The sequence below is a fragment of the Ischnura elegans genome, chromosome 1 (assembly GCF_921293095.1).
Source record: "Ischnura elegans chromosome 1, ioIscEleg1.1, whole genome shotgun sequence".
In the NCBI taxonomy this organism is placed as follows: domain Eukaryota; kingdom Metazoa; phylum Arthropoda; class Insecta; order Odonata; family Coenagrionidae; genus Ischnura; species Ischnura elegans.
The window spans coordinates 108298572-108356740 of record NC_060246.1 but is presented as its reverse complement, the minus strand read 5'-3'; the positions used below and the strand labels follow the sequence as shown (position 1 = coordinate 108356740).

Below are 58169 nucleotides of genomic sequence, written 5' to 3'. Positions count from 1 at the left end.
GTCGGATGGTGCGGCGGCGGTGTGCGGCGAGAGTTTTTGACGCGAGGAAGGTCTCGGAATGGCGAATTTTAGGCGTGAGATTGGGGAAAAATTCGCATGAAAGTGTTGTGTGGAGACTCCGGGAGTTTTGGTGTCATCGGCGGGTCCGGGAGAGTCGTAGGAGCGTCGCGGACGTAACGGACGCGGGCCGTTTTCCGGGCCTTCGGTGCCATCTGTCGTGTGGGATCGCAGCGTCCTTCGTGGAGCATCCTGCGTTCGCTTCCCAGGGGAATGCTTTGGTCCTGGGAAATTCCCAAAAAATTGCCATTTCCGGGGGACTCGAAGAAGTCACTCAAATCTTCCAGAAAACGTCAATAAACACGATGAGAGAGCATTATCCTACTCACTCGAGGTCATGCATTTTCTTTCGAAATGCTGAAATTCCGGGGAATCTGATGAAAAAATGCTTAAAAAGTCCTCTCCGAGGAATTGATTAAAAACTGCCTAAAAAGTCCTCTCCGGGGACTGGAAAAATGTCCAAAATCTTCATCAATGGCTAGAATACGGGAGGGAAGAATCGGCATCAGTCAATAATTTCGGATGTTTTTGCAAAAAATATCGGCATGAAATGCAACTCTCCGAAAGAAAGCAATTCACGGTTTCATTGGGACACCTGTGTTTCGTCATCATTCGCGACCCTCATTTTTTTACACTTGAAGTAAACAGAGTGCCGACGCCATCGTCGGCCTCCGGGTCGAACTATCTGCCAGCGGCACGGCCCCCCGCGAAATTCGACTGCGCTTTCAGTGGAAGGCGTTCATTGTTAGCGACGACTCCTTGGTAACGCGGATGAATGCCGCGTGTATTTCACCAGAAGCGTGATGCGTCCGTCTTGTCTCGTCATATTCGCAAGAAAAACTTGGAATTCTCGAGGAAACCTACGCTTGGCGGTCATTTTCCATGTTCACTCGATCCGGTGAATATTTGGAAGTTATTTTATAAATCTTGCATTCACCTAATTTCCGTGTGAAAAGTGTGGGGAAACTGTTTCGACAGCTTTCCGGAAGGTTTTCTTAAAAGTGAAAAATTTCATCATCATTCCCACGACGTATGTCACTCTTGGCATGCGAGTCCCGTACCCATATACTACACTCCTATGTTAGCCATAAGGCCGAGGAGCCGGAAAAATTGTGCCCGGCTCTGCACTAGGATCAGTGCACTGCATTAGATGAACTTTTCTGCAGTGTTAGTGAGGGCATATTATTCATCCTCTTCAAACGATGTCTCATGTTAAAAAATTATGTTTTCTGTCAGTTTTTATTTTTTGTGCTGTTGCTTGTTATTTTACAGACATGGTTTGAATGTAAAATGGTGATAAAATAAATGAATGAAGTGGTGGCCAGTGTTATTTTCTTCTTTCCTTCGCCCATTCGTTTCTTGCCTCACGAATCTCCGGACTTTGTCGAATTTTCGCGATTCGGGAATTTTTTAAATGAAACAAGGAAGAGAAACATCTGTTCTCATCAGCTTTTCTGATTTTTGGAACCTTTTATGTTGGGCCGATCCCGGCGGTACTGCAATACCGGGCCAACCCGCGGCAGGGATGGAGTAAACTCCGGGGACCCCGCCCATGTTCAAAAATCAGCTTAATATCTGATACGTCCAGCAATGCTGGACGTATCAGATATTAAGCTGATAAGAACAGATACTACACTTTGATCTTAGCCATAAGGCCGAGAAGCGATAATTAATAAATTTTTCCGGGGTTCCGGGACGGTTTTTTCGGGTATTTTGCGTGATGAGGTCGGATGGTGCGGCGGCGGTGTGCGGCGAGAGTTTTTGAGGCGAGGAACGGTCTCGGAATGGCGAATTTTAGGCGTGAGAATGGGAAAAAATTCGCATGAAAGTGTTGTGTGGAGACTCCGGGAGTTTTGGTGTCGTCGGCGGGGTCCGGGAGAGTCGTAGGAGCGTCGCGGACGTAACGGACGCGGTCCGTTTTCGGGCCTTCGGTGCCATCTGTCGTGTGGGATCGCAGCGTCCTTCGTGGAGCATCCTGCGTTCGCTTCCAGGGGAATGCTTTGGTCCTGGGAAATTCCCAAAAAATTGCCATTTCCGGGGGACTCGAAGAAGTCACTCAAAATCTTCCAGAAAACGTCAATAAACACGATGAGAGAGCATTATCCTACTCACTCGAGTCATGCATTTTCTTTCGAAATGCTGAAATTCCGGGGGAATCTGATGAAAAAATGCTTAAAAAGTCCTCTCCGAGGAATTGATTAAAAACTGCCTAAAAAGTCCTCTCCGGGGACTGGAAAAATGTCCAAAATCTTCATCAATGGCTAGAATACGGGAGGGAAGAATCGGCATCAGTCAATAATTTCGGATGTTTTTGCAAAAAATATCGGCATGAAATGCAACTCTCCGAAAGAAAGCAATTCACGGTTTCATTGGACACCTGTGTTTCGTCATCATTCGCGACCCTCATTTTTTTACACTTGAAGTAAACAGAGTGCGTGCCGACGCCATCGTCGGCCTCCGGGTCGAACTATCTGCCAGCGGCACGGCCCCCGCGAAATTCGACTGCGCTTTCAGTGGAAGGCGTTCATTGTTAGCGACGACTCCTTGGTAACGCGGATGAATGCCGCGTGTATTTCACCAGAAGCGTGATGCGTCCGTCTTGTCTCGTCATATTCGCAAGAAAAACTTGGAATTCTCGAGGAAACCTACGCTTGGCGGTCATTTTCCATGTTCACTCGATCCGGTGAATATTGGAAGTTATTTTATAAATCTTGCATTCACCTAATTTCCGTGTGAAAAGTGTGCGGAAACTGTTTCGACAGCTTTCCGGAAGGTTTTCTTAAAAGTGAAAAATTTCATCATCATTCCCACGACGTATGTCACTCTTGGCATGCGAGTCCCGTACCCATATACTACACTCCTATGTTAGCCATAAGGCCGAGGAGCCGGAAAAATTGTGCCCGGCTCTGCACTAGGATCAGTGCACTGCATTAGATGAACTTTTCTGCAGTGTTAGTGAGGGCATATTATTCATCCTCTTCAAACGATGTCTCATGTTAAAAAATTATGTTTCTGTCAGTTTTTATTTTTTGTGCTGTTGCTTGTTATTTTACAGACATGGTTTGAATGTAAAATGGTGATAAAATAAATGAATGAAGTGGTGGCCAGTGTTATTTTCTTCTTTCCTTCGCCCATTCGTTTCTTGCCTCACGAATCTCCGGACTTTGTCGAATTTTCGCGATTCGGGAATTTTTTAAATGAAACAAGGAAGAGAAACATCTGTTCTCATCAGCTTTTCTGATTTTTGGAACCTTTTATGTTGGGCCGATCCCGGCGGTACTGCAATACCGGGCCAACCCGCGGCAGGGATGGAGTAAACTCCGGGGACCCCGCCCATGTTCAAAAATCAGATTAATATTCTGGTCCAGCAATGCTGGACGTATCAGATATTAAGCTGATAAGAACAGATACTACACTTTGATCTTAGCCATAAGGCCGAAGAAGCGATAATTAATAAATTTTTCCGGGGTTCCGGGACGGTTTTTTTCGGGGTATTTTGCGTGATGAGGTCGGATGGTGCGGCGGCGGTGTGCGGCGAGAGTTTTTGAGGCGAGGAACGGTCTCGGAATGGCGAATTTTAGGCGTGAGAATGGGAAAAAATTCGCATGAAAGTGTTGTGTGGAGGACTCCGGGAGTTTTGGTGTCGTCGGCGGGTCCGGGAGAGTCGTAGGAGCGTCGCGGACGTAACGGACGCGGTCCGTTTTCCGGGCCTTCGGTGCCATCTGTCGTGTGGGATCGCAGCGTCCTTCGTGGAGCATCCTGCGTTCGCTTCCCCAGGGGAATGCTTTGGTCCTGGGAAATTCCCAAAAAATTGCCATTTCCGGGGACTCGAAGAAGTCACTCAAAATCTTCCAGAAAACGTCAAGAAACACGATGAGAGAGCGTCATCCTACTCACTCGAGTCATGTATTTTCTTTCGAAATGCTGAAATTCCGGGGAATCTGATGAAAAAATGCTTAAAAAGTCCTCTCCGAGGAATTGATTAAAAACTGCCTAAAAAGTCCTCTCCGGGGACTGGAAAAATGTCCAAAATCTTCATCAATGGCTAGAATACGGGAGGGAAGAATCGGCATCAGTCAATAATTTCGGATGTTTTTGCAAAAAATATCGGCATGAAATGCAACTCTCCGAAAGAAAGCAATTCACGGTTTCATTGGACACCTGTTTTTCGTCATCATTCGCGACCCTCATTTTTTTACACTTGAAGTAAACAGAGTGCCGACGCCATCGTCGGCCTCCGGGTCGAACTATCTGCCAGCGGCACGGCCCCCGCGAAATTCGACTGCGCTTTCAGTGGAAGGCGTTCATTGTTAGCGACGACTCCTTGGTAACGCGGATGAATGCCGGCGTGTATTTCACCAGAAGCGTGATGCGTCCGTCTTGTCTCGTCGTATTCGCAAGAAAAACTTGGAATTCTCGAGGAAACCTACGCTTGGCGGTCATTTTCCATGTTCACTCGATCCGGTGAATATTTGGAAGTTATTTTATAAATCTTGCATTCACCTAATTTCCGTGTGAAAAGTGTGGGGAAACTGTTTCGACAGCTTTCCGGAAGGTTTTCTTAAAAGTGAAAAATTTCATCATCATTCCCACGACGTATGTCACTCTTGGCATGCGAGTCCCGTACCCATATACTACACTCCTATGTTAGCCATAAGGCCGAGGAGCCGGAAAAATTGTGCCCGGCTCTGCACTAGGATCAGTGCACTGCATTAGATGAACTTTTCTGCAGTGTTAGTGAGGGCATATTATTCATCCTCTTCAAACGATTGTCTCATGTTAAAAAATTATGTTTTCTGTCAGTTTTTATTTTTTGTGCTGTTGCTTGTTATTTTACAGACATGGTTTGAATGTAAAATGGTGATAAAATAAATGAATGAAGTGGTGGCCAGTGTTATTTTCTTCTTTCCTTCGCCCATTCGTTTCTTGCCTCACGAATCTCCGGACTTTGTCGAATTTTCGCGATTCGGGAATTTTTTAAATGAAACAAGGAAGAGAAACATCTGTTCTCATCAGCTTTTCTGATTTTTGGAACCTTTTATGTTGGGCCGATCCCGGCGGTACTGCAATACCGGGCCAACCCGCGGCAGGGATGGAGTAAACTCCGGGGACCCCGCCCATGTTCAAAAATCAGATTAATATTCTGGTCCAGCAATGCTGGACGTATCAGATATTAAGCTGATAAGAACAGATACTACACTTTGATCTTAGCCATAAGGCCGAGAAGCGATAATTAATAAATTTTTCCGGGGTTCCGGGACGGTTTTTTCGGGTATTTTGCGTGATGAGGTCGGATGGTGCGGCGGCGGTGTGCGGCGAGAGTTTTTTGAGGCGAGGAACGGTCTCGGAATGGCGAATTTTAGGCGTGAGAATGGGAAAAAAATTCGCATGAAAGTGTTGTGTGGAGACTCCGGGAGTTTTGGTGTCGTCGGCGGGTCCGGGGAGAGTCGTAGGAGCGTCGCGACGTAACGGACGCGGTCCGTTTTCCGGGCCTTCGGTGCCATCTGTCGTGTGGGGATCGCAGCGTCCTTCGTGGAGCATCCTGCGTTCGCTTCCAGGGGAATGCTTTGGTCCTGGGAAATTCCCAAAAAATTGCCATTTCCGGGGACTCGAAGAAGTCACTCAAAATCTTCCAGAAAACGTCAATAAACACGATGAGAGAGGCATTATCCTACTCACTCGAGTCATGCATTTTCTTTCGAAATGCTGAAATTCCGGGGAATCTGATGAAAAAATGCTTAAAAAGTCCTCTCCGAGGAATTGATTAAAAACTGCCTAAAAAGTCCTCTCCGGGGACTGGAAAAAATGTCCAAAATCTTCATCAATGGCTAGAATACGGGAGGGAAGAATCGGCATCAGTCAATAATTTCGAATGTTTTTGCAAAAAATATCGGCATGAAATGCAACTCTCCGAAAGAAAGCAATTCACGGTTTCATTGGACACCTGTGTTTCGTCATCATTCGCGACCCTCATTTTTTTACACTTGAAGTAAACAGAGTGCCGACGCCATCGTCGGCCTCCGGGTCGAACTATCTGCCAGCGGCACGGCCCCCGCGAAATTCGACTGCGCTTTCAGTGGAAGGCGTTCATTGTTAGCGACGACTCCTTGGTAACGCGGATGAATGCCGCGTGTATTTCACCAGAAGCGTGATGCGTCCGTCTTGTCTCGTCATATTCGCAAGAAAAACTTGGAATTCTCGAGGAAACCTACGCTTGGCGGTCATTTTCCATGTTCACTCGATCCGGTGAATATTTGGAAGTTATTTTATAAATCTTGCATTCACCTAATTTCCGTGTGAAAAGTGTGCGGAAACTGTTTCGACAGCTTTCCGGAAGGTTTTCTTAAAAGTGAAAAAATTTCATCATCATTCCCACGACGTATGTCACTCTTGGCATGCGAGTCCCGTACCCATATACTACACTCCTATGTTAGCCATAAGGCCGAGGAGCCGGAAAAATTGTGCCCGGCTCTGCACTAGGATCAGTGCACTGCATTAGATGAACTTTTCTGCAGTGTTAGTGAGGGCATATTATTCATCCTCTTCAAACGATGTCTCATGTTAAAAAATTATGTTTTCTGTCAGTTTTTATTTTTTGTGCTGTTGCTTGTTATTTTACAGACATGGTTTGAATGTAAAATGGTGATAAAATAAATGAATGAAGTGGTGGCCAGTGTTATTTTCTTCTTTCCTTCGCCCATTCGTTTCTTGCCTCACGAATCTCCGGACTTTGTCGAATTTTCGCGATTCGGGAATTTTTTAAATGAAACAAGGAAGAGAAACATCTGTTCTCATCAGCTTTTCTGATTTTTGGAACCTTTTATGTTGGGCCGATCCCGGCGGTACTGCAATACCGGGCAACCCGCGGCAGGGATGGAGTAAACTCCGGGGACCCCGCCCATGTTCAAAAATCAGATTAATATTCTGGTCAGCAATGCTGGACGTATCAGATATTAAGCTGATAAGAACAGATACTACACTTTGATCTTAGCCATAAGGCCGAGAAGCGATAATTAATAAATTTTTCCGGGGTTCCGGGACGGTTTTTCGGGTATTTTGCGTGATGAGGTCGGATGGTGCGGCGGTGGTGTGCGGCGAGAGTTTTTGACGCGAGGAAAGGTCTCGGAATGGCGAATTTTAGGCGTGAGATTGGGGAAAAATTCGCATGAAAGTGTTGTGTGGAGACTCCGGGAGTTTTGGTGTCATCGGCGGGTCCGGGAGAGTCGTAGGAGCGTCGCGGACGTAACGGACGCGGGCCGTTTTCCGGGCCTTCGGTGCCATCTGTCGTGTGGGATCGCAGCGTCCTTCGTGGAGCATCCTGCGTTCGCTTCCCAGGGGAATGCTTTGGTCCTGGGAAATTCCCAAAAAATTGCCATTTCCGGGGACTCGAAGAAGTCACTCAAAATCTTCCAGAAAACGTCAAGAAACACGATGATAGAGCTTCATCCTACTCACTCGAGTCATGTATTTTCTGTCGAAATGCTGAAATTCCGGGGAATCTGATGAAAAAATGCTTAAAAAGTCCTCTCCGAGGAATTGATTAAAAACTGCCTAAAAAGTCCTCTCCGGGGACTGGAAAAATGGCCAAAATCTTCATCAATGGCTAGAATACGGGAGGGAAGAATCGGCATCAGTCAATAATTTCGAATGTTTTTGCAAAAAATATCGGCATGAAATGCAACTCTCCGAAAGAAAGCAATTCACGGTTTCATTGGACACCTGTGTTTCGTCATCATTCGCGACCCTCATTTTTTTACACTTGAAGTAAACAGAGTGCCGACGCCATCGTCGGCCTCCGGGTCGAACTATCTGCCAGCGGCACGGCCCCCGCGAAATTCGACTGCGCTTTCAGTGGAAGGCGTTCATTGTTAGCGACGACTCCTTGGTAACGCGGATGAATGCCGCGTGTATTTCACCAGAAGCGTGATGCGTCCGTCTTGTCTCGTCATATTCGCAAGAAAAACTTGGAATTCTCGAGGAAACCTACGCTTGGCGGTCATTTTCCATGTTCACTCGATCCGGTGAATATTTGGAAGTTATTTTATAAATCTTGCATTCACCTAATTTCCGTGTGAAAAGTGTGCGGAAACTGTTTCGACAGCTTTCCGGAAGGTTTTCTTAAAAGTGAAAAATTTCATCATCATTCCCACGACGTATGTCACTCTTGGCATGCGAGTCCCGTACCCATATACTACACTCCTATGTTAGCCATAAGGCCGAGGAGCCGGAAAAATTGTGCCCGGCTCTGCACTAGGATCAGTGCACTGCATTAGATGAACTTTTCTGCAGTGTTAGTGAGGGCATATTATTCATCCTCTTCAAACGATGTCTCATGTTAAAAAATTATGTTTTCTGTCAGTTTTTATTTTTTGTGCTGTTGCTTGTTATTTTACAGACATGGTTTGAATGTAAAATGGTGATAAAATAAATGAATGAAGTGGTGGCCAGTGTTATTTTCTTCTTTCCTTCGCCCATTCGTTTCTTGCCTCACGAATCTCCGGACTTTGTCGAATTTTCGCGATTCGGGAATTTTTTAAATGAAACAAGGAAGAGAAACATCTGTTCTCATCAGCTTTTCTGATTTTTGGAACCATTTATGTTGGGCCGATCCCGGCGGTACTGCAATACCGGGCCAACCCGCGGCAGGGATGGAGTAAACTCCGGGGACCCCGCCCATGTTCAAAAATCAGATTAATATTCTGGTCCAGCAATGCTGGACGTATCAGATATTAAGCTGATAAGAACAGATACTACACTTTGATCTTAGCCATAAGGCCGAGAAGCGATAATTAATAAATTTTTCCGGGGTTCCGGGACGGTTTTTCGGGTATTTTGCGTGATGAGGTCGGATGCTGCGGCGGTGGTGTGCGGCGAGAGTTTTTGAGGCGAGGAACGGTCTCGGAATGGCGAATTTTAGGCGTGAGAATGGGAAAAAATTCGCATGAAAGTGTTGTGTGGAGACTCCGGGAGTTTTGGTGTCATCGGCGGGTCCGGGAGAGTCGTAGGAGCGTCGCGGACGTAACGGACGCGGGCCGTTTTCCGGGCCTTCGGTGCCATCTGTCGTGTGGGATCGCAGCGTCCTTCGTGGAGCATCCTGCGTTCGCTTCCCAGGGGAATGCTTTGGTCCTGGGAAATTCCCAAAAAATTGCCATTTCCGGGGACTCGAAGAAGTCACTCAAAATCTTCCAGAAAACGTCAATAAACACGATGAGAGAGCATTATCCTACTCACTCGAGTCATGTATTTTCTTTCGAAATGCTGAAATTCCGGGGAATCTGATGAAAAAATGCTTAAAAAGTCCTCTCCGAGGAATTGATTAAAAACTGCCTAAAAAGTCCTCTCCGGGGACTGGAAAAAATGTCCAAAATCTTCATCAATGGCTAGAATACGGGACGGAAGAATCGGCATCAGTCAATAATTTCGGATGTTTTTGCAAAAAATATCGGCATGAAATGCAACTCTCCGAAAGAAAGCAATTCACGGTTTCATTGGACACCTGTGTTTCGTCATCATTCGCGACCCTCATTTTTTTACACTTGAAGTAAACAGAGTGCCGACGCCATCGTCGGCCTCCGGGTCGAACTATCTGCCAGCGGCACGGCCCCCGCGAAATTCGACTGCGCTTTCAGTGGAAGGCGTTCATTGTTAGCGACGACTCCTTGGTAACGCGGATGAATGCCGCGTGTATTTCACCAGAAGCGTGATGCGTCCGTCTTGTCTCGTCATATTCGCAAGAAAAACTTGGAATTCTCGAGGAAACCTACGCTTGGCGGTCATTTTCCATGTTCACTCGATCCGGTGAATATTTGGAAGTTATTTTATAAATCTTGCATTCACCTAATTTCCGTGTGAAAAGTGTGCGGAAACTGTTTCGACAGCTTTCCGGAAGGTTTTCTTAAAAGTGAAAAATTTCATCATCATTCCCACGACGTATGTCACTCTTGGCATGCGAGTCCCGTACCCATATACTACACTCCTATGTTAGCCATAAGGCCGAGGAGCCGGAAAAATTGTGCCCGGCTCTGCACTAGGATCAGTGCACTGCATTAGATGAACTTTTCTGCAGTGTTAGTGAGGGCATATTATTCATCCTCTTCAAACGATGTCTCATGTTAAAAAATTATGTTTTCTGTCAGTTTTTATTTTTTGTGCTGTTGCTTGTTATTTTACAGACATGGTTTGAATGTAAAATGGTGATAAAATAAATGAATGAAGTGGTGGCCAGTGTTATTTTCTTCTTTCCTTCGCCCATTCGTTTCTTGCCTCACGAATCTCCGGACTTTGTCGAATTTTCGCGATTCGGGAATTTTTTAAATGAAACAAGGAAGAGAAACATCTGTTCTCATCAGCTTTTCTGATTTTTGGAACCTTTTATGTTGGGCCGATCCCGGCGGTACTGCAATACCGGGCCAACCCGCGGCAGGGATGGAGTAAACTCCGGGGACCCCGCCCATGTTCAAAAATCAGATTAATATTCTGGTCCAGCAATGCTGGACGTATCAGATATTAAGCTGATAAGAACAGATACTACACTTTGATCTTAGCCATAAGGCCGAGAAGCGATAATTAATAAATTTTTCCGGGGTTCCGGGACGGTTTTTCGGGTATTTTGCGTGATGAGGTCGGATGGTGCGGCGGCGGTGTGCGGCGAGAGTTTTTGAGGCGAGGAACGGTCTCGGAATGGCGAATTTTAGGCGTGAGAATGGGAAAAAATTCGCATGAAAGTGTTGTGTGGAGACTCCGGGAGTTTTGGTGTCGTCGGCGGGTCCGGGAGAGTCGTAGGAGCGTCGCGGACGTAACGGACGCGGGCCGTTTTCCGGGCCTTCGGTGCCATCTGTCGTGTGGGATCGCAGCGTCCTTCGTGGAGCATCCTGCGTTCGCTTCCCAGGGGAATGCTTTGGTCCTGGGAAATTCCCAAAAAATTGCCATTTCCGGGGACTCGAAGAAGTCACTCAAAATCTTCCAGAAAACGTCAATAAACACGATGAGAGAGCATTATCCTACTCACTCGAGTCATGTATTTTCTTTCGAAATGCTGAAATTCCGGGGAATCTGATGAAAAACTGCTTAAAAAGTCCTCTCCGAGGAATTGATTAAAAACTGCCTAAAAAGTCCTCTCCGGGGACTGGAAAAAATGTCCAAAATCTTCATCAATGGCTAGAATACGGGACGGAAGAATCGGCATCAGTCAATAATTTCGGATGTTTTTGCAAAAAATATCGGCATGAAATGCAACTCTCCGAAAGAAAGCAATTCACGGTTTCATTGGACACCTGTGTTTCGTCATCATTCGCGACCCTCATTTTTTTACACTTGAAGTAAACAGAGTGCCGACGCCATCGTCGGCCTCCGGGTCGAACTATCTGCCAGCGGCACGGCCCCCGCGAAATTCGACTGCGCTTTCAGTGGAAGGCGTTCATTGTTAGCGACGACTCCTTGGTAACGCGGATGAATGCCGCGTGTATTTCACCAGAAGCGTGATGCGTCCGTCTTGTCTCGTCATATTCGCAAGAAAAACTTGGAATTCTCGAGGAAACCTACGCTTGGCGGTCATTTTCCATGTTCACTCGATCCGGTGAATATTTGGAAGTTATTTTATAAATCTTGCATTCACCTAATTTCCGTGTGAAAAGTGTGCGGAAACTGTTTCGACAGCTTTCCGGAAGGTTTTCTTAAAAGTGAAAAATTTCATCATCATTCCCACGACGTATGTCACTCTTGGCATGCGAGTCCCGTACCCATATACTACACTCCTATGTTAGCCATAAGGCCGAGGAGCCGGAAAAATTGTGCCCGGCTCTGCACTAGGATCAGTGCACTGCATTAGATGAACTTTTCTGCAGTGTTAGTGAGGGCATATTATTCATCCTCTTCAAACGATGTCTCATGTTAAAAAATTATGTTTTCTGTCAGTTTTTATTTTTTGTGCTGTTGCTTGTTATTTTACAGACATGGTTTGAATGTAAAATGGTGATAAAATAAATGAATGAAGTGGTGGCCAGTGTTATTTTCTTCTTTCCTTCGCCCATTCGTTTCTTGCCTCACGAATCTCCGGACTTTGTCGAATTTTCGCGATTCGGGAATTTTTTAAATGAAACAAGGAAGAGAAACATCTGTTCTCATCAGCTTTTCTGATTTTTGGAACCTTTTATGTTGGGCCGATCCCGGCGGTACTGCAATACCGGGCCAACCCGCGGCAGGGATGGAGTAAACTCCGGGGACCCCGCCCATGTTCAAAAATCAGATTAATATTCTGGTCCAGCAATGCTGGACGTATCAGATATTAAGCTGATAAGAACAGATACTACACTTTGATCTTAGCCATAAGGCCGAGAAGCGATAATTAATAAATTTTTCCGGGGTTCCGGGACGGTTTTTCGGGTATTTTGCGTGATGAGGTCGGATGGTGCGGCGGCGGTGTGCGGCGAGAGTTTTTGAGGCGAGGAACGGTCTCGGAATGGCGAATTTTAGGCGTGAGAATGGGAAAAAATTCGCATGAAAGTGTTGTGTGGAGACTCCGGGAGTTTTGGTGTCGTCGGCGGGTCCGGGAGAGTCGTAGGAGCGTCGCGGACGTAACGGACGCGGGCCGTTTTCCGGGCCTTCGGTGCCATCTGTCGTGTGGGATCGCAGCGTCCTTCGTGGAGCATCCTGCGTTCGCTTCCCAGGGGAATGCTTTGGTCCTGGGAAATTCCCAAAAAATTGCCATTTCCGGGGACTCGAAGAAGTCACTCAAAATCTTCCAGAAAACGTCAATAAACACGATGAGAGAGCATTATCCTACTCACTCGAGTCATGCATTTTCTTTCGAAATGCTGAAATTCCGGGGAATCTGATGAAAAAATGCTTAAAAAGTCCTCTCCGAGGAATTGATTAAAAACTGCCTAAAAAGTCCTCTCCGGGGACTGGAAAAAATGTCCAAAATCTTCATCAATGGCTAGAATACGGGACGGAAGAATCGGCATCAGTCAATAATTTCGGATGTTTTTGCAAAAAATATCGGCATGAAATGCAACTCTCCGAAAGAAAGCAATTCACGGTTTCATTGGACACCTGTGTTTCGTCATCATTCGCGACCCTCATTTTTTTACACTTGAAGTAAACAGAGTGCCGACGCCATCGTCGGCCTCCGGGTCGAACTATCTGCCAGCGGCACGGCCCCCGCGAAATTCGACTGCGCTTTCAGTGGAAGGCGTTCATTGTTAGCGACGACTCCTTGGTAACGCGGATGAATGCCGCGTGTATTTCACCAGAAGCGTGATGCGTCCGTCTTGTCTCGTCATATTCGCAAGAAAAACTTGGAATTCTCGAGGAAACCTACGCTTGGCGGTCATTTTCCATGTTCACTCGATCCGGTGAATATTTGGAAGTTATTTTATAAATCTTGCATTCACCTAATTTCCGTGTGAAAAGTGTGCGGAAACTGTTTCGACAGCTTTCCGGAAGGTTTTCTTAAAAGTGAAAAATTTCATCATCATTCCCACGACGTATGTCACTCTTGGCATGCGAGTCCCGTACCCATATACTACACTCCTATGTTAGCCATAAGGCCGAGGAGCCGGAAAAATTGTGCCCGGCTCTGCACTAGGATCAGTGCACTGCATTAGATGAACTTTTCTGCAGTGTTAGTGAGGGCATATTATTCATCCTCTTCAAACGATGTCTCATGTTAAAAAATTATGTTTTCTGTCAGTTTTTATTTTTTGTGCTGTTGCTTGTTATTTTACAGACATGGTTTGAATGTAAAATGGTGATAAAATAAATGAATGAAGTGGTGGCCAGTGTTATTTTCTTCTTTCCTTCGCCCATTCGTTTCTTGCCTCACGAATCTCCGGACTTTGTCGAATTTTCGCGATTCGGGAATTTTTTAAATGAAACAAGGAAGAGAAACATCTGTTCTCATCAGCTTTTCTGATTTTTGGAACCTTTTATGTTGGGCCGATCCCGGCGGTACTGCAATACCGGGCCAACCCGCGGCAGGGATGGAGTAAACTCCGGGGACCCCGCCCATGTTCAAAAATCAGATTAATATTCTGGTCCAGCAATGCTGGACGTATCAGATATTAAGCTGATAAGAACAGATAAGACGTTTATTGAATATGATGCCAAGTACATTGGTTCTTTCAGAACATCAAGTGTGCACATTTCCCCTTCTTTGGGGTTTTGTTATACAAGAGGGCGACCCACAGAGTGTGGGCCGCCCTAGTAAAAAGCATTGGCTTTAATACAGTGGTTTCTGTGGCCCCTCAGTCAGGGGCCACTTTTCTCCGGCGGTCTCGAAGTGAGACCGACCGGGTATTGGCTGTTTGCTCATAGTTTATGTCTTTGTTCATAGTTTTCTCTTTTTTTTTCTCTCTTATATCACTTCTCACTGCACTGCTCACGTTCTCCTTAAGCCATTTATCCACCATGGCGGAGTTTATTGCTCTATGACTACGGCACTTAGGGTTTTTGGGGAAATAATTTGTACAAACTTGCCATTTATACCCCATGGCGTACATTAAATATAATGTTATCTTTATTTACAGAGCGAAAAAAATAGAAGATCTGGAACGATCGCTGTGTTTGCCACGCTGCTCCTTTCCGCCATTCAGCATCCCCTGCCACGCGCCGTCGCCTCGGGGCTTCCCACGCGGCTCTCCCACGCGCAGGCAGCAGCAGACGACGCCAGGCTGGAAGGAGGAGGGAGGGGAGGGCTTGGGGGAGGAGGGGGCGGGAGGGAGCACGACTCGGCGAAGCATGTTTCACCCTAGCGCCGCCAGAGCGCTCTCCGCTCTCTCTCACTTCTCGACGGAGTTGGTTAATTCACCCCCCCTGCCGTCTGGCGGCATTCCGGCGAACTAACCACTTTGGGGGCAGCCACCGTGCTGCGACTATGGCCGTCTATCGCTCTGATCGCGCGGCTTTGCGGCAATCTTTCTTTGCACTGCACTCAGGACGATTCACAGAACATTCATACTATCGCCGCGGCAACGAAAGACCGTCCTTTCGATGCTGACATTGTTGCCGCGACGCATTCACACTATGAAAACATGCACACTCACACTATAAACACACACACAAGAAGGTTATCGGCCACGTCTCATTACACACGGGGCTGCACTCAACACACAATACATATTTACAGCGGGTTTATTCCAATCACTCACGCATTGCGCCCGCGAGAATCTATCATACCAACGCACTATTTACACATTCACACATTCGCGCGGTGCCTCACTTCCAAGCGAAAAATCGCATTGCGGTCACTATCCGTCGCTCAAACAGCGCTCGGAGTGAGGCCGGCGAGAAGAAAGTCGATGCCAGACCGTACTTTCACTGAGAAGATTTCCTCGCGGGCACATAAACACACACACACGCACACTATTCACACTATTTACACACGTGCCTCCTGGCGTCACTAGGCGACGTCCTCAGGGAGCACGCTGGGACTGGGGGACCGGGGGAGGGGAGGAGGGGAGGGAAGGGGCGTGGCCGGAACCTCCGGCGCCGCGTCCGCTGGCCGCTCCCGACGCCCGATGATCGCCGCTCCGTCGTCGTCGTCCTCTCCTCCGCCGTCGACAGCCGCTCCTCGCTCCTGTGGTGCCACCGCTCCCGCGATGTACTGCCGTGCCCCGGTCATGTGCTCGACGTAGATGTCCCGCGACCATTTGATAGCCGCGGTGATCATCTGACGCCGAACACTGCGCATGCGGCCCTTCGGCACTCCCAAGCGAGTCAGGAGTGCGTCATTTCCGGGTGCCCACGAGCCCAGAGCTCCCACCACTAACGCCTCCAGGCTGTGCGGCACCCGATACTCCGACCGCACGCGCATCCGCTCGACCAGGGCGTCGTACTTCTCAATCTTCTTCTCCCGAGCGGCGGCGAGCGCGGCACCTCGGTTGTCGAACGGCACCACGACGTCCACGACGATCACCTCCCTGTCCGGTCCCTCGTCCCACGCCACCACATCCGGCCGCAGAAGACTCTCGTCACCTGGCACCCTCCGGTCCAACCGCACCCGCCAAGATGATGGAAGTGCCGCACGCAGAATTTCCACGATGGCGTCGTGGCGTCGACGCCATCCGTCAGAGTGCGCGAGGCAGTGGCAAATGACGTGAGGGAGTGTCTCATCTGCCTGCCCGCACACTCTGCACCTCGTGTCTCCCCTCGCTGCTCCTCTGCGGGCGGCGTTCAACGGCAGCACGTTCAGGCGGGCGCGGTGAATGAAGCGCCAGTCGCAAAACCGGATCATGCGCCCCGCCCCGACGAAGTGATTGCTGTCGGGACATAGGGAAGTCGCATCAATGACTTTCCCTTGATCCGGTTTCGCGACTAGCCTCCTCCGGAAGGCCTCTCCCACGGCGCGGATGAGGTAGCTGAAGAGGCGCCTCCTCGCTGGCGCCGGCACGACGATTTCTCTTCCGTGCGGCGAAGCGAAAGCCAGAGACACGGCGAGCTCGCGTCTGGCATCGCTCCACCGCCAAGTCACGGGGACGATATTCGTCAGCTCCTTGGTGGCGCGGCGGGTGCGGCTCCACACTGATGCCGCCGCGTTCGTCCCCGTGCCAATGGTCTCGTCGTCGGCGCCGTTGAGGTAGGAGCAGAGGGTGCCTCTTCCGATCGCCGCTGCATTTCCGGTCCTTCCGACGCGCCTCTCCACCACGTCGCGCAGAGTATGCCACGCCACGTTCGACACGCTCGAGTCGGGACACGTGAGCATGCGGAATGCGTGCACCACCGCAAACACGTCCTTCCGCACCGCGAGCGGCACGTGTCCCCCTCCCCCGCGCCCTCTAGGCATGGCGACGATCTCCCTCGATGCGCGAGTCGGCAGATGCATCCACTTTTTCACCGATCGATGCATATCTGCGTCGACTCGCGCGATCGCCGCCTTGGGCACGGGCGTGATGCGGAGCGTGTAGTCCAGGCGTGGCGTGAGGAACGTGTGGACTGCGTCGATCTTCTGCCACGGCGCTAACTCGCTTTCGTCTAGGCGCCGCAGGTCCTCGTGGATGTTGTTGAGGACGCCATGCGGCACCGCGTCGACGCCGTGGCCCACGGGTGAGCCGAGATACTTGTATGACTCACCGCGTGCGAGTGCACGCATGTCCGCTCCCTGCACTCGGAAGATCGTCGGCCGCACTCCTCGTTCCTCTCTCTGCGTGTTGGACCGGAAATCCATGTGTAGCGACCCGCACTTCCTTGCGTTGAAGCGCAGGCCGCACCACGACGCCGCTGCTCCCGCGACGTGCAGCAGGCCTCTCAGCATCCCCGCATCCTTGGCGACGAGGACCAAGTCATCTGCGTAGGCCAGCACGCAGACCGACGTTGATCCCATCGCGAACGCGGAGATGGCCCGCCGAGCGAGGACAGCACGGATCACGGGCTCCAGGGCGAGATTAAAAAGGAGCGGCGACAGCGGGTCCCCCTGCCGCACTCCGCAATTCATCAGAATCTCGCCCGTGGAGCCGCTCGCCGTGATGATGTTGGTTGTGCTGCCCGCGTAAATCTCGGCGATGGCCCCCACCATCCTTTCAGGCATGCCCATCGCGCGCAGCATCCGCGCGATGTGCGCATGCGGCACCGACCCAAAGGCATCTGTCAGATCAAGCCACGCCACCGCGATCTCCCTCCGCGCGCTCCTGGTGTAGTCGAGCGCGGCTTGGAGCACGAAATTGTGCTCCATGCATCCTTCGGTGGCGGGCAAAAATCCTTTTTGGGCCGGAAATGACAGGCGCCGGCCGCGGACCGCCCAAGCCGCGATGCGGTCCGCGAGCACGCCTGTGTATAATTTAGCGATGGTGGGACTGAGAGCGATCGGCCTCCAATTGCCGATCTCTTCTTCGTCGCCGCCCTTGTGGAGGAGAATTGTGTTGCTCTCCTTCCACTCCTTCGGCACCCGGCCTGCCCGGAAGCAGAAGTCGTAGATTGCCGCCAGCACGCGGCAATCCGGATCTATCTGCCTCCAGGCCGAATAAAGTAAGCCGTCTGGGCCGGGTGCGGTGTTGTGGGTGCGACGAAGGCGCCTGCTGACTTCTCCCGCGGTGATCGGTCTCATCAGTGGAGCCGCATCCTCTTCTTCTCGGCCGCTGCGCTCGAACGGCGGCACGACGGAGGGCGCGGCGAGCGCCTCGTCGTACCGCGGCCGCTCCCGCGAGAAAAAGGCTTTCACCTGCGGCAGCGGAATGCGGCAACGGTCCGCATCATTGCCGCCGCAGACTCGTTTGAATGCCTTCCCTTTCTTCTCGCGGTAGAGCGCCTGCAGCTCCGCAGCGGTGAGTGGCGGGTCCTGCCTCCGTTGCCGATGAGACGCTGCACCCCGGGAGAGTGGAGAGGTTATCCCGCTTGCCGCCCGTGCCGCGTCGCGCATCGAGCGCACGACGCGAAAGATGCCGTCCGCGCCATCCCCAGCGAGGCCAATTTCAATAAGCCAGGATTGTTGCTGGAGAGTGGCAGGTGCTGTCACAGACGGCGCTTCAAACTGCGTCGCGACGGCGTTCAGAAGATCGTCCGGAAGTCGCGACGCAGTTTCTCTCGCGTCTGGGCGGACGCGGAACGCACCCGTGCGTCGAGGTGGCGCGGCCGGGTTTAACGACCGCACCACGCGGGGAAGGGGGGGGGACACGGGTGCATCCAGGGCACGGCACTGTTGAGCGGGGGATGCGGGATCATCCATGGCGCGGCACTGTTGGGCGGGGGGTACGGGATTATCCATGGCGCGGCACTGTGGAGTGGGAGATGTGGGTGCGGCACTTGGGCGTGGGGGGGAAGGGGCATTTGGGCCGCCTGCATCCACCCTGGCGCCTCCGTCCCTGGATGGACCGGCGCCAGAGTCGTTTGCGGCCTCAACGGATACACGCCCCTGGCGTGGGGAGGCCAAGCCACTCGGGGCATCGCGGGGGGCGGTGGAGGAGGTTGTGGTTGAAAGGCGGGTGCCGGGTGTGGCGCCGGGGAAGGCGCTCGCGGGATATTCACATTGTTTATCACTTCCTGTGGCGGCGGAACGGGATTACCGCCCCTTCTCCGCCTTCTCTTGCGTCTTTTCGCATTGTTGTTGGATTCCACTCCACTAAGAACTGTTTGGAAGCGCGGGGGATAGTGCCGCTCCCTCTCACCGCCGTGCCGCGCTTCATTATCTCTTGCCACGCCTCTCCGCAGAAGGAGGCGCAGCTGAGCAATCTCCTCAGCGGAGAGCAGGGGCGCCGGCGCGGCGGGTAAACGCACACGATCGTATTGCTCTAGGTTACTTACACGCGGCGGTGATTGGGGGCGTGCCGTCACTTGTGGGCGTGGTCCGGGTCGGGATATCAGTGGAGGGATGGGTTGCGATGCCGCTGGTGGCCTGGCGTCTTCTCCCGCTGCGTCGCGACGCCTCTCCGCGTTCCGCCTCCGCCGATTGCGGCGCCTATTGCGGTTACGCCGTCTCCGCTCCTCCGATGAGACGCGGAAATGCTCCCACGAAGCATCGTGCCTCCTATCTGCTGGCAGCGGCTCGTCCGAGATGACGCTGTAGTCATCTCGGGGGCGTGGGGGCGTGGAGGGGGAGTATGGGACAAGGGGCGCCGCACGCGGAAGCTCGCGACCTATAACTCGATCCGGTGATCGCGCCTGAGAGACGTCCACACACGGATCATGCACACACACACGCGGAGTCACACGCACCTCGACCGCTTCGGCGTCACGATCAACGTCGGTCTGTGTGCCGACAGACCGACACGCCCACCTGTCAATCGTGACGTAGCGCTCAGCGGTCGAGAACGGGGATGCTGGCGACTCTTGGCCGTCCAGATGATCTCGCCGTGGCGAGAACCTATCGGCAGCCGGCAGACCGAGCTCTACGTCTGGCGTTGGCGACGTCAAGCCGTCCAACGCGACGCCTCGGCGCGCCTGCACAGCGTCCTCCGAGGCGTCACAATCACTGTCACGCACTTCACACACGCAGGCACTGGGGCGTGGCGAACGAGGCGACGCCGGGTCGTCCATCATCCGCGGAGAGCACTGGGTGTGGGAGGGTGTGGGTGACACGTGAGTGGGGGAGGAAGAGGGGGGCTGAGATTGCGTCTCCCTGAAGATAATCTCAGGAGAGATAGTCGCACGGACGCCTAATGAACGTTCCGCGAGACCGGGGGCTAAGGGATGGGGGCGTGGCAACACGGGGGCGTGGTCGCTCACTGGGGAAGACACATACTCGATGACGAGTGGATCGTTCATCTGAGTCACTATCTCACTCACTCGGTCACTGATCAGTGGTCGCGAGCTGGACGAACTGGAGGGGGAGGGACGTGGGGAGGGGTGGTGATTGGCAGTGGGTGTCATGGGAGAGGCGCGTGGGTCCCACGTGGATGCTGTGTCGATCCCGTGCTCCAGTAGGTCTCGCCATGAGTCGCTGATCCGTTCGGCGGGGGAGGGGGGATGCGGCGTGGGGAGTGGGAGAGATGGCGTTGAGCAGGCGGAGAAGGGGGGGTCGATGGCGTCACGATGCTGGTACATCCTCACCTCCTTCCCTTTCCGGCGGGCTCGGCGTACGGCGAGCGGCGGCGTGGGCTGAGAGGACGCCATGACTGATGTTGCCGCGCCACGTGTGCACCAACCACGTGGTTAGCAACAGCCAAACCGCTCACCCTACGACCGCCAAACTCGCACAGGCCGTTGCACACACATACATAAACACAATATGAAAAATACACAACACCACCTTGCACCCAACTCTATATTTTCGTAGTCAAAGTCGGCCGAGAGTAGGCGCCGCTATACGGCACCCGGGGCGTCTTAGGAAAGTACGCACACGCACAGACACTGAAAACGAACACAAAAACATCCACAAAACATTTCACAGGTGTGCCGGCACACACACCCGATATATTGGCCGCACCCGAGATTTGGCGCCAAAATGCTAAAACGCGAAGTATGGGGAGTTTCGGCACCAAACTCTGGCAGCAGAGGGAAAGGACACACACTAAAACACTGTTAAAATCTCAAAGTCGTAGCACTTGCGGGTGCGGCACCACCACAGTTTTAAACTTAGGCACCGTCGACGCCTAGCGCGAAGTCGGGGCGGACGGCTCGAGCGCTTGGCAGGCAGGACCGGGGTGACTAGCCGGTATCCTGGCTTGCGTCGGTGGGTTTCAGGAGCGCTCCCCAGACACGTCCGCTCTCTACACTTTGATCTTAGCCATAAGGCCGAGAAGCGATAATTAATAAATTTTTCCGGGGTTCCGGGACGGTTTTTCGGGTATTTTGCGTGATGAGGTCGGATGGTGCGGCGGCGGTGTGCGGCGAGAGTTTTTGAGGCGAGGAACGGTCTCGGAATGGCGAATTTTAGGCGTGAGAATGGGAAAAAATTCGCATGAAAGTGTTGTGTGGAGACTCCGGGAGTTTTGGTGTCGTCGGCGGGTCCGGGAGAGTCGTAGGAGCGTCGCGGACGTAACGGACGCGGTCCGTTTTCCGGGCCTTCGGTGCCATCTGTCGTGTGGGATCGCAGCGTCCTTCGTGGAGCATCCTGCGTTCGCTTCCCAGGGGAATGCTTTGGTCCTGGGAAATTCCCAAAAAATTGCCATTTCCGGGGACTCGAAGAAGTCACTCAAAATCTTCCAGAAAACGTCAATAAACACGATGAGAGAGCATTATCCTACCCATAAGGCCGAGAAGCGATAATTAATAAATTTTTCCGGGGTTCCGGGACGGTTTTTCGGGTATTTTGCGTGATGAGGTCGGATGGTGCGGCGGCGGTGTGCGGCGAGAGTTTTTGAGGCGAGGAACGGTCTCGGAATGGCGAATTTTAGGCGTGAGAATGGGAAAAAATTCGCATGAAAGTGTTGTGTGGAGACTCCGGGAGTTTTGGTGTCGTCGGCGGGTCCGGGAGAGTCGTAGGAGCGTCGCGGACGTAACGGACGCGGGCCGTTTTCCGGGCCTTCGGTGCCATCTGTCGTGTGGGATCGCAGCGTCCTTCGTGGAGCATCCTGCGTTCGCTTCCCAGGGGAATGCTTTGGTCCTGGGAAATTCCCAAAAAATTGCCATTTCCGGGGACTCGAAGAAGTCACTCAAAATCTTCCAGAAAACGTCAATAAACACGATGAGAGAGCATTATCCTACTCACTCGAGTCATGCATTTTCTTTCGAAATGCTGAAATTCCGGGGAATCTGATGAAAAAATGCTTAAAAAGTCCTCTCCGAGGAATTGATTAAAAACTGCCTAAAAAGTCCTCTCCGGGGACTGGAAAAAATGTCCAAAATCTTCATCAATGGCTAGAATACGGGACGGAAGAATCGGCATCAGTCAATAATTTCGGATGTTTTTGCAAAAAATATCGGCATGAAATGCAACTCTCCGAAAGAAAGCAATTCACGGTTTCATTGGACACCTGTGTTTCGTCATCATTCGCGACCCTCATTTTTTTACACTTGAAGTAAACAGAGTGCCGACGCCATCGTCGGCCTCCGGGTCGAACTATCTGCCAGCGGCACGGCCCCCGCGAAATTCGACTGCGCTTTCAGTGGAAGGCGTTCATTGTTAGCGACGACTCCTTGGTAACGCGGATGAATGCCGCGTGTATTTCACCAGAAGCGTGATGCGTCCGTCTTGTCTCGTCATATTCGCAAGAAAAACTTGGAATTCTCGAGGAAACCTACGCTTGGCGGTCATTTTCCATGTTCACTCGATCCGGTGAATATTTGGAAGTTATTTTATAAATCTTGCATTCACCTAATTTCCGTGTGAAAAGTGTGCGGAAACTGTTTCGACAGCTTTCCGGAAGGTTTTCTTAAAAGTGAAAAATTTCATCATCATTCCCACGACGTATGTCACTCTTGGCATGCGAGTCCCGTACCCATATACTACACTCCTATGTTAGCCATAAGGCCGAGGAGCCGGAAAAATTGTGCCCGGCTCTGCACTAGGATCAGTGCACTGCATTAGATGAACTTTTCTGCAGTGTTAGTGAGGGCATATTATTCATCCTCTTCAAACGATGTCTCATGTTAAAAAATTATGTTTTCTGTCAGTTTTTATTTTTTGTGCTGTTGCTTGTTATTTTACAGACATGGTTTGAATGTAAAATGGTGATAAAATAAATGAATGAAGTGGTGGCCAGTGTTATTTTCTTCTTTCCTTCGCCCATTCGTTTCTTGCCTCACGAATCTCCGGACTTTGTCGAATTTTCGCGATTCGGGAATTTTTTAAATGAAACAAGGAAGAGAAACAACTGTTCTCATCAGCTTTTCTGATTTTTGGAACCTTTTATGTTGGGCCGATCCCGGCGGTACTGCAATACCGGGCCAACCCGCGGCAGGGATGGAGTAAACTCCGGGGACCCCGCCCATGTTCAAAAATCAGATTAATATTCTGGTCCAGCAATGCTGGACGTATCAGATATTAAGCTGATAAGAACAGATACTACACTTTGATCTTAGCCATAAGGCCGAGAAGCGATAATTAATAAATTTTTCCGGGGTTCCGGGACGGTTTTTCGGGTATTTTGCGTGATGAGGTCGGATGGTGCGGCGGCGGTGTGCGGCGAGAGTTTTTGAGGCGAGGAACGGTCTCGGAATGGCGAATTTTAGGCGTGAGAATGGGAAAAAATTCGCATGAAAGTGTTGTGTGGAGACTCCGGGAGTTTTGGTGTCGTCGGCGGGTCCGGGAGAGTCGTAGGAGCGTCGCGGACGTAACGGACGCGGGCCGTTTTCCGGGCCTTCGGTGCCATCTGTCGTGTGGGATCGCAGCGTCCTTCGTGGAGCATCCTGCGTTCGCTTCCCAGGGGAATGCTTTGGTCCTGGGAAATTCCCAAAAAATTGCCATTTCCGGGGACTCGAAGAAGTCACTCAAAATCTTCCAGAAAACGTCAATAAACACGATGAGAGAGCATTATCCTACTCACTCGAGTCATGTATTTTCTTTCGAAATGCTGAAATTCCGGGGAATCTGATGAAAAAATGCTTAAAAAGTCCTCTCCGAGGAATTGATTAAAAACTGCCTAAAAAGTCCTCTCCGGGGACTGGAAAAAATGTCCAAAATCTTCATCAATGGCTAGAATACGGGACGGAAGAATCGGCATCAGTCAATAATTTCGGATGTTTTTGCAAAAAATATCGGCATGAAATGCAACTCTCCGAAAGAAAGCAATTCACGGTTTCATTGGACACCTGTGTTTCGTCATCATTCGCGACCCTCATTTTTTTACACTTGAAGTAAACAGAGTGCCGACGCCATCGTCGGCCTCCGGGTCGAACTATCTGCCAGCGGCACGGCCCCCGCGAAATTCGACTGCGCTTTCAGTGGAAGGCGTTCATTGTTAGCGACGACTCCTTGGTAACGCGGATGAATGCCGCGTGTATTTCACCAGAAGCGTGATGCGTCCGTCTTGTCTCGTCATATTCGCAAGAAAAACTTGGAATTCTCGAGGAAACCTACGCTTGGCGGTCATTTTCCATGTTCACTCGATCCGGTGAATATTTGGAAGTTATTTTATAAATCTTGCATTCACCTAATTTCCGTGTGAAAAGTGTGCGGAAACTGTTTCGACAGCTTTCCGGAAGGTTTTCTTAAAAGTGAAAAATTTCATCATCATTCCCACGACGTATGTCACTCTTGGCATGCGAGTCCCGTACCCATATACTACACTCCTATGTTAGCCATAAGGCCGAGGAGCCGGAAAAATTGTGCCCGGCTCTGCACTAGGATCAGTGCACTGCATTAGATGAACTTTTCTGCAGTGTTAGTGAGGGCATATTATTCATCCTCTTCAAACGATGTCTCATGTTAAAAAATTATGTTTTCTGTCAGTTTTTATTTTTTGTGCTGTTGCTTGTTATTTTACAGACATGGTTTGAATGTAAAATGGTGATAAAATAAATGAATGAAGTGGTGGCCAGTGTTATTTTCTTCTTTCCTTCGCCCATTCGTTTCTTGCCTCACGAATCTCCGGACTTTGTCGAATTTTCGCGATTCGGGAATTTTTTAAATGAAACAAGGAAGAGAAACATCTGTTCTCATCAGCTTTTCTGATTTTTGGAACCATTTATGTTGGGCCGATCCCGGCGGTACTGCAATACCGGGCCAACCCGCGGCAGGGATGGAGTAAACTCCGGGGACCCCGCCCATGTTCAAAAATCAGATTAATATTCTGGTCCAGCAATGCTGGACGTATCAGATATTAAGCTGATAAGAACAGATACTACACTTTGATCTTAGCCATAAGGCCGAGAAGCGATAATTAATAATTTTTCCGGGGTTCCGGGACGGTTTTTCGGGTATTTTGCGTGAGGAGGTCGGATGCTGCGGCGGTGGTGTGCGGCGAGAGTTTTTGAGGCGAGGAACGGTCTCGGAATGGCGAATTTTAGGCGTGAGAATGGGAAAAAATTCGCATGAAAGTGTTGTGTGGAGACTCCGGGAGTTTTGGTGTCATCGGCGGGTCCGGGAGAGTCGTAGGAGCGTCGCGGACGTAACGGACGCGGGCCGTTTTCCGGGCCTTCGGTGCCATCTGTCGTGTGGGATCGCAGCGTCCTTCGTGGAGCATCCTGCGTTCGCTTCCCAGGGGAATGCTTTGGTCCTGGGAAATTCCCAAAAAATTGCCATTTCCGGGGACTCGAAGAAGTCACTCAAAATCTTCCAGAAAACGTCAATAAACACGATGAGAGAGCATTATCCTACCCATAAGGCCGAGAAGCGATAATTAATAAATTTTTCCGGGGTTCCGGGACGGTTTTTCGGGTATTTTGCGTGATGAGGTCGGATGGTGCGGCGGCGGTGTGCGGCGAGAGTTTTTGAGGCGAGGAACGGTCTCGGAATGGCGAATTTTAGGCGTGAGAATGGGAAAAAATTCGCATGAAAGTGTTGTGTGGAGACTCCGGGAGTTTTGGTGTCGTCGGCGGGTCCGGGAGAGTCGTAGGAGCGTCGCGGACGTAACGGACGCGGGCCGTTTTCCGGGCCTTCGGTGCCATCTGTCGTGTGGGATCGCAGCGTCCTTCGTGGAGCATCCTGCGTTCGCTTCCCAGGGGAATGCTTTGGTCCTGGGAAATTCCCAAAAAATTGCCATTTCCGGGGACTCGAAGAAGTCACTCAAAATCTTCCAGAAAACGTCAATAAACACGATGAGAGAGCATTATCCTACTCACTCGAGCCATGTATTTTCTTTCGAAATGCTAAAATTCCGGGGAATCTGATGAAAAACTGCTTAAAAAGTCCTCTCCGAGGAATTGATTAAAAACTGCCTAAAAAGTCCTCTCCGGGGACTGGAAAAAATGTCCAAAATCTTCATCAATGGCTAGAATACGGGACGGAAGAATCGGCATCAGTCAATAATTTCGGATGTTTTTGCAAAAAATATCGGCATGAAATGCAACTCTCCGAAAGAAAGCAATTCACGGTTTCATTGGACACCTGTGTTTCGTCATCATTCGCGACCCTCATTTTTTTACACTTGAAGTAAACAGAGTGCCGACGCCATCGTCGGCCTCCGGGTCGAACTATCTGCCAGCGGCACGGCCCCCGCGAAATTCGACTGCGCTTTCAGTGGAAGGCGTTCATTGTTAGCGACGACTCCTTGGTAACGCGGATGAATGCCGCGTGTATTTCACCAGAAGCGTGATGCGTCCGTCTTGTCTCGTCATATTCGCAAGAAAAACTTGGAATTCTCGAGGAAACCTACGCTTGGCGGTCATTTTCCATGTTCACTCGATCCGGTGAATATTTGGAAGTTATTTTATAAATCTTGCATTCACCTAATTTCCGTGTGAAAAGTGTGCGGAAACTGTTTCGACAGCTTTCCGGAAGGTTTTCTTAAAAGTGAAAAATTTCATCATCATTCCCACGACGTATGTCACTCTTGGCATGCGAGTCCCGTACCCATATACTACACTCCTATGTTAGCCATAAGGCCGAGGAGCCGGAAAAATTGTGCCCGGCTCTGCACTAGGATCAGTGCACTGCATTAGATGAACTTTTCTGCAGTGTTAGTGAGGGCATATTATTCATCCTCTTCAAACGATGTCTCATGTTAAAAAATTATGTTTTCTGTCAGTTTTTATTTTTTGTGCTGTTGCTTGTTATTTTACAGACATGGTTTGAATGTAAAATGGTGATAAAATAAATGAATGAAGTGGTGGCCAGTGTTATTTTCTTCTTTCCTTCGCCCATTCGTTTCTTGCCTCACGAATCTCCGGACTTTGTCGAATTTTCGCGATTCGGGAATTTTTTAAATGAAACAAGGAAGAGAAACATCTGTTCTCATCAGCTTTTCTGATTTTTGGAACCATTTATGTTGGGCCGATCCCGGCGGTACTGCAATACCGGGCCAACCCGCGGCAGGGATGGAGTAAACTCCGGGGACCCCGCCCATGTTCAAAAATCAGATTAATATTCTGGTCCAGCAATGCTGGACGTATCAGATATTAAGCTGATAAGAACAGATACTACACTTTGATCTTAGCCATAAGGCCGAGAAGCGATAATTAATAATTTTTCCGGGGTTCCGGGACGGTTTTTCGGGTATTTTGCGTGAGGAGGTCGGATGCTGCGGCGGCGGTGTGCGGCGAGAGTTTTTGAGGCGAGGAACGGTCTCGGAATGGCGAATTTTAGGCGTGAGAATGGGAAAAAATTCGCATGAAAGTGTTGTGTGGAGACTCCGGGAGTTTTGGTGTCGTCGGCGGGTCCGGGAGAGTCGTAGGAGCGTCGCGGACGTAACGGACGCGGGCCGTTTTCCGGGCCTTCGGTGCCATCTGTCGTGTGGGATCGCAGCGTCCTTCGTGGAGCATCCTGCGTTCGCTTCCCAGGGGAATGCTTTGGTCCTGGGAAATTCCCAAAAAATTGCCATTTCCGGGGACTCGAAGAAGTCACTCAAAATCTTCCAGAAAACGTCAATAAACACGATGAGAGAGCATTATCCTACTCACTCGAGTCATGCATTTTCTTTCGAAATGCTGAAATTCCGGGGAATCTGATGAAAAAATGCTTAAAAAGTCCTCTCCGAGGAATTGATTAAAAACTGCCTAAAAAGTCCTCTCCGGGGACTGGAAAAAATGGCCAAAATCTTCATCAATGGCTAGAATACGGGAGGGAAGAATCGGCATCAGTCAATAATTTCGGATGTTTTTGCAAAAAATATCGGCATGAAATGCAACTCTCCGAAAGAAAGCAATTCACGGTTTCATTGGACACCTGTGTTTCGTCATCATTCGCGACCCTCATTTTTTTACACTTGAAGTAAACAGAGTGCCGACGCCATCGTCGGCCTCCGGGTCGAACTATCTGCCAGCGGCACGGCCCCCGCGAAATTCGACTGCGCTTTCAGTGGAAGGCGTTCATTGTTAGCGACGACTCCTTGGTAACGCGGATGAATGCCGCGTGTATTTCACCAGAAGCGTGATGCGTCCGTCTTGTCTCGTCATATTCGCAAGAAAAACTTGGAATTCTCGAGGAAACCTACGCTTGGCGGTCATTTTCCATGTTCACTCGATCCGGTGAATATTTGGAAGTTATTTTATAAATCTTGCATTCACCTAATTTCCGTGTGAAAAGTGTGCGGAAACTGTTTCGACAGCTTTCCGGAAGGTTTTCTTAAAAGTGAAAAATTTCATCATCATTCCCACGACGTATGTCACTCTTGGCATGCGAGTCCCGTACCCATATACTACACTCCTATGTTAGCCATAAGGCCGAGGAGCCGGAAAAATTGTGCCCGGCTCTGCACTAGGATCAGTGCACTGCATTAGATGAACTTTTCTGCAGTGTTAGTGAGGGCATATTATTCATCCTCTTCAAACGATGTCTCATGTTAAAAAATTATGTTTTCTGTCAGTTTTTATTTTTTGTGCTGTTGCTTGTTATTTTACAGACATGGTTTGAATGTAAAATGGTGATAAAATAAATGAATGAAGTGGTGGCCAGTGTTATTTTCTTCTTTCCTTCGCCCATTCGTTTCTTGCCTCACGAATCTCCGGACTTTGTCGAATTTTCGCGATTCGGGAATTTTTTAAATGAAACAAGGAAGAGAAACATCTGTTCTCATCAGCTTTTCTGATTTTTGGAACCTTTTATGTTGGGCCGATCCCGGCGGTACTGCAATACCGGGCCAACCCGCGGCAGGGATGGAGTAAACTCCGGGGACCCCGCCCATGTTCAAAAATCAGATTAATATTCTGGTCCAGCAATGCTGGACGTATCAGATATTAAGCTGATAAGAACAGATTTAAGACGTTTATTGAGCATATTTTTGAAAATACAGAGTTTTAAGCATTAAATTCAAAATCACAGGGCCCTCCCATTTCTTTTGGGGGGCATTATTTATACATCAAGTACCCCCTCCTAATGAGGGGGCCTTTTTATAGAGAATATATATTTTACATATTTATTTGTTATACATAGTCCCCTGGTCCAAAGTGGGCCAGGGGCTCATAGTTTTTATATTCCATCGTCTCCTCAAGCCTTACGGCAGTCCAATGTTCATTAAATTCATATACATGGGGGGGGAGTTTGGGGAAAGGAAAGGATAAAGATTTGTTAAGGTGAAGAAGGTGAAAGGGAAGGGCTTCACTGCACTGCACCGCACTACACTCATCCATCGCCGCCGATTCCGTCCTCGTACTGTCGATGCCCGGTGATGTGCTCGACGTAGAGGTCACGTGACCACCTGATGACATCGGAGACCATCAGCTTCTTCATCAGGAAGGCGTAGCGTCGCGGAATGCCCAGGCCCCTGAGAACACGGTCGTTCTCTGGGTCCCAAGAGCCAAGGCTTCCCACGACGAAACCCTCCACCGATGCGCTGTACCCCAGGACGGCGAGGTCTGCTGCCAGCCCGGCGTACTTCTCCTCCTTCAGTCGCCGGGCCTCCTGGAGCGCTGATCTCCGGTTGTCAAAAGGGATGGTCACGTCGATCATCCGGGCGGTCATGGTCTTCTTATCTGTAATAAGAATGTCAGGTCGTAAGTCTGAATTTACTTCAGGGACGGTCCTATTAATCCTCACCTCCTCATCTGACCGTCCCTTGCGTCCCATGATAGCGTTTGTCAGCCGGGTAAGCACGCTATCATGCCTTCGTCTCCATGTCAGGGAATGTCGGGTGCAATGGTTGAGGACGTGGGGGAGGGTCTCATCCCCGTATCCGCAACGCCGGCATCTCCTGTCGCCTGAGGGATCGTATCGCCTGCAAGCGTTCAGCGGCAGGACATCGAGGCGAGCACGATGGATGAATCTCCAGTCACAAAACCTGGTGTATCTCCCTCCCACCAGGAAGTGACTGGAGGCAGCTGCGACCGAGGAAGCAGAGAAGACCTTACCCTGGTCCGGTTTCGCTACCAGGCGAGCCAGGTAAGCTTCCCGGACCCGGTTCTTCAGCGTCTTGGCGAGAACCCCGATTGCTCGGGGTGGCACCAAGACGCGTGAAGCGGCCTCTCCACCTCCAAGGACGATCTGCGGCTCGTTCAAGATGTCCGACCACCGCCAGCCCAAGGCGATCCGATCTCTCAGGCGACGCGAAGCGGAGCGCACCTGGGTGAAGAGGGATGAAAAGTCACCGCTCACAGACCCGAATGGCGCCTCAGTGTTGCCACTGAGGTAAGCCATCAGGTCGGCCGTGGACGGCATCCTTTTCATCTTCCTCTTGACCACTTCGCGCAAGCGTCCCCAGGCCATCTTCTTCACCACAGGGTCCCTGCAGTTCAGAAGACGGTAGCCATGCACCACCGTCAGTACGTCAGTCAAGTCAGTTACGGGAAGTAGGCCTGCTCCTCCGTGTCTATGGTGAATATAGACGATCTCATTGGAGGCTCTGGTCGGCAGGTTCAGCCATCTCTTGCAGCAGGTCTTGATGAGTCTGTCTGTCGGGGCAAGGTCTGTCTTCCGGACGTTGCCAGCTCGTATTATGAAGTCCAACCTGGAGAGAAGGAAAGTGCTGGTGGCGGAGATCTTCTGCCACGGGGCGAGGAGTGACTCGTCTATCTTCTTGATGTCCTCGCCCAGCTTCTGCAGCTCTTCCCTGGGGGTCTGGCAGACACGGAATCCGAAGGGGACCCCCAGGTACTTGTAGCTCTCCCCCTCTCGCAGGCTGGTGATGGCCCCACCCTGGATGTTGAATTGGCGGGGCTCCACGGGCTGGCTGGTGCGGAAGTCCAGGGACAGTGTCGAACATTTAGCCGGGTTGAACCTGAGGCCGGCGTCGGTAGCAGCTACCCCGACGCGATCCAGGAGCGCTTGCAGATGGTCGGCGCTCTTCCCCACGAGGACGATGTCGTCGGCATACCCCAGGACGGAGATGGTGGTGTCCAAAACCTTGATGCCATGGACCTCTGCTTCCTCCTGGGCTGCCCTGATGACGTGCTCGATCCCCTACTACACTTTGATCTTAGCCATAAGGCCGAGAAGCGATAATTAATAAATTTTTCCGGGGTTCCGGGACGGTTTTTCGGGTATTTTGCGTGATGAGGTCGGATGGTGCGGCGGCGGTGTGCGGCGAGAGTTTTTGAGGCGAGGAACGGTCTCGGAATGGCGAATTTTAGGCGTGAGAATGGGAAAAAATTCGCATGAAAGTGTTGTGTGGAGACTCCGGGAGTTTTGGTGTCGTCGGCGGGTCCGGGAGAGTCGTAGGAGCGTCGCGGACGTAACGGACGCGGGCCGTTTTCCGGGCCTTCGGTGCCATCTGTCGTGTGGGATCGCAGCGTCCTTCGTGGAGCATCCTGCGTTCGCTTCCCAGGGGAATGCTTTGGTCCTGGGAAATTCCCAAAAAATTGCCATTTCCGGGGACTCGAAGAAGTCACTCAAAATCTTCCAGAAAACGTCAATAAACACGATGAGAGAGCATTATCCTACTCACTCGAGTCATGCATTTTCTTTCGAAATGCTGAAATTCCGGGGAATCTGATGAAAAAATGCTTAAAAAGTCCTCTCCGAGGAATTGATTAAAAACTGCCTAAAAAGTCCTCTCCGGGGACTGGAAAAAATGTCCAAAATCTTCATCAATGGCTAGAATACGGGAGGGAAGAATCGGCATCAGTCAATAATTTCGAATGTTTTTGCAAAAAATATCGGCATGAAATGCAACTCTCCGAAAGAAAGCAATTCACGGTTTCATTGGACACCTGTTTTTCGTCATCATTCGCGACCCTCATTTTTTTACACTTGAAGTAAACAGAGTGCCGACGCCATCGTCGGCCTCCGGGTCGAACTATCTGCCAGCGGCACGGCCCCCGCGAAATTCGACTGCGCTTTCAGTGGAAGGCGTTCATTGTTAGCGACGACTCCTTGGTAACGCGGATGAATGCCGCGTGTATTTCACCAGAAGCGTGATGCGTCCGTCTTGTCTCGTCATATTCGCAAGAAAAACTTGGAATTCTCGAGGAAACCTACGCTTGGCGGTCATTTTCCATGTTCACTCGATCCGGTGAATATTTGGAAGTTATTTTATAAATCTTGCATTCACCTAATTTCCGTGTGAAAAGTGTGCGGAAACTGTTTCGACAGCTTTCCGGAAGGTTTTCTTAAAAGTGAAAAATTTCATCATCATTCCCACGACGTATGTCACTCTTGGCATGCGAGTCCCGTACCCATATACTACACTCCTATGTTAGCCATAAGGCCGAGGAGCCGGAAAAATTGTGCCCGGCTCTGCACTAGGATCAGTGCACTGCATTAGATGAACTTTTCTGCAGTGTTAGTGAGGGCATATTATTCATCCTCTTCAAACGATGTCTCATGTTAAAAAATTATGTTTTCTGTCAGTTTTTATTTTTTGTGCTGTTGCTTGTTATTTTACAGACATGGTTTGAATGTAAAATGGTGATAAAATAAATGAATGAAGTGGTGGCCAGTGTTATTTTCTTCTTTCCTTCGCCCATTCGTTTCTTGCCTCACGAATCTCCGGACTTTGTCGAATTTTCGCGATTCGGGAATTTTTTAAATGAAACAAGGAAGAGAAACATCTGTTCTCATCAGCTTTTCTGATTTTTGGAACCATTTATGTTGGGCCGATCCCGGCGGTACTGCAATACCGGGCCAACCCGCGGCAGGGATGGAGTAAACTCCGGGGACCCCGCCCATGTTCAAAAATCAGATTAATATTCTGGTCCAGCAATGCTGGACGTATCAGATATTAAGCTGATAAGAACAGATACTACACTTTGATCTTAGCCATAAGGCCGAGAAGCGATAATTAATAAATTTTTCCGGGGTTCCGGGACGGTTTTTCGGGTATTTTGCGTGATGAGGTCGGATGCTGCGGCGGTGGTGTGCGGCGAGAGTTTTTGAGGCGAGGAACGGTCTCGGAATGGCGAATTTTAGGCGTGAGAATGGGAAAAAATTCGCATGAAAGTGTTGTGTGGAGACTCCGGGAGTTTTGGTGTCGTCGGCGGGTCCGGGAGAGTCGTAGGAGCGTCGCGGACGTAACGGACGCGGTCCGTTTTCCGGGCCTTCGGTGCCATCTGTCGTGTGGGATCGCAGCGTCCTTCGTGGAGCATCCTGCGTTCGCTTCCCAGGGGAATGCTTTGGTCCTGGGAAATTCCCAAAAAATTGCCATTTCCGGGGACTCGAAGAAGTCACTCAAAATCTTCCAGAAAACGTCAATAAACACGATGAGAGAGCATTATCCTACTCACTCGAGCCATGTATTTTCTTTCGAAATGCTAAAATTCCGGGGAATCTGATGAAAAACTGCTTAAAAAGTCCTCTCCGAGGAATTGATTAAAAACTGCCTAAAAAGTCCTCTCCGGGGACTGGAAAAAATGTCCAAAATCTTCATCAATGGCTAGAATACGGGACGGAAGAATCGGCATCAGTCAATAATTTCGGATGTTTTTGCAAAAAATATCGGCATGAAATGCAACTCTCCGAAAGAAAGCAATTCACGGTTTCATTGGACACCTGTGTTTCGTCATCATTCGCGACCCTCATTTTTTTACACTTGAAGTAAACAGAGTGCCGACGCCATCGTCGGCCTCCGGGTCGAACTATCTGCCAGCGGCACGGCCCCCGCGAAATTCGACTGCGCTTTCAGTGGAAGGCGTTCATTGTTAGCGACGACTCCTTGGTAACGCGGATGAATGCCGCGTGTATTTCACCAGAAGCGTGATGCGTCCGTCTTGTCTCGTCATATTCGCAAGAAAAACTTGGAATTCTCGAGGAAACCTACGCTTGGCGGTCATTTTCCATGTTCACTCGATCCGGTGAATATTTGGAAGTTATTTTATAAATCTTGCATTCACCTAATTTCCGTGTGAAAAGTGTGCGGAAACTGTTTCGACAGCTTTCCGGAAGGTTTTCTTAAAAGTGAAAAATTTCATCATCATTCCCACGACGTATGTCACTCTTGGCATGCGAGTCCCGTACCCATATACTACACTCCTATGTTAGCCATAAGGCCGAGGAGCCGGAAAAATTGTGCCCGGCTCTGCACTAGGATCAGTGCACTGCATTAGATGAACTTTTCTGCAGTGTTAGTGAGGGCATATTATTCATCCTCTTCAAACGATGTCTCATGTTAAAAAATTATGTTTTCTGTCAGTTTTTATTTTTTGTGCTGTTGCTCGTTATTTTACAGACATGGTTTAAATGTAAAATGGTGATAAAATAAATGAATGAAGTGGTGGCCAGTGTTATTTTCTTCTTTCCTTCGCCCATTCGTTTCTTGCCTCACGAATCTCCGGACTTTGTCGAATTTTCGCGATTCGGGAATTTTTTAAATGAAACAAGGAAGAGAAACATCTGTTCTCATCAGCTTTTCTGATTTTTGGAACCTTTTATGTTGGGCCGATCCCGGCGGTACTGCAATACCGGGCCAACCCGCGGCAGGGATGGAGTAAACTCCGGGGACCCCGCCCATGTTCAAAAATCAGATTAATATTCTGGTCCAGCAATGCTGGACGTATCAGATATTAAGCTGATAAGAACAGATAAATTGTATTTATTTAGTATATTGCCAAGTACAGAGTTATATCCAAAACAGATATTGTTACAGATCCCCCCACCTTTCGTGGGGGGGGATGATACAATAGGGCGACCCACCAAGTGTGGGCCGCCCTGGTAATAGTTTTTGGCTCTATTACAAATTAATATTGGCCCCTCACTTAGGGGCCACTTGTCACCGCCGGCCTCGAAGTGAGGCCGGTCGGGCAATGTTTTTAAAGTTCAATGTTTGATTCACACATTCACTTCGCTTCTTCATTTTTCAATCTCATTCATACCAGGGATAATAATTCACACCATTCACGTCTTTTTATTTACATAAGATTTTACCATTCATACATGCGAGGCAGCCACTTATACCCCGTGGCCGCCCGCTCTTTCATACTTGCGTCGTGGCCACTTATACACTATGGCCACGAGCGCATTTTCTCCGCCGCGACGTTCTTCTGTCTTGTCTTCCCCGTCCGAAGGCGCGTGGAAGGCCCCCTAGTTCCACGCGCCACCGCTCCACGCTGCCTGCAGCCGGTCGCCGGGAGCGCGCAGAGTCCCCAGGTCCACGCGCAACTCCTCTGCGCATGGCTGCTGCTGGCGTCGTCAGCAGGGCGGCGGGGACGGGGAGGGCGGGGGGGAAAGAGGGGCGGAAGCACTGGAGGTGAGGCGACATTCCTCGAATGCCGCCGAAGGCCGCCGCATTCTTCTCCTCCCCCACTACCGCCACAGCGGCGGAGAGACACACACACTAACACAACACTCACACACATTTGCCCTGGCTTTAGGCCGCTCCCTCCCCTCCGTCACTGGCGCTTGGGAAAGGGCAACGGAGGGGAACACCTGCCTATCGTGGGAACGGCCTGCAGCGAAGCCGACGCCGGCGCGCCACCTGCCCGAGACTGCGGCCGGCGGGCGAACTGAAAACTTCGGCGGGCGACACCGCACGATGAAATTGACCATTTAAATCCCTGGGCGCGCGCGCACGCGGCAATCTCTATTTACACTACGCCCAGGGAACATTCACACGTTCGCCGCGACAACGAAAAACCGTCACGTCGATGCTTACATCGTTGCCGCGACGCACACACACAGAAAAACACACTCATGGCCACATCGCGTCACACACGGTGCCGCCCCCGACACAACACATACACTCGAGGATGGTGGGAAACATACACACAATGAAGAAACGAAAACGCAACAAAGCACACACACACATTGACTGCCCGTGAGTATTCCCTTCACTTCACGCGATATATACAAGAACCATTCACACCATGGCACGCTACCTCGCCTCCGAGTGAATCGACGCATTGCGGTCACTCTCCGTCGCACTAACTACACTCGGAGGGGGTGCCGTAAATGGAAAGTCGATGCCAGACCGTACTTTCGCATTCACACAACACAAACACACGGGAATCTCACGGGCCCTAACCTAACACGAATATATATATACATATGTAAACATGGCTCCTGGCGTCTCGGGCGGTGAGTGGACGTCCTCAGGAGCACATTACACAGGGGCAGGGATCAGAGGGGGTTACGGGAGGGCAAGGGGGGGCGTCGCGGTCCCTCGGCGTCCTTAGACTCGGCTCCCCTCGTCCAACGATGGGAGCTCCGTCGTCCGGAACGCCGCTCTCCCTCGACGCCGCGCGGTCCTCGGCGCCTCCCGCTCCAGGCTGCTCCGTGGCGGCGCCTCTGCTCCCTGCCCCTCCTCCGGCGGTGGGTGCGGCAACCCGGATGGGAGTCTCTGCCGGCGGGTACTGGCGGACCCCGGTCATGTGCCCGACGTAAATATCCCGCGACCACTTGATGGCCGCGAGAACCATCTTTCGTCGGGCACGGCGAATGCGGGATTTAGGGATGTGGAGCCGGGCGAGGAGAGAGTCATTCTCCCACGTCCAGCTCCCCAGTGCGCCTACCACCAACGCGTCGAGATGGACCTCCATCTTGTAGGCGCACCGGACCCGCATTCGATCGACCAGGGCGGCGTATTTTTCGATCTTCTTCGCCTTCGCTGCTGCCATGGCCTCCGGTCGGTTCTCGAAGGGCACTGTGATGTCGATCACGTGGATCACGCCCCTCGGAACCTCCCAGATGACCAAGTCGGGACGCAGCAGCGACTCGTCGCCAGGTACCCGCTGATTCACTCGCACCTCCCATCCTTGCGGCAGCTCAGCGACCAGCAGACTGATGATTTCGTCGTGGCGCCGGGTCCACCCGTCCGCATGCGGCAAGCAGTGGTTCACCACATGCGGCAAGGTCTCCTCCGCGTGTCCACAGACCCGGCACCGAGTGTCTCTCCTGGCCGCTCCTCTTCTTGCCGCATTCAGGGGGAGAACGTTCAGCCGCGCTCTGTGAATGAAGCGCCAGTCGCAAAACCGGATCCCCACTCCTCCCGACACCCAGTGGTTCGAGTCCGGGTGTCGAGAGCTCACTGCTATCACCTTACCTTGATCCGGCTTCGCGACCAGCGAGCGCCTGAAGCCCTCCCCCATGGCCGCCAAGATGATTCCGTGCAGCCTCCTCCGGGCAGAGGCCGGCACGGTCATCTCTTCCCTCGACGGCGTCACTCGCTGGACGACGATGGCCAACTCCGCCCTGGCGGCGCTCCACGCCCACCGGATATCCACGAAGCGCCGCAGTTGCCTCGTCGCCGCGCGCACTCTGGTCCAGTGCGACGACGCCGCGATCGTTCCCGTCCCGACGACGTCGTCGGCGGCGCCATTGAGGAAGTCGCACATCGACTCCCTACTCAGCACCGCCGTCCGTTGCGTCCTTCCCGTCCGCCTGCTGATGATGTCCCGCAAGGTGTGCCACGCCACATCCGCGACGCACACGTCCGGACATGTGAGCATCCGGAACGCGTGCACCACGGTGAGCGCATCCTTGCGGGCCGGCAGCGGGACGTAGCCACCCCCTCCCCGGCTCCTGGGGAGGGAGATCATTTCCCGCGCCGCGCGGGTCGGGAGACTCATCCACTTCTTCACCGTTCGCTGCATCTCCTTGTCGAAGTCGTGGATGGCCTTCTTCGGGACAGGGACGATTCGGAGGGGAAATTCGAGACGCGGTGTCAGGAAGACGTGCACCGCGTCTATCTTCTGCCACGGCGCCAAGTCCGATTCGTCGAGCCGCCGGAGATCCTCGAGGATGGAGTCGAGCGCCGTGGCGGGCGCCGCGTTGACTTTCAGGCCGATCGGTGCCCCCAGGTAGGTGTATGAGTCACCTACGCCGAGCGACCTGATGGGAGAGCCGCAGATGGAAAAGGGGGTGCGTTGAACACCCCTGGAGCGCTGTGGCGTCGTGCATCGCCAGTCCACGTGTAGCGATGCACACTTCCCCGGATTGAAGGTCAAACCACAGCACTCGGCGGCCCTTCCCGCGACGTCCAGGAGCGCCGCGAGCGATTCCGCACTCCCCCCCACGAGGACTAAATCGTCCGCGTACGCCAAGACTTTGACGTACGCAGTCCCCATGGGAAAGCCTTGGAGAGTGCGATCCTCCAATATCGCTCGCAGAACGGGCTCCAGCGCAAGGTTAAAAAGGAGAGGGGAAAGGGGGTCCCCCTGACGAACACCACTCGTCACAGTGATCGAATCCGTGACTCCACCCGCTGCAGCTACCGTCATCGTGGAGCCACGGAGCATGTCCTCGATCACCGTGACGCACTTCACTGGGAGGCCGATCTCGCGGAGCACTCGCAGGATGTGGTCATGGGGCACCGACGGAAAAGCGTCGGCCAAATCGAGCCACGCGACGGCCACCTGTCCAAAACTCGCCCTCGCGTGCTCTATGGCCGACTGGAGCACGAAGTTGTGCTCCATGCAGCCCTCCGTGGCGGGGATGAAGCCCTTTTGGGTGGGGAACGAAAGGCGCTTCCCACGGAGGGCCCAGGGGAGCATCCGGTCCGCCAGTACGCCCATGAACACTTTGGCCAACGTGTTGGCCAATGAGATCGGCCTCCAATTACGCACTTCGTGCTCACTCCCCCCCTTGTGCAGCAGGGTGACCCGCGTCTCCTTCCACTGCGGGGGCACCCTCCCTAACTCCACACACCGGTTGAAAATGGCGGCCAGCACCTCACCATTAAAGTCAACACGCCGGTATGCGGAGTAGGGCACGCCGTCAGGTCCCGGAGCCGACGCCCGCGTCCTCTTCAGCCGGTCGATCACCTCTTCCGGTGTGATCGGAGAGGTGATCTCCCGCTCGCCGCGCCCTCGACGTCCTGGTGGGAACTCCGGGATGAAAGCCGGCCATGGCTGCGTCGGATCGTAGGGGGGGGAGGGACGGGTGAAGTGGGCCTTGAGGGAAGCCAGTGGGATTTCACATAGCTTTCCGGTCGGGGCGCAAATCCGCCGGAAAGCTCTTCCTTTCCCGCTGCGGTACAGTTTTTGGAGGTCTGCAGCGGGCAAAGGGCGGGGGTTGGGCCGGGGGGTCACCGTGGGGAGCCTGGGAGGGGGGTTGAACACAGCGGCTGCCGCTGTGACCTCGCTTACGACGGCAAAGAGTGAGTTCGCGTCGTTTGCCGTCTGGAGGTCACGCAGCCACTTCTCCTGTCTTTCACTCAACTCCCCCTCCCCTTCGTCGCCTAAGGGTGCGGGTACGGGCACCAACACCGGGGCTGGGGGGCCGGTGACCCATGTACCGGGGGCCAGCAGTGGGCCGGGGGGCTCACTACCCACTGCTGGTGGGGGGCTTGGTACATCGGCGGAGGGGGGAAGGGGGCCGCCTGTGTCATCCGTTGGGCCTCCATCCCGTAACGGATCGGCCACTCGGTCTCCTGCGGCCCCCAGGGAAAATTGCCCCGGGCGTGTGGGGGCCAGGCCACTCGGGGCATCACGGGGGGGGGGGGGGGAACGGGAGCTCGCACGAGAGTAGGAGGACGGTGTTGGGGCACAGGAGGCGGGCCACGCGTCGTCGGAGAAGGCGCCGATGGAGGGGGAATGACGTCACCATTCCCCCTTCTCCGCCTTCTTCTTCTCCTCACTACCTCCCCCTCCGGGCGATGCTCTGCTTCCACCTGTCGGCGAAAGCGCGGAGGCAGCTCTCGCTCCCTTCGCAGGGAATGCTGGGGCACTTGAGGGGCCGGGAGGGGAGCACCGCGCGCAGCTGCGCCGTTCCGGAGAAGGGCGCGCAGCTGCGCCACTTCACTGGGGGAAAACAGCGGCACTGGGGCAGTGGGTACGAGCTCCCTGTAGGGGCGCATGTCTGGACGCCGTTGAGTCAGGACGGGGGGAGGAGGGGTGGGTAGGGGTTGAGGACGATGAATGGGAGGGGGCGGGGGACGGCGAATGGGAGGCGGTTGGGGGCGGACACTAGGGGAGAGTGGCCTGGCGGGCTCCCTCGTCGTCTGCTCCTCGCGGCGTCTTCTCTTCCTCCTCTTCTTCCGCTCCCGATTCCTCCGCCGCCTTTCCTCGGAGGAAACGCGGAACTGCTCCCACGATGCACCGCGCATGTGGGACCTGCCGCGCTCCTCTTCCGGAAGGGGGATGTCAGAGATCGGACTAAGATCTCTGACGTGGCAGCGGGGGGTGAGGGGGGAGGGGACGGAAGGGGAATAGGGGACGAGGAACACCTCGGGATCCGCCATGGTGCACTCCGGGCCACGCACTTCGTCTGTGTCGGAAACCGAAGCACACACACTTTCCCCACACGCAACACTTGCGGAGGCAGATGGCTCGTCAGTCTGCGTGCCGACAGACCGATACCGCCACCTGTCCACCACCACAAACCGCTGTGTGTCGTCACAATGTGTTGTCGGCGACAGCAGGCCGTCCGACAACGCCCCCTGGGGCGGTACGGATCCGTCCTCCAGGGAGCCACCACACAGGGGAGGGGAAACACGCGGCGACACCGGGCCGTCCTGCGCTTCGTCTCGGCGCGGCTGCGCACCGTCCTCCGAGACGACACTCACACATTCACTCACGCTCGCACGAGGCGACGCCAGGCCGTCCATCGCAGACGCAGCTGGGGATGACTGCGGAGCACTGGGAGTGGGGGAGACGCGAGAGGGGGAGGGAGATTGTGTCGGGAGGAACACAATCTCCGGGGATGGTCCACGGACGCTAGGGCAACGTTCCGTGACACCAGGGGCAAGGGGGAGGGGGCGGGGCAACACTGGGTCATGCACTGCGGGGGCGCTGTCAATGTCGACGATAAGGTCGTCCGACGACGCACTCGCAGGGGCGGATCCCGAGGGAGCACTTATGGGGGAGGGGAGGCGGAGACGGGGGGTGGCGAGGAAGGCGGGAGATCGGCTCGGGGGCGAAGCGAGGGCTCGTGGATCCCACGACCCGGCACTCCATTCCTCTTCCAGCGTCTTCCGCCACGAGCGGGTAATGCTCCCAGCGGAGTCCATTGCGGGAAGCAGCGACGGGGAGGCCTGGGAGTCGGGAGGGGCGTAGGGAGCATCACGAGGGCGATGCACTCCCCTCTCCTTCGCCTTCCGGCGGGTCCGCTGGGCGACAGGCGGTGTTGCCATGCTGGGAGGGCGGGAAGTTGGCGCGCGGGAAGCACGTGGCGGGGAACCACGCGGCGAGGGACCACGTGGCGGGGGACCACGTGCTTAGCAACAGCCGAACGGTGCACACTACGTGCACCAAAGTTGCTCGGGCTGTTGCTAACACTGACACAAACAAACACACAAAAGCACAACACTCTATCTCACACACAACTAAACATTTTTACAAAAAACCGCGCCAACTTCCGGCGCCACTGGCGGGCGCCACCGGGGTCGTGGGGAGTCGAACTCGCGGCCAGTAGCACCAAACACACTTCTTCACTCCCTCCCAAAATTTCTCGGGTGTGCCGGCACACACACCCGAGAAAAGCGGCCCCCCCGAATTTTGGCGCCTTTTTCTAAAATCCGCAATTTGCGAGAAATCGGCACCAAAATCGGGCAGGGGGGGGCTGGCACACACACTTGCACTTGACCATAGTGGCCAGAATCCACGCCCCGCGGTTTGGGCACAACCGCGGTTTGTAAATTCCGGGCTTTGGCGGACGCACGAAGTCCGAAGATTGACGCTCTCTCTCCGGCGGGCAGGGCGGCAGGGATGAGCCGGGGAGTCTCAGCGCCGTCGGGGTCCCGGGAGCTCTCAGCAGGCACGTCCGCACTCTTCAAGACTACACTTTGATCTTAGCCATAAGGCCGAGAAGCGATAATTAATAAATTTTTCCGGGGTTCCGGGACGGTTTTTCGGGTATTTTGCGTGATGAGGTCGGATGGTGCGGCGGCGGTGTGCGGCGAGAGTTTTTGAGGCGAGGAACGGTCTCGGAATGGCGAATTTTAGGCGTGAGAATGGGAAAAAATTCGCATGAAAGTGTTGTGTGGAGACTCCGGGAGTTTTGGTGTCGTCGGCGGGTCCGGGAGAGTCGTAGGAGCGTCGCGGACGTAACGGACGCGGTCCGTTTTCCGGGCCTTCGGTGCCATCTGTCGTGTGGGATCGCAGCGTCCTTCGTGGAGCATCCTGCGTTCGCTTCCCAGGGGAATGCTTTGGTCCTGGGAAATTCCCAAAAAATTGCCATTTCCGGGGACTCGAAGAAGTCACTCAAAATCTTCCAGAAAACGTCAATAAACACGATGAGAGAGCATTATCCTACTCACTCGAGTCATGCATTTTCTTTCGAAATGCTGAAATTCCGGGGAATCTGATGAAAAAATGCTTAAAAAGTCCTCTCCGAGGAATTGATTAAAAACTGCCTAAAAAGTCCTCTCCGGGGACTGGAAAAAATGTCCAAAATCTTCATCAATGGCTAGAATACGGGACGGAAGAATCGGCATCAGTCAATAATTTCGGATGTTTTTGCAAAAAATATCGGCATGAAATGCAACTCTCCGAAAGAAAGCAATTCACGGTTTCATTGGACACCTGTGTTTCGTCATCATTCGCGACCCTCATTTTTTTACACTTGAAGTAAACAGAGTGCCGACGCCATCGTCGGCCTCCGGGTCGAACTATCTGCCAGCGGCACGGCCCCCGCGAAATTCGACTGCGCTTTCAGTGGAAGGCGTTCATTGTTAGCGACGACTCCTTGGTAACGCGGATGAATGCCGCGTGTATTTCACCAGAAGCGTGATGCGTCCGTCTTGTCTCGTCATATTCGCAAGAAAAACTTGGAATTCTCGAGGAAACCTACGCTTGGCGGTCATTTTCCATGTTCACTCGATCCGGTGAATATTTGGAAGTTATTTTATAAATCTTGCATTCACCTAATTTCCGTGTGAAAAGTGTGCGGAAACTGTTTCGACAGCTTTCCGGAAGGTTTTCTTAAAAGTGAAAAATTTCATCATCATTCCCACGACGTATGTCACTCTTGGCATGCGAGTCCCGTACCCATATACTACACTCCTATGTTAGCCATAAGGCCGAGGAGCCGGAAAAATTGTGCCCGGCTCTGCACTAGGATCAGTGCACTGCATTAGATGAACTTTTCTGCAGTGTTAGTGAGGGCATATTATTCATCCTCTTCAAACGATGTCTCATGTTAAAAAATTATGTTTTCTGTCAGTTTTTATTTTTTGTGCTGTTGCTTGTTATTTTACAGACATGGTTTGAATGTAAAATGGTGATAAAATAAATGAATGAAGTGGTGGCCAGTGTTATTTTCTTCTTTCCTTCGCCCATTCGTTTCTTGCCTCACGAATCTCCGGACTTTGTCGAATTTTCGCGATTCGGGAATTTTTTAAATGAAACAAGGAAGAGAAACATCTGTTCTCATCAGCTTTTCTGATTTTTGGAACCATTTATGTTGGGCCGATCCCGGCGGTACTGCAATACCGGGCCAACCCGCGGCAGGGATGGAGTAAACTCCGGGGACCCCGCCCATGTTCAAAAATCAGATTAATATTCTGGTCCAGCAATGCTGGACGTATCAGATATTAAGCTGATAAGAACAGATACTACACTTTGATCTTAGCCATAAGGCCGAGAAGCGATAATTAATAAATTTTTCCGGGGTTCCGGGACGGTTTTTCGGGTATTTTGCGTGATGAGGTCGGATGCTGCGGCGGCGGTGTGCGGCGAGAGTTTTTGAGGCGAGGAACGGTCTCGGAATGGCGAATTTTAGGCGTGAGAATGGGGAAAAATTCGCATGAAAGTGTTGTGTGGAGACTCCGGGAGTTTTGGTGTCATCGGCGGGTCCGGGAGAGTCGTAGGAGCGTCGCGGACGTAACGGACGCGGGCCGTTTTCCGGGCCTTCGGTGCCATCTGTCGTGTGGGATCGCAGCGTCCTTCGTGGAGCATCCTGCGTTCGCTTCCCAGGGGAATGCTTTGGTCCTGGGAAATTCCCAAAAAATTGCCATTTCCGGGGACTCGAAGAAGTCACTCAAAATCTTCCAGAAAACGTCAATAAACACGATGAGAGAGCATTATCCTACTCACTCGAGTCATGCATTTTCTTTCGAAATGCTGAAATTCCGGGGAATCTGATGAAAAAATGCTTAAAAAGTCCTCTCCGAGGAATTGATTAAAAACTGCCTAAAAAGTCCTCTCCGGGGACTGGAAAAAATGTCCAAAATCTTCATCAATGGCTAGAATACGGGACGGAAGAATCGGCATCAGTCAATAATTTCGGATGTTTTTGCAAAAAATATCGGCATGAAATGCAACTCTCCGAAAGAAAGCAATTCACGGTTTCATTGGACACCTGTGTTTCGTCATCATTCGCGACCCTCATTTTTTTACACTTGAAGTAAACAGAGTGCCGACGCCATCGTCGGCCTCCGGGTCGAACTATCTGCCAGCGGCACGGCCCCCGCGAAATTCGACTGCGCTTTCAGTGGAAGGCGTTCATTGTTAGCGACGACTCCTTGGTAACGCGGATGAATGCCGCGTGTATTTCACCAGAAGCGTGATGCGTCCGTCTTGTCTCGTCATATTCGCAAGAAAAACTTGGAATTCTCGAGGAAACCTACGCTTGGCGGTCATTTTCCATGTTCACTCGATCCGGTGAATATTTGGAAGTTATTTTATAAATCTTGCATTCACCTAATTTCCGTGTGAAAAGTGTGCGGAAACTGTTTCGACAGCTTTCCGGAAGGTTTTCTTAAAAGTGAAAAATTTCATCATCATTCCCACGACGTATGTCACTCTTGGCATGCGAGTCCCGTACCCATATACTACACTCCTATGTTAGCCATAAGGCCGAGGAGCCGGAAAAATTGTGCCCGGCTCTGCACTAGGATCAGTGCACTGCATTAGATGAACTTTTCTGCAGTGTTAGTGAGGGCATATTATTCATCCTCTTCAAACGATGTCTCATGTTAAAAAATTATGTTTTCTGTCAGTTTTTATTTTTTGTGCTGTTGCTTGTTATTTTACAGACATGGTTTGAATGTAAAATGGTGATAAAATAAATGAATGAAGTGGTGGCCAGTGTTATTTTCTTCTTTCCTTCGCCCATTCGTTTCTTGCCTCACGAATCTCCGGACTTTGTCGAATTTTCGCGATTCGGGAATTTTTTAAATGAAACAAGGAAGAGAAACATCTGTTCTCATCAGCTTTTCTGATTTTTGGAACCTTTTATGTTGGGCCGATCCCGGCGGTACTGCAATACCGGGCCAACCCGCGGCAGGGATGGAGTAAACTCCGGGGACCCCGCCCATGTTCAAAAATCAGATTAATATTCTGGTCCAGCAATGCTGGACGTATCAGATATTAAGCTGATAAGAACAGATTTAAGACGTTTATTGATTCAATATTTAAAATTACAGAGTTTTTCGCATTCAAGTTCCAATGACATGGCCCTCTCATTTCCTTTGGGGGGCAATTTTGATACATTAAGTACCCCCTCCTAGTGAGGGGGCCTTTTTGATAGAGAAATATGTTTTACATAATAGAAAAATTATACAAAGTCCCCTGGTCCAAAGTGGGCCAGGGGCTCATAAAGTAAATATTCCGTCATCGCCTCAAGCCTTACGGCAGTCCAAAGTTTTTCATTTTTTTACACATATATATGGTTTGGGGGGGGGTTGGGACAGGAAAGGATAAAAAGATTTATTAAGGTGAAGAAGGTGAAAGGGAAGGGCTTCACTGCACTGCACCGCACTACACTCATCCATCGCCGCCGATTCCGTCCTCGTACTGTCGATGCCCGGTGATGTGCTCCACATAGAGGTCACGTGACCACCTGATGACATCGGAGACCATCAGCTTCTTCATCAGGAAGGCGTAGCGTCGCGGAATGCCCAGGCCCCTGAGAACACGGTCGTTCTCTGGGTCCCAAGAGCCAAGGCTTCCCACGACGAAACCCTCCACCGATGCGCTGTACCCCAGGACGGCGAGGTCTGCTGCCAGCCCGGCGTACTTCTCCTCCTTCAGTCGCCGGGCCTCCTGGAGCGCTGATCTCCGGTTGTCGAACGGGATGGTCACGTCGATCATCCGGGCGGTCATGGTCTTCTTATCTGTAATAAGAACGTCGGGTCGTAGGTCTGAATTTACTTCAGGGACGGTCCTATTTATCCTCACCTCCTCATCTGACCGTCCCTTGCGTCCCATGATAGCGTTTGTCAGCCGGGTAAGCACGCTATCATGCCTTCGTCTCCATGTCAGGGAATGTCGGGTGCAATGGTTGAGGACGTGGGGGAGGGTCTCATCCCCGTAGCCGCAACGCCGGCATCTCCTGTCTCCTGAGGGATCGTATCGCCTGCAAGCGTTCAGCGGCAGGACATCGAGGCGAGCACGATGGATGAATCTCCAGTCACAAAACCTGGTGTATCTCCCTCCCACCAGGAAGTGACTGGAGGCAGCTGCGACCGAGGAAGCAGAGAAGACCTTACCCTGGTCCGGTTTCGCTACCAGGCGAGCCAGGTAAGCTTCCCGGACCCGGTTCTTCAGCGTCTTGGCGAGAACCCCGATTGCTCGGGGTGGCACCAAGACGCGTGAAGCGGCCTCTCCACCTCCAAGGACGATCTGCGGCTCGTTCAAGATGTCCGACCACCGCCAGCTCAAGGCGATCCGGTCTCTCAGGCGACGCGAAGCGGAGCGCACCTGGGTGAAGAGGGATGAAAAGTCACCGCTCACAGACCCGAATGGCGCCTCAGTGTTGCCACTGAGGTAAGCCATCAGGTCGGCAGTGGACGGCATCCTTTTCATCTTCCTCTTGACCACTTCGCGCAAGCGTCCCCAGGCCATCTTCTTCACCACAGGGTCCCTGCAGTTCAGAAGACGGTAGCCATGCACCACCGTCAGTACGTCAGTCAAGTCAGTTAGGGGAAGTAGGCCTGCTCCTCCGTGTCTATGGTGAATATAGACGATCTCGTTGGAGGCTCTGGTCGGCAGGTTCAGCCATCTCTTACAGCAGGTCTTGATGAGTCTGTCTGTCGGGGCGAGGTCTGTCTTCCGGACGTTGCCAGCTCGTATTATGAAGTCCAACCTGGAGAGAAGGAAGGTGCTGGTGGCGGAGATCTTCTGCCACGGGGCGAGGAGTGACTCGTCGATTTTTCTGACGTCCTCGCCCAGCTTCTGCAGCTCTTCCCTGGGGGTCTGGCAGACACGGAATCCGAAGGGGACCCCCAGGTACTTGTAGCTCTCCCCCTCTCGCAGGCTGGTGATGGCCCCACCCTGGATGGTGAATTGGCGGGGCTCCACGGGCTGGCTGGTGCGGAAGTCCAGGGACAATGTCGAACATTTAGCCGGGTTGAACCTGAGGCCGGCGTCGGTAGCAGCTACCCCGACGCGATCCAGGAGCGCTTGCAGATGGTCGGCGCTCTTCCCCACGAGGACGATGTCGTCGGCATACCCCAGGACGGAGATGGTGGTGTCCAAAACCCGGATGCCATGGACCTCTGCTTCCTCCTGGGCCGCCCTAATGACGTGCTCGATCCCCAGGTTGAACAGTGTCGGGGAGAGCGGGCAGCCCTGCTTGACACCGGCACGAAGATGGATGTGGCCGGTGTCGCCCTCGGTGGTCCGGACAAAGGTGCGGCAGTCCTGCATCTCCATCACCGCATCCTTCATCCGGGAGGGCATGTCCATGGCGGTGAGGGTACGCCGGAGATGTTCGTGGGGAATGGATCCAAAGGCATTACTCAGGTCCAACCAGGCAATGTTCAGGGAACCCAGTCGTCTTCGTATCTCGTCAACCGCCGTCTGCAGGACGAAGTTGTGCTCGTGGCACCCCTCGAACTCCCGGAAACCCTTCTGCACGCCGCTCAGTCTCCTCCCTCCGGTGGCCCAGGCCAGGACACGGTCGGCCACGATGGCGGCGTACAGCTTAGCGATGGTATTGCTAAGGGCGAGCGGCCTCCAGTTCTTTAGGTCGCTCCGGTCCCCCTTCTTGTAGATGAGGACCGTCCGGGAGATCTTCCAGGCGTCAGGGGTGCGAGCTTCCTGCAGACAGCGGTCGAAGATTCCTGCAAAGATAAGTCCTTTAGGATCGAAGGCCTTAAGATCCCAGTAAGTCAAACAGTCAGGTCCAGGGGCAGTATTAGTGGCCTTCGAAAGTCTCCCTACAACCTCGTCCGCAGTCACCCTCGCGAGCATCCTCTTCTTCTCTTCCTCAGAAGTGGGCCGGTACTGGTGGTGTCGACCGGCCTCCTGGGGCTGGTAGGAGACGTCGCCGTATACAGCCTGGAAGTGCCGCTCCACATCCTCCTTCGGCACCTCGCAGTACGGCGACGCGTTCCCCAGGATCTTCTCCATCGCCTTTCGAGGGTGACTACGGAAACGGGTGACTACACTTTGATCTTAGCCATAAGGCCGAGAAGCGATAATTAATAAATTTTTCCGGGGTTCCGGGACGGTTTTTCGGGTATTTTGCGTGATGAGGTCGGATGGTGCGGCGGCGGTGTGCGGCGAGAGTTTTTGAGGCGAGGAACGGTCTCGGAATGGCGAATTTTAGGCGTGAGAATGGGAAAAAATTCGCATGAAAGTGTTGTGTGGAGACTCCGGGAGTTTTGGTGTCGTCGGCGGGTCCGGGAGAGTCGTAGGAGCGTCGCGGACGTAACGGACGCGGTCCGTTTTCCGGGCCTTCGGTGCCATCTGTCGTGTGGGATCGCAGCGTCCTTCGTGGAGCATCCTGCGTTCGCTTCCCAGGGGAATGCTTTGGTCCTGGGAAATTCCCAAAAAATTGCCATTTCCGGGGACTCGAAGAAGTCACTCAAAATCTTCCAGAAAACGTCAATAAACACGATGAGAGAGCATTATCCTACTCACTCGAGTCATGCATTTTCTTTCGAAATGCTGAAATTCCGGGGAATCTGATGAAAAAATGCTTAAAAAGTCCTCTCCGAGGAATTGATTAAAAACTGCCTAAAAAGTCCTCTCCGGGGACTGGAAAAAATGTCCAAAATCTTCATCAATGGCTAGAATACGGGACGGAAGAATCGGCATCAGTCAATAATTTCGGATGTTTTTGCAAAAAATATCGGCATGAAATGCAACTCTCCGAAAGAAAGCAATTCACGGTTTCATTGGACACCTGTGTTTCGTCATCATTCGCGACCCTCATTTTTTTACACTTGAAGTAAACAGAGTGCCGACGCCATCGTCGGCCTCCGGGTCGAACTATCTGCCAGCGGCACGGCCCCCGCGAAATTCGACTGCGCTTTCAGTGGAAGGCGTTCATTGTTAGCGACGACTCCTTGGTAACGCGGATGAATGCCGCGTGTATTTCACCAGAAGCGTGATGCGTCCGTCTTGTCTCGTCATATTCGCAAGAAAAACTTGGAATTCTCGAGGAAACCTACGCTTGGCGGTCATTTTCCATGTTCACTCGATCCGGTGAATATTTGGAAGTTATTTTATAAATCTTGCATTCACCTAATTTCCGTGTGAAAAGTGTGCGGAAACTGTTTCGACAGCTTTCCGGAAGGTTTTCTTAAAAGTGAAAAATTTCATCATCATTCCCACGACGTATGTCACTCTTGGCATGCGAGTCCCGTACCCATATACTACACTCCTATGTTAGCCATAAGGCCGAGGAGCCGGAAAAATTGTGCCCGGCTCTGCACTAGGATCAGTGCACTGCATTAGATGAACTTTTCTGCAGTGTTAGTGAGGGCATATTATTCATCCTCTTCAAACGATGTCTCATGTTAAAAAATTATGTTTTCTGTCAGTTTTTATTTTTTGTGCTGTTGCTTGTTATTTTACAGACATGGTTTGAATGTAAAATGGTGATAAAATAAATGAATGAAGTGGTGGCCAGTGTTATTTTCTTCTTTCCTTCGCCCATTCGTTTCTTGCCTCACGAATCTCCGGACTTTGTCGAATTTTCGCGATTCGGGAATTTTTTAAATGAAACAAGGAAGAGAAACATCTGTTCTCATCAGCTTTTCTGATTTTTGGAACCATTTATGTTGGGCCGATCCCGGCGGTACTGCAATACCGGGCCAACCCGCGGCAGGGATGGAGTAAACTCCGGGGACCCCGCCCATGTTCAAAAATCAGATTAATATTCTGGTCCAGCAATGCTGGACGTATCAGATATTAAGCTGATAAGAACAGATACTACACTTTGATCTTAGCCATAAGGCCGAGAAGCGATAATTAATAAATTTTTCCGGGGTTCCGGGACGGTTTTTCGGGTATTTTGCGTGATGAGGTCGGATGGTGCGGCGGCGGTGTGCGGCGAGAGTTTTTGAGGCGAGGAACGGTCTCGGAATGGCGAATTTTAGGCGTGAGAATGGGAAAAAATTCGCATGAAAGTGTTGTGTGGAGACTCCGGGAGTTTTGGTGTCGTCGGCGGGTCCGGGAGAGTCGTAGGAGCGTCGCGGACGTAACGGACGCGGGCCGTTTTCCGGGCCTTCGGTGCCATCTGTCGTGTGGGATCGCAGCGTCCTTCGTGGAGCATCCTGCGTTCGCTTCCCAGGGGAATGCTTTGGTCCTGGGAAATTCCCAAAAAATTGCCATTTCCGGGGACTCGAAGAAGTCACTCAAAATCTTCCAGAAAACGTCAATAAACACGATGAGAGAGCATTATCCTACTCACTCGAGCCATGTATTTTCTTTCGAAATGCTAAAATTCCGGGGAATCTGATGAAAAACTGCTTAAAAAGTCCTCTCCGAGGAATTGATTAAAAACTGCCTAAAAAGTCCTCTCCGGGGACTGGAAAAAATGTCCAAAATCTTCATCAATGGCTAGAATACGGGACGGAAGAATCGGCATCAGTCAATAATTTCGGATGTTTTTGCAAAAAATATCGGCATGAAATGCAACTCTCCGAAAGAAAGCAATTCACGGTTTCATTGGACACCTGTGTTTCGTCATCATTCGCGACCCTCATTTTTTTACACTTGAAGTAAACAGAGTGCCGACGCCATCGTCGGCCTCCGGGTCGAACTATCTGCCAGCGGCACGGCCCCCGCGAAATTCGACTGCGCTTTCAGTGGAAGGCGTTCATTGTTAGCGACGACTCCTTGGTAACGCGGATGAATGCCGCGTGTATTTCACCAGAAGCGTGATGCGTCCGTCTTGTCTCGTCATATTCGCAAGAAAAACTTGGAATTCTCGAGGAAACCTACGCTTGGCGGTCATTTTCCATGTTCACTCGATCCGGTGAATATTTGGAAGTTATTTTATAAATCTTGCATTCACCTAATTTCCGTGTGAAAAGTGTGCGGAAACTGTTTCGACAGCTTTCCGGAAGGTTTTCTTAAAAGTGAAAAATTTCATCATCATTCCCACGACGTATGTCACTCTTGGCATGCGAGTCCCGTACCCATATACTACACTCCTATGTTAGCCATAAGGCCGAGGAGCCGGAAAAATTGTGCCCGGCTCTGCACTAGGATCAGTGCACTGCATTAGATGAACTTTTCTGCAGTGTTAGTGAGGGCATATTATTCATCCTCTTCAAACGATGTCTCATGTTAAAAAATTATGTTTTCTGTCAGTTTTTATTTTTTGTGCTGTTGCTTGTTATTTTACAGACATGGTTTGAATGTAAAATGGTGATAAAATAAATGAATGAAGTGGTGGCCAGTGTTATTTTCTTCTTTCCTTCGCCCATTCGTTTCTTGCCTCACGAATCTCCGGACTTTGTCGAATTTTCGCGATTCGGGAATTTTTTAAATGAAACAAGGAAGAGAAACATCTGTTCTCATCAGCTTTTCTGATTTTTGGAACCTTTTATGTTGGGCCGATCCCGGCGGTACTGCAATACCGGGCCAACCCGCGGCAGGGATGGAGTAAACTCCGGGGACCCCGCCCATGTTCAAAAATCAGATTAATATTCTGGTCCAGCAATGCTGGACGTATCAGATATTAAGCTGATAAGAACAGATAAAATTCTTTATTTAATAAGATGCCACGTACATTGGTTCATTCAGAACATCAAATGTGAACATTTCCCCTTCCTTGGGGTTTGTGATACAAAAGGACGACCCACAAAGTGTGGGCCGCCCTTGTAATATTCATTGAAGCTATTACATGATATGGCGTAACCCCTCAGTCAGGGGTTACTTTTCCCTGCCGGCTTCGAAGAGAGGCCGGTCAGGTAATTGTCTTAATGTTTATGTTCACTGCGCTTTGACACTTAATATTGTCATTCATTCAAGGGGAAATAAATGCTTTCCATTCACACATATTTATTTGCAATTCATACGCACAGAAAACACATGCTGGGCGGCCACTTATACCCCGTGGCCGCCCGCTCATTCATACTTGCGCCGTGGCCACTTATACACTGTGGCCACTGACGCATTTTCCTCCGCCGCGACGCTCTCTTGTTTTCCCCGTCCGCCCAGGTGTTCCGCGCGCATCCGGTTCGCGCCGGTCGATGTGTGTCTGCAGCCGTCCGCCGAGCGCGTGGAAATTTCCCAAGCCCACGCGCATCTCCTCTGCGCCGGCCGCTGTCAGCTCTGCGGCGGTCGCCGGGAGGCCAGCTGTTTGCCTGGTCGACCGTCGAGGGGGACGGGGAGGGCGGTGGGGGGACTGAGGAGGGACCACTGGAGGGGCAAGGGACATTCCTTCCAAGGTTGCTGCATTCCTTCCTTCCCCCGCTTCCGCCTCGGCGGCGGAGTTACACACACATTCACAAAACACACACATTCGCCCTGGCAGGCCGTGGGAACGGCCAGCAGCTATGCCGCCGCCGGCGCGCCACCTGCCCCAGACTGCGGCCGGCGGGCGAACTAAAAACTTCGGGGGACGACACCGCTCTATGATTTTGCCATTGATTTCCCTGGGCGCGCGCGCGCGCGGCAATCTCTGTTTACACTGCGCCCAGGGAACATTCACACGTTCGCCACGGCAACGAAGGACCGTCTTGTCGATGCTGACATCGTTGCCGCGACGCACTCATACATGAGACACACACATGGCAATTTCACGTCACACCCGGTGCCGCCCCCGAGTCAACACTTTCACACTGAAGATTTCACGTGGAAGCAGTGGCGTTAATACTTTGTGCCCGCGAGATTAACATACACAGAGGAAAAAAAAAACACTATTCACAAACAAACACTAAAGAGTGACACGTGAAAATAATACCTGTAGAACACTCCGTGCCCGCGAGATTTACCCACACACAAATTTACACATTCACTCATTCATGCATTCGTTCAGCCCCACTTCCGAGCGAATAAGCGCATTGCGGTCACTATTCGTCGCACTCCCTAGGCTCGGAGTGAGGCTGGAGGGGAAAAGTCGACGCCAGACCGTGCTTTGAAGACATTTTCTCGCGGATACATAAACACACACATACACTATTTACAATATTTACATACGTGCCTCCTGGCGTCACTAGGCGACGTCCTCAGGAAACACGCTGGGACTGGGGGACCGGGGGAGGGGGGGAGGGAGGGGGCGTGGCCGGAACATCCGGCGCCGCGTCCGCTGGCCGCTCCCGTCGCCCGATGATCGGCGCTCCGTCGTCGTCCTCTCCGCTGCCGTCGACTGCCGCTCCGCGCTCCTGTGGTGCCGCCGCTCTCGCGATGTATTGCCGTGCCCCGGTCATGTGCTCGACGTAGATGTCCCGCGACCATTTGATAGCCGCGGTGATCATCTGACGCCGAACACTGCGCATGCGGCCCTTCGGCACTCCCAAGCGAGTCAAGAGTGCGTCATTTCCGGGTGCCCACGAGCCCAGAGCTCCCACCACTAACGCCTCTAGGCTGTGCGGCACCCGATACTGCGACCGCACGCGCATCCGCTCGACCAGGGCGTCGTACTTCTCAATTTTCTTCTCCCGAGCGGCGGCAAGCGCAGCACTCCTGTTGTCGAACGGCACGACGACGTCCACGACGATCACCTCCCTGTCCGGTCCCTCGTCCCACGCTACGACATCCGGCCGCAGAAGACTCTCGTCGCCTGGCACCCTCCGGTCCAACCGCACCCGCCATGATGATGGAAGTGCCGCCCGCAGAATTTCCACGATGGCGTCGTGGCGTCGACGCCATCCGTCAGAGTGCGCGAGGCAGTGGCAGATGACGTGAGGGAGTGTCTCGTCTGCCTGCCCGCACACTCTGCACCTCGTGTCTCCCCTCGCTGCTCCTCTGCGGGCGGCGTTCAACGGCAGCACGTTCAGGCGGGCGCGGTGTATGAAGCGCCAGTCGCAAAACCGGATCATTCGGCCCGCCCCGACGAAGTGGTTGCTGTCGGGGCACAGGGAAGTCGCCTCCATGACTTTCCCTTGATCCGGCTTCGCGACTAGCCTCCTCCGGAAGGCCTCTCCCACGGCGCGGATGAGGTAGCTGAAGAGGCGCCTCCTCGCTGGCGCCGGCACGACGACTTCTCTGCCGTGCGGCGAAGCGAAAGCAAGAGACACGGCGAGCTCGCGTCTCGCATCGCTCCACCGCCAGGTCACGGGGACGATGTTCGTCAGCTCCTTGGTGGCGCGGCGGGTGCGGCTCCACACTGATGCCGCCGCGTTAGTCCCCGTGCCGATGGTGTCGTCGTCGGCGCCGTTGAGGTAGGAGCAGAGGGCGCCTCTTCCGATCGCCGCTGCATTTCCGGTCCTTCCGACGCGCCTCTCCACCACGTCGCGCAGAGTATGCCACGCCACGTTCGACACGCTCGAGTCGGGACACGTGAGCATGCGGAATGCGTGCACCACCGCGAAGACGTCCTTCCGCACCGCGAGCGGCACGTGTCCCCCTCCCCCGCGCCCTCTAGGCATGGCGACGATCTCCCTCGATGCGCGAGTCGGCAGATACATCCACTTTTTAACCGAACGATGCACATCTGCGTCGACTCGCGCGATCGCCGCCTTGGGCACGGGCGTGATGCGGAGCGTGTAGTCCAGGCGTGGCGTGAGGAACGTGTGGACCGCGTCGATCTTCTGCCACGGCGCTAACTCGCTTTCGTCCAGGCGCCGCAGGTCCTCGTGGATGTTGTTGAGGACGCCGTGCGGCACCGCGTCGACGCCGTGGCCCACGGGTGAGCCGAGGTACTTGTAAGCCTCACCGCGTGCGAGTGCGCGCATGTCCTCCCCCTGCACTCGGAAGATCGTGGGCCGCACTCCTCGTTCCTCTCTCTGCGTGTCGGACCGGAAATCCATGTGGAGCGACCCGCACTTTCTTGCGTTGAAGCGCAGGCCGCACCACGACGCCGCTGCTCCCGCGACGTGCAGCAGGCCTCTCAGCATCCCCGCATCCTTGGCGACGAGGACCAAGTCATCCGCGTAGGCCAGCACGCAGACCGACGTTGATCCCATCTTGAACGCGGAGATGGCGCGCCGAGCGAGGACAGCACGAATCACGGGCTCCAGAGCGAGATTAAAAAGGAGCGGCGACAGCGGATCACCCTGCCGCACTCCGCACTTCACCGGAATCTCGCCCGTGGAGCCGCTCGCCGTGATGATGTTAGTTGTGCTGCCCTCGTACATCTCGGCGATCGCCCCCACCATCCTTTCAGGCATGCCCATCGCGCGCAGCATTCGCGCGATGTGAGCATGCGGCACCGACCCAAAGGCATCCGTCAAATCCAGCCACGCCACCGCAATCTCCCTCCGCGCGCTCCTGGCATGGTCGAGCGCGGCTTGGAGCACAAAGTTGTGCTCCATGCATCCTTCGGTGGCGGGCAGGAATCCTTTTTGGGCCGGGAAGGACATGCGTCGTCCACGGACCGCCCAAGCCGCGATGCGGTCCGCGAGCACGCCCGTGTAGACCTTAAGGATGGTGAGACTGAGAGCGATCGGCCTCCAATTGCCGATCTCATCTTCGTCGCCGCCCTTGTGGAGGAGAATGGTGTGGCTCTCCTTCCACTCCTTCGGCACCCGGCCTGCCCGGAAGCAGAAGTCGTAAATTGCCGCCAGCACGCGGCAATCCGGATCTATCCGCTTCCAGGCTGAGTAAGGCACGCCGTCAGGGCCGGGTGCAGTGTTGAGGGTGCGACGAAGGCGCCTGCTGACTTCTCCCGCGGTGATCGGTCTCATCAGCATATCCCCTTCCTCTTCTTCTCGGCCGCTGCGCTCGAACGGCGGCACGACGGAGGGCGCGGCGAGCGCCTCGTCGTACCGCGGCCGCTCCCGCGAGAAAAAGGCTTTCACCTGCGGCAGCGGAATGCGGCAACGGTCCGCATCATTGCCGCCGCAGACTCTCTTAAAAGCCTTCCCTTTCTTCTCGCGGTAGAGCGCCTGCAGCTCCGCAGCGGTGAGTGGCGGGTCCTGCCTCCGATGCCGATGAGACGCTGCACCCCGGGAGAGTGGAGAGGTTATCCCGCTTGCCGCCCGCGCCGCGTCGCGCATCGAGCGGACGACGCGAAAGATGCCGTCCGTGCTCTCTCCAGCGAGGCCGATTTGAATCAGCCACGCCTGCTGCTGGAGTGTGGCCGGTGTTTGCACGGACGGCGCATCGACCTGCGCCGCGACGGCGTTCAGGAGGTCTTCCGGGAGTCGCGACGCGGTTTCTCTCGCGTCTGGCCGGACGCGGAACGCACCCGTTCGTCGGGGTGGCGCGGCCGGATTTAGCGACCGCACCACGCGGGGAAGGGAGGGGGACACGGGTGCGTCCAGGGCGCGGCATTGCTGGGCGGGGGGTGCGGGATCATCCAGGGCGCGGAACACTGGGGCGGGGCGAATGGGTGCGGCACCTGGGTGTGGAAGGGGTAGGGCATTGGGGCCACCTGTGTCCACCCTGGCGCCTCCGTCCCTGGATGGACCGGCGCCAGAGTCATATATGGCCCCAGCGGATACACGCCCCTGGCGTGGGGAGGCCAGGCCACTCGGGGCATCGCGGGGGGCTGTGGGGGAGGTGGTGGGGGGAAGGCGGGGGCCGGGTGTGGCACCGGGGAAGGCGCACTCGGGTGGGTAACATTATGCAGCACTTCATTCGGTGGCGTGGCGGGATTACCTCCCCTCCTCCGCCTTCTGTTTCGTCTATTCGCATTCTCGCGCATTTCTTCGAAGCGCGGGGGATGGTACCGCTCCCTCACACCGCCGCGCCGCGCGTCATCATCCCTTGCCGCGCCTCTTCGCAGGAGGAGCCGCAACTGGGCGATCTCCTCAGTGGTGAATAGAGGCGCCGGCGCGGCTGCGGAACGAAAACGATACTCTTGTTCTCTATCACTGATACGCGGCGGTGATTGGGGGCGTGCCGTCACTTGTGGGCGTGGTCGGGGTTGGGATTGTGGGGGAGGAGTGAGTGGCGATGCCGCTGGTGGCCTGGCGTCTTCCCTCTCGCCGTCGCGACGCCTCGCCGCGTTCCGCCTCCGCCGATTGCGGCGCTTGTTCCGGTTGCGCCGCCTCCGCTCCTCCGACGAGACGCGGAAGTGCTCCCAAGAAGCGCCGCGCCTCCGATCCTCGGGCAGCGGCGCGTCGGAGATGACGCTATAATCGTCCCGGAAGCGTGGGGGCGTGGAGGGGGAGTACGGGACAAGGGGCGTCGCACACGGATGCTCGCGACCCATTACCCGATCCGGTGATCGCGCCTGCACTGCGTCCACACACGAATCACGCACACTCACACTCTGAGGCACGCACACCTCGACCGCTTCGGCGTCACGATCGACGTCGGTCTGTGTGCCGACAGACCGACACGCCCACCGATCGACCGTGACGAAGCGCAAAGCGGCCGAACACCGTGATGATGGCGACGCTTGGCCGTCCACATCGTCATACCGTGGCGAAAACCTGTCGTCCTCCGGCAGACCTAGCTCACCATCCCGCATTGGCGACATCAAGCCGTCCAACGCGGCGCCTCGGCGCGCCTGCACAGCGTCCTCCGAGGCGTCGCAAGCACTGTCACTCACTTCACGCACACCGGCACTGGGGCGTGGCGAACGACGCCGCCCGAGGGCGTCCGTCGTCCGCGGAGAGCACTGGGTGTGGGAGGGTGTGGGGGACACGTGATCGGGGGAGGGAGGGGAGCACTGG

The 58169-nt window shown here is 52.9% G+C and overlaps 16 non-coding genes and 2 pseudogenes across 16 annotated transcripts; all 18 read right to left on the bottom strand.

The window, feature by feature from the left end:
- Positions 1–1528: 1528 nt before the first annotated feature.
- Positions 1529–1724, bottom strand: LOC124173835. Its single transcript, XR_006868795.1, has one exon. It is a non-coding gene; the product is annotated as a U2 spliceosomal RNA (small nuclear RNA).
- Positions 1725–3311: 1587 nt separating this feature from the next.
- LOC124173836 lies at positions 3312–3505 on the bottom strand. The gene has a single exon (XR_006868796.1). It is a non-coding gene; the product is annotated as a U2 spliceosomal RNA (small nuclear RNA).
- Positions 3506–5095: 1590 nt separating this feature from the next.
- On the bottom strand, positions 5096–5288 carry LOC124173820. The gene has a single exon (XR_006868781.1). It is a non-coding gene; the product is annotated as a U2 spliceosomal RNA (small nuclear RNA).
- A 1589-nt stretch (positions 5289–6877) lies between these two features.
- On the bottom strand, positions 6878–7068 carry LOC124173838. The gene has a single exon (XR_006868797.1). It is a non-coding gene; the product is annotated as a U2 spliceosomal RNA (small nuclear RNA).
- A 1583-nt stretch (positions 7069–8651) lies between these two features.
- On the bottom strand, positions 8652–8844 carry LOC124173818. Its single transcript, XR_006868779.1, has one exon. It is a non-coding gene; the product is annotated as a U2 spliceosomal RNA (small nuclear RNA).
- Positions 8845–10428: 1584 nt separating this feature from the next.
- Positions 10429–10621, bottom strand: LOC124173817. Its single transcript, XR_006868778.1, has one exon. It is a non-coding gene; the product is annotated as a U2 spliceosomal RNA (small nuclear RNA).
- Positions 10622–12205: 1584 nt separating this feature from the next.
- Positions 12206–12398, bottom strand: LOC124173816. Its single transcript, XR_006868777.1, has one exon. It is a non-coding gene; the product is annotated as a U2 spliceosomal RNA (small nuclear RNA).
- Positions 12399–13982: 1584 nt separating this feature from the next.
- Positions 13983–14168, bottom strand: LOC124173734. The gene has a single exon (XR_006868721.1). It is a non-coding gene; the product is annotated as a U2 spliceosomal RNA (small nuclear RNA).
- A 9104-nt stretch (positions 14169–23272) lies between these two features.
- LOC124173815 lies at positions 23273–23465 on the bottom strand. Its single transcript, XR_006868776.1, has one exon. It is a non-coding gene; the product is annotated as a U2 spliceosomal RNA (small nuclear RNA).
- Positions 23466–25049: 1584 nt separating this feature from the next.
- LOC124173814 lies at positions 25050–25242 on the bottom strand. Its single transcript, XR_006868775.1, has one exon. It is a non-coding gene; the product is annotated as a U2 spliceosomal RNA (small nuclear RNA).
- A 2043-nt stretch (positions 25243–27285) lies between these two features.
- LOC124173813 lies at positions 27286–27478 on the bottom strand. The gene has a single exon (XR_006868774.1). It is a non-coding gene; the product is annotated as a U2 spliceosomal RNA (small nuclear RNA).
- Positions 27479–29061: 1583 nt separating this feature from the next.
- Positions 29062–29256, bottom strand: LOC124173736. Its single transcript, XR_006868724.1, has one exon. It is a non-coding gene; the product is annotated as a U2 spliceosomal RNA (small nuclear RNA).
- Positions 29257–32978: 3722 nt separating this feature from the next.
- Positions 32979–33171, bottom strand: LOC124173812. Its single transcript, XR_006868773.1, has one exon. It is a non-coding gene; the product is annotated as a U2 spliceosomal RNA (small nuclear RNA).
- A 1584-nt stretch (positions 33172–34755) lies between these two features.
- LOC124173724 lies at positions 34756–34965 on the bottom strand (annotated as a pseudogene).
- Positions 34966–43658: 8693 nt separating this feature from the next.
- Positions 43659–43851, bottom strand: LOC124173811. The gene has a single exon (XR_006868772.1). It is a non-coding gene; the product is annotated as a U2 spliceosomal RNA (small nuclear RNA).
- Positions 43852–45435: 1584 nt separating this feature from the next.
- On the bottom strand, positions 45436–45624 carry LOC124173711. Its single transcript, XR_006868711.1, has one exon. It is a non-coding gene; the product is annotated as a U2 spliceosomal RNA (small nuclear RNA).
- Positions 45625–50208: 4584 nt separating this feature from the next.
- LOC124173810 lies at positions 50209–50401 on the bottom strand. Its single transcript, XR_006868771.1, has one exon. It is a non-coding gene; the product is annotated as a U2 spliceosomal RNA (small nuclear RNA).
- Positions 50402–51985: 1584 nt separating this feature from the next.
- On the bottom strand, positions 51986–52162 carry LOC124173846 (annotated as a pseudogene).
- Positions 52163–58169: the final 6007 nt, after the last annotated feature.